Below are 70,557 nucleotides of genomic sequence, written 5' to 3' on the forward strand. Positions count from 1 at the left end.
AAGCAGTCTGGGTTCTCCACAAAGCTGGAGGGACAGGCAGTCGTCCACGGCCGTCAAAGACGACGTGCTCAACGGCAAGAACAGCAACGGCTTCGGGGTCAAATCCCTTGAGCAGCATATGGCCAACCTCACCTTCCTGGAGAGCAAGTAGTCCAGTCCAGCGACCTTTGATCCCTAACCTGTATCACCTATCAGAGTTGGAGCGTACCATTGTCGACCACCAGGGGGCGACATACATGAAACGTCACTCACGCAGACATAATGGCAGTGCCCCCACCACTCACACGCGCCTCTGTCAGTGTAATCAGCCCATTTGCTTTGTGGTGTAACTGTTACCTGTAGCACATCTCAGCCAAATACAGCAGATGTAAGAACAAATATTTTTAAAAAAATATGCTGTAATGAAATCCATCGCCAGTGCATGATGCCATCACCTGACAGGTCTTTTAATCTCCTTTTATCAATCCCTGTGATTTGGGCTGTTAAACCAGCTTTCTGATTGCCTGGTCCCAGATCAGTTTTGGCTGTCTTATCAACTCCTATGGCCATTGTCATGAGGAGTTGGCAGGACAGCCCAAACAGATCTGGTAGCAGACCAGCTTTCTGCTGTTTCTCTCACTGTTGTACGCCAACCAAATCCCATCATGGTTTAGTAATTATTGAGTGAAATCAATGCTCTCACTTTGATGCCAAATAAGAGAGTAAATGGATGGTTTAATCAGGGTATTATGACACTTGGCTTGCTAATAGACTGAAAAATAAGGCTCTTATTATTGCTCCATTTCAGCAGAGGCGGAGACAATTTTATCCAATTGACTTTCTACTGTCTTTAGAGTATTGAATCACATTCAGTGTTTGTGGTATACTGTTTTATGCATTTTTCAGAAGACATGTAAAAGATTGCTGGCCTAGCGCATGAGTCAAATCAACTGTGGTTTAGTAGCTGTTCCTTATGAAGTGTACTTGTAATTAAGGTTATGTCCCAAATGGCACCCTATTCAGTGCACTACTTTTGACCAGCGCTCATAGGTCTCTGGTCAAAAGTAGTGCACCTAGTTTCGCAAAATATTTTGGCCCGCGACCCCATTTTGGTCAGAATTTTGATGTATGTAATCAATGTCTGTTTACTTTTTTAATTGGGGCAACGACAGTATTACAAATCAGTCTGACACTACCTTTGACAGTATTTCAATCTAAAGAATGGTTTGAAGTGACTGAAGTGCATCTTCTGTGTAGAGAAGAACATGTTATTTTCCTCCCTGATGTAGTGCCTGTTCTAATTAGTCCTGTGTGGCTTGTGGGCATTGTAGGTGTTCCTGAGAGTCTTATCTTTCAGTGATGGGGTCATAATATTTTATAGCTTAAACCATTCAAAAGACTGAGCCACATCTGTAGGAAGAAAACAGAAACATTATTATAACTGCATCTAGTGGCTACCGGAAGTTACTGATAGTTTAGAAAACACTAGAAAATGGTGTCATTTGGGATGCAGGCTAAGACTGCCTTGTGGGCTATTGTGTATTATTATGGTACTTGAAGCACAGATATATACAGGTAACTGCCAAAATAAAGGAAACACTTGAGTAAAAGTCAGATACAAACTCTATTGAAAGCAGGTGCCTCCACACATGTGTGGTTCCTGAGTTGATAAAGTAATTAACTTCCCATCATGCTTAGGGATATGTATAAAAACACCCAGTTGCCCAGTATTTTGGCTACCATGGCTAGAAGAGATCTGTGACTTTATAAGAGGGGTCTCAAAGGAGCACATTACCATTAACAAAACACAAAATTATGGAATTTCTAGTGGAGGAATGGTGTCGCATCCCTCCAATAGAGTTCCAGACACTATGCCAAGGTGAACTGAAGCTGTTTTGGCGGCTCGTGGTGGCCCATTAAGACACTATGTTGGCGTTTCCTTTATTTTGGCAGTTACCTGTAGCTATAGCCACTGAGGTGACGATTCTGGTACTACTAAACCTGAATGGTTAGTGTGAAGACTGCATAACCATATAAAGCTTTAGAGTTGATTGTGTATGGCTGTAGCTAATGTCATCTTCTGTTGAGTAAAGAAACCACAGATGTGCAGAAACAGATGTACTTTTAGACCATCTATCCTTTTGACAGTTGAATGACTGATAAACAGAACACAAATCTAAATAAACATTATTTTTCTTAAAACAGGTTTGATTGTGTCATTTATTAAGGTATGTACAGTAAACAAAAAATACATATTTTTCTAACAGAACAAAAACGCGGGCTTATTTGGTACATAGTCACCTAATAACTGACATAATGGAATTATCTTAGACTTCCTCCTTTGAAAATAAATGTCACGTTCCATCAACGATCATAATAAAGAGCAAAACATTTTAAAAAAGGTATCTCATAAAACTTAACTGGCTCTGAATTTCTTCATGTTACATCAAAGCAAACAAAACAGTATTTGCCCTGGACTGCCTACAGGTAAGGTAGAGGCTAGAGAACTTAAAGGCACAGTGCATTACCTCCAGCACCCCAGATATCTGCACTGTCATCCACCACGGGCATAAGTCCATATCTGGACAGGGGCATGCACTATGCTGTGATGTAAGTACCTAGGTCTGGCTGGGCCTGAGACGAGGGACCCCCTCCAACAGAGCTGCCCCAGGAAAGGTCACTCCAGCTGGGCTGAGGAGAGTGTGAGGAGTCCCTGTGACCTCATTCCTCAGCATGGCTCTGGCTCTGGCTGTGGCTCCGGCTGTGGCTCTGGCTGGGTGCTTTTGGTCCGTTTAGAGACAACGCTCTCGTACTCCTCTCTGCTAAGGAGACCATTAGTGACCGTCTTGCTCTCCTCTATTTTAGGGAGGATGACCGCAATGTATCCCTCAGTGGAAGGCTGGTCAAATACACATGAAAGACAGGTAGGACAGTTAGCCATGTTAATGGTAATGTGATTTACCATCTCAATGGGGTATATGTAAATGGAGAACATTAGATTGACCAAAAATGTATTTTAACTGGTATGAAGCTTATGGAAATGTTTCTCACCTTTCCCAGTAAAAGTTCTGGTCTTTCAAGAATATCCTCATTGACCTCCAATAGCCGACCCCTTATGCAGCTGAAAAGATTAACCAGGATTATAATTCAGGCTAATTTAAAAAGATCTTAGAGTAGTGACTGGCACTAACCATAAAGGGTAGATTATCTGCAGAGGTGAAAATCATAATACAAGAGCAGCAAAGGTTGTAATGACCTGTAAATGGTGTACTCCACACCATCTGTACATGTTATTCTACACAAAGGAGCAAACTCTGTGAGGAACTGTCCTCCCTGGAAATGAAGAAGACACGTGTTAGTTTGACCATCACAAGTCAGAAAATCAAAGGATGTCAATACCATAGTATATGTAATAGTAGTGTAAAATATAATAATAGTCCTAATATGGCAGAGTATCCTTACGGCAGGTAGCCTCGCCGTTAAGAGCTTTGGGCCAGTAACCGAAAGGTCGCTAGTTCAAATCCTGATGCAGACTAGGTGAAAAGTCTGTACCCTTGCTCAAGGCAATTCACCCTAATTTCTTCTGTAAGTTGCAGAGTGTCTGCTAAATGACTAAAATGTAATAATATACCAGACTATATTAACAACAACAACAAAACATCACTTCAGTTTTAGCAGTACATACCAATGATTTGTTTTGACGCCACCACACCTCCAACTTGGCACTCCCACACCATTGTAAAAAATATTTAACTATAGAAGACATTTACTAATGTCTACATTTGTTTTTAGTAGTGCTGATCGATTAATTGAAAAGTAGGTTCATTCATTTGAATTCTATTTTTTTATGTGAGCTCGATGCTCACATTTCAGTTTCTCAAGAGATAAATCAGATCCAGCCTGAACTGTGAGATGTCCGAGGGAGTTGTTGTTTCCAACAGGCCAATATTAACGCACATAACTTGGTAATTAACTACAATACCCATAATCCATTGTGCATCTACTTGTCCGGCCTGCTACATTAGGTTAGTGTGCTGCAGCCTGGAGAGCAGAATGGCAATTGCGAGGGGATATAGAGAGCAGCTGTTGCTTCGCAAGGCACCTCTACCTGAAAATACATGATCTAAGTGAATGATAGTTGGTATTCAGCAGTCATAAAAGTATGCCTTATTACCTTTGAAGAACTACAAAAATTTTGATTTTGTCAGGCAGCAGCTCTATAGAGATGAGATGATGACTTGGAATTAAATAAAGTTATAAAATAAAAAATGTAATATACACAACTTAATTTATTTACATTAATTTACTTTAAAATATTTATGGTTAATAAGTGATAAGCAGTTAATTGTTGGTTAATTTTTTAAATATTTATGGTTAATAAGTGATAAGCAGTTAATTGTTGGTTAATTGTTTTATTCTGTATTGTTACAGCATTCAACCTAAATAATCAAAACCGAACAGACCTCAAGAAGCACTAATCGCTCAGCACTTTTTGGGGCCATGTTTATTCTATTGCATACTTTTAAATTATAGGTGAGCTAAACATTTTTTTTTAAATGCTAAATGAAAGTGTATATTAAAACACTTTCCTTAAAGTTTTTTTTTTTGGTACTAATGTTACCCTCCCCACTATAAAAATAAATAAATATATTAAATAGCCTACATTTTAATTAAATATAGAGGACTACTTTTCTGAAGAGTGCCAATATGGCCAACCCATTGATTCAAAACCTCTCCATGGCCAAAACACAGCATCTTCAAAACCAGGAATTATAAACATTGGTACATACTCTCTTTGACTTTCCAGACACTCTGTTATGCAGGCGACTGCAGCCAGCGCTGATCTGATAGTTGATGCTCTTGATTGACCTCCCGTTCTGAAGGATAGGGTGACTCTCTGCCAGGGTGATGACACAGATTCTGTCAAAAGAGATCCACAGGAACACATTAGCGCCATGTTTAAATTTACAGAAAATAAATAATGTTGTCTGTGGAGGTAGCAAAGCAAATTGTTGATTAGCTTTGGGACAACATCGGGAGTGTTGTGTCCCAAAGTAACGCGTTGATGAGCTGCAGTTTTGTTTATGAGCTGCACATTGGCAATTTTAAGTAGGAAATGAACACATTATCTTAGCCAGCTACCTGTTTGAATGCTGAAGAACGCACTGGTCTTCACAATCCTTGCCCTTGATATCTAAGCACAAAGAAGAATACATCGTTCGTTACAACTTTATTCATTCATAAAAAAAAATCGCCAGTGGTCCTCAACCATGGACAAGGAGGGATACGGATTTGAGGTTTTTGGGACCAGCCAGTTCTTAAAGAAATTAGTCAACTGCAAATTCTATGAAAATACATCGCAAAAGCTGTCAGGCTAGCTACCATACCCAAAGCCAAAACACACGTGTTGGTCTCATGTCGACACCCAGTGTCAGTGGTGAACACTGGTTACGTTAGCTAAAATATGTCTAGTTAGCTAATAAGTTACCTGTTTTATACCATCGAGTGTAATACCGATCGATGACAGAGGGTGCCTTATTATGCTCCATGTCTTCCATTGAAACAAGTACTAAAGGGCATTAGCTAGCTAGCTAAATAAAAGACAAATGTTTGACAGATAAATATACAAATGCTTCGATTTCGTGACGGAGTGTAAACACTGTTACACACTTCGGGTCCGTCCCTTTCAAAAATCCGGAAGACTTTCAAATTGAAATTTCAAACGTTCCGAGAACCTTTTAATCAGTTATGAAATTACTTGATGTCAACCAAATATTTATATATACCCAGGGTTGGGTAGGTTGCTTTCTAAATGTAATCCGTTACAATTACTAGTTACCTGTCCAAAACTGTAATCAGTAAAGTAACTTTGGGATTACCCAAACTCGGTAACGTAATCGGATTACTTTCAGTTACTTTTAGATTACTTTCCCCGTAAAATGCATTAGAAGACAAAAATTAATATTACCAATTGAACGACATCTATTGTAGAATAAGTCAATGTTAGAGTGTACATAGCTTGTCATAAACGTATGTTGCATTTTACTTGATGGTTATGTAGGCTTCTTCTAAGTCATCTTTTTTTACTACAGATATTAATATGATTTGGCTATATCTTTACATTAAAAACCAAACCCGGTCAGATTTCCATTAATTACAATTAATTTATTACCCCTTTATATTCAAGAATAGCACTTGGAAATATGGAAATATAGATTAGCCAAATTGTAATTAGCCTCCTCTGTTGTTTATGATTTTGATTTTGTTGATTGGGGTCATTGTTTCGAGAAATACTGCTCTTATAGAATGGCATGCTTTGAGCACTACTGAAAAGTGCTATTTGCATGTGAAACATGTATGCCATAGTCTGCATCTGCTATAGGCCTATTGTTTATATTGTTTGTTGGTGACACTTTGAATACTCAATAATTTGCAGAAATGTGTCTATAAAAAGGGCGCGAGTTTGAGGATGTGTCCGTTAAGGCCTCTGGACGTTTTTGAATCAGCACGAATTAGAATGAGCAATAAAAGCCCCACAGTATGGAGAACAATACCACGGAGGAGTTGGGAGAACCTCTGTCAAAATTTTATTCCAAAGGATGGGATCTGCACTATGCAGCTGTTGCGAGAGCGCATTTTTCACTGGCTGTCTACTGGTTGCAAAAACAATGCTAGATAGGCAGTTTAAACTTGTTCAATTCAACCATTATTGGGTTAAAATACTCATATAGCCTACATTTGTGAACAGCCATCCACAACAACCACAATCTGTAAGGTGTAAATAGCTAAATGAGAGAGCAGCAGTGTGATTCACCTCAATGCGCTATGTAGACATCAAATCAAATTGTATTAGTCACATGCTCCAAATACTACGGGTTACACCTTACAGTGAAATACTTACTTACTAGCCCCTAACCAACAATGCAGTTAAAAAATACTGATAAATAAAAGTAACAACTACGTAATTGAAGAGCAGCAGTAAAACAACAATAGTGAGATTATATACAGGGGGGTACTGGTACAAGTCAATGTCCGGGGGCACCGGTTAATTGGGGGCACCCTCTGTAGTGCCCCTGAGGGGCCCCTGTGTTCAGAATCAGCATGGCGGATGTGTTTTTACCTACCCTTACCACATGGGGTCGGTCCGTCAGGAAGTCCAGGATCTAGTTGCTCAGAGAGGTGTTTAGTCCCAGGGTCCTTAGCTTATTGATACGTTTTGAGGGCGCTATGGTGTTGAACGCTGAGCTGTAGTCAATGAATAGCATTCTCACATAGGTGTTCCTTTTGTCCAGGTGGGAAAGGGCAGTGTGGAGTGCAATAGATATCAGTAAGTGATATCCGTATCGCCCGTAGGCTACACCACTGCTGTCTTCCTTACCTCCAAGTGTTTATTGAAGTTGGATAATCTTTGGATACTGACAGCCTACAAAAGCCTATTCCTGCTCTTTTCCCACAATCCATCAAACTATTTTGGTGTGTTATCATAGTGGTCTCTGACTTGCGGCCAGACTTGATCAGGCTGAACAAATGTAAACTTTTTTCAATGCTGATTTGGATTTTTTTGAGAAAACAGAAAAGTGTCAAATAATTTGTTTGCAAACATTGTTTTTTAATTTAAAAGTAATCCTAAAGGTAATCATCTATTTTTTCAAAAGTATCTGTAATATGATTACAATATTTTTGCTGGTAAGTAATGGATTAGAGTTACAGTTTTTTTGTAATCTGTTACATGTAACTGATTACATGTAATCTGTTACTCCCCATATATACCCTAGCTCAGTGGTTCCCAAACTTTTTATAGTTCCATACCCCTTCAAACGTTCAACCTCTAGCTGCGTATCCCCTCTAGCACCAGGGTCAGCGCACTCTCAAATGTTGTTTTTTGCCATCATTGTAAGCCTGCCACACACACACATTATACAATACAATAAATCTGTCAGTGGCTTCTGATTAAATTACATTTTCACAGAACTACTTGTTGCAATTTCGATGAGGTTCTCTTGTTTTCTCTCGCCTCGTAGCCTCGTTTCACTGCCAAAAATAAAATAAAATCATCTGTGGCGTCGGGAGCAACTGCTTGCACGTGCGTTACCACTCCACTATGTCTCCCTGTCATGGCTTTTGCGCCATCAGTACAGATACCAACATGAGCAGCAGCTACGTTTGGCTACAAACAGAACGTTAGTGAAATTCCCGTGACCAAGTAACGGTTAATGTGATTGGATGTTAATTATTTGACAAGGCTACCTGTATTTGACATTGTGTTGTTATTTCGCTGAACACTAGATTTTGTTTATGGCAGTGAAACAAGGATACTCAGGCGAGAAAAAAACCTCACCCAAATGTGTAGTAGCCCCGTTGGAAAATATAAATGGACTGTTTGAAAATGTGAAGGAAAAAAAAGTTTAAAAATAAAATAAAAAATACACATATAAAAATGTTTTTGAATCACATTTTTATTTGGCGTATCCCCGACGGCATTGCCAGTTTGGGAATACCTGCCCTAGATGACTAACAGGGGAGCTGTTTTGAAGCCACTGCGCTCCCATCTTGGCACTCCCCCACCGTTGTAAAAAATATTTAGGAAGTTATGGAAATGCATTTATTAATGTCTACATTTGTTTTTGCCACTTTTATTCTATTACAGACACTTAAATGCATACTTTTAAATTATATTATGTGAGCTAAACATAAAAATATCTGAAAACATTTTCCTTAATGTATATTTTTTTGAAAGTTAATTTTACAGTCCCCACTACAACAAAACATACTTAAATACATGTAATTTGTCCTTGAAACATTTAATTGAAATATTGTACAATTCCATTCATTCCTATGGATGACTGCTTTTTCTGGGGAGTGCCAATATGGCCGACCGGTGGCTTCAAAGCCTCTCATTGGACAATACATAACATCAGCAATCCAGGGTTTATTTATATACATCATTGATGTCAACAGGTGTTATCTTGATGTTACCTGCTATAATCTTAAAGATCGACTGCCCCTTAAAAGCAACTTCTCGTTTTGAAATCAGCCTATGTGGCATTGAAATGAGTCAGAAACATTTATTCTACTGTAAAAATTGACTACAACGTGTAAATGGGATAATTTTGGTCATAAAGTCAGTCTCATCAAAAACTGAGATTTGCGAGATGATAGGAAAAAAATAGTATGTCACGGAATGAAGGGTAGGCTACCGTAACATTCATTGGGTTGGGTTTACTTCCAATCCTGCTCACAAGCCCACCGATGTACATGGGACAATATTTTTAAATGTCAATAGCTCCAAATTTCAATGACTTAAAAGACCTCAAACCAACTATAAATGGCATAAATTCACGTACAAATATTGAAAGCATTAAATAAGACAACTAAAAGATTTGCAACATGAAAATATTGTCACATTTACATCTCCACTGGGATTCTCTACTTCTAACCCTATTACAGGGGCTGAGTCACTGGCTTACTGGTGCTCTTCCATGTCGTCCCTAGGAGGGGTACGTCACCTGAGTGGGTTGAGTCACTGACTTGGTCTTCCTGTCTGGGTTGGCGCCCCCGCTTGGGTTGTGTTTAGTGGCTTTGTGGGCTATACTCGGCCTTGTCTCAGGATGGTAAGTTGGTGGTTGAAGATATGCCTATAGTGGTGTGGGGGTTGTGCTTTGGCAAAGTGGGTGGGGTTATATCCTGCCTGTTTGGCCCTGTCCGGGGGTATCATCGGATGGGGCCACAGTGTCTCCTGACCCCTCCTGTCTCAGCCTCCAGTATTTATGCTGCAGTAGTTTATGTGTCGGGGGGCTAGGGTCAGTCTGTTATATCTGGAGTTTTTCTTCAGTCTTATCCGGTGTCCTGTGTGAATTTAAGTGTGCGCTCTCTAATTCTCTCTTTCTCTCTTTCTTTCTCTCTCTCAGAGAACCTGAGCCCTAGGACCATGCCTCAGGACTACCTGACATGATGATTCCTTGCTGTCCCCAGTCCACCTGGCAGTGCTGCTGCTCCAGTTTCAACTGTTCTGCCTGCGGCTATGGAACCCTGACCTGTTCACCGGACATGCTACCTGTCCCAGACCTGCTGTTTTCAATTCACTAGAGACAGCAGGAGCGGTAGAGATACTCTGAATGATCGGCTATTAAAAGCCAACTGACATTTAATCCTGAGTTGCTGACCTGTTGCACCCTCGACAACTACTGTGATTATTATTATTTGACCATGCTGGTCATTTAAGAACATTTGAACATCTTGGCCATGTTCTGTTATAATCTCCACCTGGCACAGCCAGAAGAGGACTGGCCACCCCTCATAGCCTGGTTCCTCTCTAGGTTTCTTCCTAGGTTTTGGCCTTTCTAGGGAGTTTTTCCTAGCCACCGTGCTTCTACACCTGCATTGCTTGCTGTTTGGGGTTTTAGGCTGAGTTTCTGTACAGCACTTTGAGATATCAGCTGATGTAAGAAGGGCTTTATAAATACATTTTATTTGATTTGCATTGTGTAATTTATTGATGGTCCCTAACTAGCCCCAGAGACAGGCTATCAAATGTCAAACCAATTTTGCCACAGTCGCACACCAGCCAGCTGAAGCTAATTGGTGAAAGAAGTTGGCTAGCAACAGCTAGCCTGGGCGACTTCAAGGCACAAGACCTGGTTGGACTGTTTCAAGTTTTCTAGAAGGGTGAGTGACTGTAGCTGTGTGCTGTTTTGGCAGAGTGAATGTATAAATGCTTGCCACGTGCGAACACACACAAGAGACACCTACAGCGATGCTGGGAGCTAAAAAAGGGAAACAGACCGTGGAATTCAAGCGAACCGAACACAGACCACCTCTCAAGATGAACCGAACCGCACTAAATTCATAAAAATTACCTGAAAGGGACCGTGTGAAAACACCCTTAGGTTCGATGTTGCTGCAGTGCAGTTTCCTACATGATCCCTCAAACAAGCTGTCAGTTTCTCATGCCCTTCAAGCTCAACTTGATGTGCTTGCTAATGGATCCAACCCCTAAAACTGGGTTAAATCCAAAATGCACCTATACAGGTGTTTCATCAATTAATAAATTCCTTCACAATCAACACTTCCCAATAGTTATCAATCAGTGGCTATTACATAATATATTTCAACATATATCTACAACTTTTTCTTCACTTCTTCCCTAGGGAAGGCTGATGCAGAGAATCTTAGCAGAGGGTAAAACTGCTGACTCTATTTCAAATCTCCATCAGTATTCTCCTGAGAAGATACAGTATAGAACAACCTTTTAAAACTTCCAAGGTCCATTCATTTTACATCATGATAAATGAGGATGCCAGATCCCACATGGACAGTTAGGTAATTAAGGTTTTGCAATTTCACCTCTTTTCTCAAATCAATGTCAAGCTCTTTAGAATGTTCTATCTGAGCGAACACTCGCACTTTTCTAATTTTCTGGTAAAGTTTTCTGTACATTCAGCTGGTTTTGTTGTAGAGTAGGTCTACTGTGTAATAGCCCATATAGGCAGCCAGCCGTTTGATTGACGTTTCCGGAGATGTCTGAAAGGATAGCTTTCAACTTGTGCAACCCCTGACCTCTCTCCTCCAGCAAAGTGTGCTTGGATAATTATTGTGACTTTTACTCTCTGTTATAATGCCACTAGATGTCACTGTAGTACAACCTTGGAGAGGTTAGTTCATGGCAAATCCATCAGGGTAACACAAGCCATGCACATGCTAGTTAATCGCAGTCTCTACAGTTGTAATTGATGATTCATCCCGGCTGATCTTCCTGATCAGGCTCCTACTGAATGATGTGTTTTGCTCTGATCCTGTTAACGGTATTACAATAAAAATGTTGGATCTCAATCTGTTTTATTTCCTGGAAGTTCTTATCAATACCAATAAAACTTTTTATACTCAGCTTTAATGTTTCTCACAGGCCTCGTATAAATATTCCTCCATGCAAATGATTGTCAGCGATTCCGTAATGATTTCTAAGGGCTAGGGGTGGGACAGAGGGACCATGGGAATGTTTCCCCTTCCTGACTTTGAGAAATTGAGATTCCAGGCATATCGGACGTGGCTGTTTGGCTATGTGGACCATTTGGAGGGAACAGTTGTTTTTTTTCTTGCACAATGCAGCTTAAGTGAAATGTACTCACTTTGGCCACGAGAGAGAGAGGGGGGGGGGGGGGGGGGGGAGAATAGAGAGAGAGGAAGAGAGGTACAGTACATATAGTTTTTCCATGTATCGGCTAACAGGAATCTGTGCTGAAAAGTGCCTACTAATACACTTTTCCATTACTCTTCCCTGTGGTAGTGTGTAGTCTATAATTTATTCAGAAAAAAAATACAAAACTGCAGCTGAGACAGTGGACATAAATATAAATAATGCATTGGATCTGGTTTAAAAAACAATAACAAAAAACGGTTACATCCAAAGACTGAAATACTACAATACTTCCCTCCAAGTCTCCTAGTCTGGGTTGGTGTTACAGAAATAGGACTGTATTTAGTCTCTGTGAGAGGATGATGATGCTCATCTCTCGACTGGATGTAAGTCAATTGCTCAACAAGGTGCGTTACAAAGACATCTGTCACTACAGGAACAACGATTATTGTCTTCGAGTGCTCTGTGGAAGTGCTTAGGTCATAGAGAATCCTGTATTGAGAAGGCATAGTTTAGTCACCTCTTATATTCGCACTGTCTAGGGGGACGATGGTGATGAAGCCACAGCCTGACAAAAGTTCCTGAACGGATTGAGTTGCTTAGTTTTACACACTGAAAAATAAGTTGAAGTGCTTATTATCCTAACTGGCAGGTGCCGACATGGTGCTTGGAGCATTGGAGAATTCCTGAGACATCTCAGCACATGCACACACACACACACACACACACACACACACACACACAAACACACATGTATATACACCGACAGTACAAAACTTTCCATGACAGACTGACCATGTAAATCCAGGTGAAAGCTATGATCCTTTATTGATGTTACTTGTTAAATCCACTTCCATCACTGTAGGGGAGGGGAGGAGACAGGTTAAATAAGAATGTTTAAGCATTGAGACAATTGAGACATGCATTGTGTATGTGTGCCATGCAGAGGGTGAAATGGCAAGATAACATTTTTAAGTGCCTTTGAACGGGGTATGGTATTAGGTGCCAGGTGCACCGGTTTGTGCCAAGAACTGCAACATTGATGCGTTTTTGACATTCAAAAGTTTCCCATTTGTATCAAGAATGGTCAACCCAAAGGACACCCAGCCAACTTGACAAAACTGTGGGAAGCATTGGAGTCAACATGGGTCAGCATCCACGTAGAACGCTTTCAACACCTTGTAGAGTCCATGTCCCGACAAATTGAGGTCAAACGGGGGTGTAACTCAATATCAGGAAGGGGTTCCTAATGTTTTGTACACTCAGTGTATATAGTTCCTTCGGAAAGTATTCTGACCCCTTAAATTTTTCCACATTTTGTCACGTTACAGCCTTATTCTAAAATTGATCAAATAAAATAAATCCTCACCAGTCTACACACAATACCCCATAATGAAAAAGAGATAACTGTTTTTGGACATTTTAGCTAATTTATAAAAAATATAATACAGAAATACCTTATTTACATAAATATTCAGATACTTCGCTTTGAGACTCGAAATTGAGCTCCGGTGCATCCTGTTTCCATTGATCATCCTTGAGATGTTTCTACAACTTGATTGGAGTCCACCTGTGGTAAATTCAATTGATTGGACATGATTTGGATAGGCTCACACCTGTCTATGTAAGGTCTCACAGTTGACAGTGCATGTCAGAGCAAAAACCAAGCCATGAGGTCGAAGGAATTGTCCGTAGATCTCCAAGACAGGATTGTGTCGAGGCACAGATCTGGGGAAGGGTACCAAAACATTTCTGCAGCATTGAAGGTCCCCAAGAACATAGTGGCCTCCATCATTCTTAAATGGAAGAAGTTTGGAACCACCAAGACTCTTCCTAGAGATGGCCACCCTGACAAACTGATCAATCAAGGGAAAGGGCCTTGGTCAGGGAGGTGACCAAGAACACGAGGGTCACTCTGACAGAGCTCTAGAGTTCCTCTGTGGACATGGTTGTCCTTCTGTAAGGTTTTCCCATCTCTGCAGCACTCCACCAATCAGGCCTTCATGGTAGAGGGGCCAGACGGAAGCCACTCCTCAGTAAAAGGCACATGAAAGCCCGCAGACCTGAGTAAACCAACATTCAACTCTTTGGCCTGAATGCCAAGAGTCACATCTGGAGGAAACCTGGCACCATCCCTACGGTGAAACATGGTGGTGTTTTTCAGCGGCAGGGACTGGGAGACTAGTTAGGATCTAAGGATAGATGAACGGAGCAAAGTACAGAGATATCCCTGATGAAAACCTGCTCCAGAGCGCTCAGGACCTCAGACTGGGGTGAAGGTTCACCTTCCAACAAGACAACAATCCTAAGCCAAGCCAATGCAGGAATGGCTTCGGGACAAGTCTCTGAATGTCCTGGAGTGGACCAGCCAGAGCCCGGACTTGAACCTGACCTAACATCTATGGAGAGACCTGAAAATGGCTATGCAGCAATGCTCCCCATCCAACCTGACCGAGCTTGAGAGGATCTGCAGGTCTGAATACTTATGTAAATGTGATACTTTAGTTTTTTATTTGTAATAAATTAGCAAAAATATATATAAAAACCTGTTTTTGCTTTGTCATTATGGGGTATTGTCTGTAGATTAATGAGGTCAAAAAAAACAATTGCTCCCGAGTGGCGCTGCAGTCTAAGGCACTGCATCTCAGTGCTAGAGACGTCACTACCCTGACCTGTTCACTGGACGTGCTACCTTGTCCCGGACCTGCTGTTCTCGGATCTCTCTCTCTACCTATGCTATGTAAAGCCAACTGACACGTACTCATGAGGTGCTGACCTGTTGCACCCTCTACAACCACTGTGATTATTATTCTTTGACCCTGCTGGTCATCTATGAACATTTGAACATCTTGGCCATGTTCTGTAAAAATCTCAACCCAGCACAGTCAGAAGAGGACTGGCCACCCCTCAGAGCCTGGTTCCTCTCTAGGTTTCTTCCTAGGTTCCTGCCTTTCTAGGGAGTTTTTCCTAGCCACCGTGCTTAAATATCTGCATTGCTTGCTGTTTGGGGTTTTAGGCTGTGTTTCTGTACAGCACTTTGTGACATTGGCTGATGTAAAAAGGGCTTTATGAATACATTTGATTGATTGACTACAGACCCTAGTTAGATTCCAGGCTGTATCACAACAGGCCGTGATTGGGAGTCCCATAGTGCGGCGCACCATTGGCCCAGCGTCGTCCCGGGTTAGGGTTTGGCTGTGGTAGGCCGTCTTTGTAAATAACAATCTATCTTGCCTAGTTAAAAAAGGATAAACATTTCAAAAATAAATAAAGAATAAGGCTGTAACCTAACAAAATGTGGAAAAGGTAAAGTCAAAAGTTTGGACACACCTACTCATTCCAGGGTTTTTCTTTATTGTTACTATTTTCTACATTGTAGAATAATAGTGAAGACATCAAAACTATGAAATAACACATATGGAATCATGTACTGACCAAAAAAGTGTTAAACAAATCCAAATATATTTTATATTCTTCAAAGTAGCCACCCTTTGCCTGGATGGAAGCTTTGCACACTCTTGCCATTCTCTCAACCAGCTTCATGAGGTAGTTACCTGGAATGCATTTCAATTAACAGATGTGCCTTGTTTAAAGTTAATTTGTGGAATTTCTTTCCCTCTTATTAATGTGTTTGAGCCAATCAGTTGAGTTGTGATAAAGTAGAGGTGGTATACAGAAGATAGGCCTATTTGGTAAAATACCATATTATGGCAAGAACAGCTCAAATAGGCATTGAGAAACGACAGTCCATCATTACTTTAAGACATAAATGTCAGTCAGTTCGTAAAATTTCACCAACTTTAAAAGTTTCTTCAAGTGCAGTCGCAAAACCATCAAGCGCTATGATGAAACTGACTCTCATGAAGACCGCCACAGGAAAGGAAGACCCAGAGTTACCTCTGCTGCAGAGGATAAGTTCATTAGAGTTACCAGCCTCAGAAATTGAAGCCCAAATAAATGCTTCACAGAGTTCAAGTAACAGACACATCTCAACATCAACTGTTCAAAGAAGACTGTGTGAATCAGGCCTTCATGGTCGATTTGCTGCAAAGAAACCACTACTAAAGGACACCAATAATAAGAAGAGACTTGCTTGGGCCAAGAAACATGAGCAATGAACATTTGACCAGTGGAAATCTGTTTTGATTGATGAGTCCAAATTTTAAAAAATTGGTTCCAACCGCCACATCTTTGTGAGACGCAGAGTTGGTGAACAGATGATCTACGCATGTGTGGTTCCCACGAGAAGCATGGAGGAAGAGGGGTTGCTTTGCTGGTGACACTGTCAGTGATTTATTTAGAATTCAAAGCACACTTAATAAGCATGGCTACCACAGCATTCTGCAGCCATACGCCATTCCATCTGGTTTACGCTTAGTGTGATTATCATTTGTTTTCAACAGGACAATGACCCAACACACCTCCAGGCTGTGTAAGGGCTATTTGACCAAGAAGGAGAGTGATGGAGTGCTGCATCAGATGACCTGGACTCCAGAATCACCTGACCTCAACCCAATTGACATGGTTTGGAATGAGTTGGACCGCAGAGTGAAGGAAAAGCAGCCAACAAGTGCTCAGCATTTGTGTGAACTCCTTCAAGACTGTTGGAAAAGCATTCCAGGTGAAGCTGGTTGAGAGAATACCAAGAGTGTGCAAAGCTGTCATTAAGGCAAAGGGTGGCTACTTTGAAGAATCTCAAATATAATTATATTTTGATTTGTTTAACACTTTTTTGGTTACTACATGATTCCATGTGTTATTTCATATTAAAAATAAAGAAAAACCCTTGAATGAGTACGTGTCCAAACTTTTGACTGGTACTGTAACGATTGTTTCTCTGACGAGGAGGAGTAGTAGGAAGGATCGGAGGACCAATGCGCAGCACGTGTTCATATTGCTTACTTTTAATAGAACATTGAAAAGTACAAAATAACAACGTGAACAAACGAAACAGTCCCGTGTGGCACAACCACTGACACGGAAAATAATCACCCACAACTCAAAAGTGAAACCAGGCTACCTAAGTATGGTTCTCAATCAGGGACAATGATTGACAGCTGCCTCTGATTGAGAACCATACAAGACCAAACACAGAAATCCCAAATGATAGAAAAAGGAACATAGACTGCCCACCCCAACTCACGCCCTGACCATACTAAAACAAAGATAAAACAAAGGAACTAAGGTCAAAACGTGACAGGTACTATATATATTTACACACACACCAATCACTCAAATGTGTAATCGACTGATGATAATGATGATGATGATGATGATGAGTTGACTCAAACCTCAAGCGGCTGCAGCTGCAGACTTGCAGCAGCCGGCAAGGCTTCTTCCTCCAGCTCCACGTCAGCTACTGTTGCAACATGGTTGTCTCCTTGTTTGCCTCGCTCCCTAGATGGAGTGATATTCCCTGGCTCTTCATAAGCCAGCCAGTACTCTAGTGTACATACCTCATACACCCAGCTAAACACTTGCCTGATAAGGGATCAGCAGAGCTTTATCATCAAGGGAACAGAGTACAGTTTCTGTGGTTGTCAAGTTTTAATGTAACGTGCACAAGTACAGTGAAATGCCTTTCTCGCAAGCTCTAAGTCCAACAATGTAGTAATCAATATGATGATCATAACCAGCTGGTCGCAGAGTCTTTTCACGGTCTGGTTAATTCAATAAAGCTGCTCAGTGGAAAACAATCCTTTCCTAATCTTAGTCAGTAATCATCTGAAATATGGTTTAGATCAGAAGTGTCTGAGGAGTTATTTGCGTGTAGAAGACCTGTCGCCCGGTCATCAGGCACTGATTTGATCAATTTATTATTATTGTTATTTTATTTATTTTTCTATTCTTTACCAGGAAAGGCAATTGAGAACTGCTGGAACATAAAGTCAATTGTTGGACTTCTAAGTGTTTGATATGGCCGGTCTGTCCCTACTTGTTGTACTATACATAAATAACAATCAGTATCTTGAAAGGTCAACATTCCGAAGTTCTAGACCCCCAAACATTCTTTGAAACCTGAGAAAATAGATTTTTCGTCCTTCCAGAAGAACAACTCAGTTTTTTATTGACTTTTCTTGTTGGAAAAGAAAAGAGAGACGCCTGCATATAGACTCTATCAAAAGGACAATATAGTTACTATGCTAAGGTGTACATTCAAAGTTAAGAGACGCTTTATTCACTTGAATATTTCAGTTAAAGCTTTTGGATTATTTCATGTTGGCACCTGCACATCTCTGTGCATGTAGGAGCTTATTCCATTACGTAGAGTTATTCCATTACGTAGAGTTATTCCATTACGTAGAGTTATTCCATTACGTAGAGTTATTCCATTACGTAGAGTTATTCCATTACATAGAGTTACGGGAAGACATCATTTGATCACCAAAAGATTGTTATTCCCAGATGGGAAAATCCACTATTGAGAGAATCCAGGATATTTCTTTCCTCTTTCAACAATATTTATACTATTAAATGCTCAAATTGATGTGGTGCCGGTATTATAAAATGATGCATTAATATCGGTCTAGGCCGTTCAAGAACCACTCTCTCTTTCATGGGCCTTATTTCTGGATCCTCTCCAAAGGAACACCTGAAACAAGTTGCTACCAACCATGGCTGCCTGGGGCACCAAGAACAACCATGGGGAATTGTCATATTGTATTTGGGTTGATAGAAAGGAACACATTAAACATTCTCACTGCCAGCTAGAGGTTCCACTTTACATTCCACAAGTCAAGATATTATACTAAGTAGATTGATAGACCACTCATATCTCAGGAGTGGATTCAACCTCAGTTCTCACAACCTTAAGCACTTATGTGAATTATTGGGCACGTCTGTTTAGTCCAGTTCCCATGAAAACATACGGTATAAAATGAGAACGACTACAGTTGTGTGACGTCTGCTCACACAATGAAGTTGGAGATTGTCTCATATGATTGAGGTTGGTGGTTGGTTGTAGAGATGTGTCCGTGTCAATGTTGTATTGGCTCAGTGTGTGCTCAGACCATGTGGAAACATTATGGGGACATTAGGGTTCTGATCTCTGGGTTGATTAAGCTCCAAACAAACCAGATCAAGAATGTCTCTCTCTGATGACATCACAGGAGGAAAGCACTACTGAAGTGTGAACAAACAAGCCACACTTCGCTCTTGTTCTGTTGTCAGTGTCACAAAAATACACTATATATACAACAGTATGTGGACACCCCTTCAAATGAGTGGATTCTTCAATTCCAGCCAGCCAACTGTTGCTGACAGGTGTACAAAATTGAGCACACAGCCATGCAATCTCCATAGTCAAACATTGGCAGTAGAATGGCCTCACTGAAGAGCTCAGTGACTTTCAACATTGCACCTTCATGGGATGCCACCTTTCCAACAGATTTCTGCCCAGCTAGAGCTGCCCTGGTCAACTGGAAGTGCTGTTATTGTGAAGTGGAAAAGTCTAGGAGCAACAACGGCTCAGCCACGAAGTGGTAGACCACACAATCTCACAGAATGGCACCGCCGAGTGCTGAAGCGCAAGTTCCAAACTTCCTCCAGAAGCAACGACAGCACAATAACTTTTTGTCGGGAGCTTCTTGAAATGGGTTTCCATGGCCCGAGCAGCCGCACACAAGCCTAAGATCACCATGCGCACTGCCAAGCGTTGGCTGGAGTGATGTAAATCTCGCCGCCATTGGACTCTGGAGCAGTGGAAACGCATTCTCTGGAGTGACGAATTCCGCTTCACCATCTGGCAGTCCGACTGACAAATCTGGGTTTGGCGGATGCCAGGGAAACACTACCTGCCCCAATGCATAGTGGCAACTGTAAAGTTTGGTGGAGGAGGAATAATGGTCTGGGGCTGTTTTTCATGGTTTTGGCTAGGCCCCTTAGTTCCACTGAAGGGAAATCTTAATGCTCAAATCATATCAAAGTTTATTTGTCACATGCGCCGCTACAGCATACAATGACATTCTAGATGATTCTGTGCTTCCAACTTTGTGGCAACAGTTTGGGGAAGGCCCTTTCCTGTTTCAGCATGGAAAAGCAAGGTCCATACAGAAATGGTTTGTTGAGATTGGTGTGGAAGAACTTGACTGGCCTGCACAGAGCCCTGACCTCAACCCCATCGAACAACTTTGGGATGAATTGGAATTCCGACTGCGAGCCAGGCCTAATCTCCAAACATCAGTGCCCGATCTCACTAATGCTCTTATGGTTGAATGGAATCAATTCCCCGCAGCAATGTTCCAACATCTAGTGGAAAGCCTTACCAGAAGAGCAGAGGCTGTCATAGCTGCAATGGGGGTGTCAGGACTTCTAGGAGTAGTGGGTGTGGAGTCAGGCGCAGAGAGCAGAGGGTTTAGGACAATCGTATTTATTCCGGTACAGAAACGGTCACGCCAAAAACACCAGACGCAACAACTGACCGGCCCAAAAACAGGACCCAAACAGTCCGGAGAAAATACGATAAAAATGCACATCCACGAAACTAACAGAGGAACAATCCCGCACAAAAGCAGGCGGGCATAACCGGCTTAAATAGCCCTAACCAAAACCCTAACAAGAAACAGGTGTAACCAATAAGACAAAACTAACAGAAAAGGAAAAGGGGATCGGTGGCAGCTAGTAGACCGGTGACGATGACCACCGAGTGCCGCCCGAACTGGAAGAGGAGCCACCTTCGGTGGGAGTCGTGACAGGGGGGACCAACTCCATATTATTGACACGATTTTGGACTGAGATGTGCAACGAGCAGGTGTCCACATACTTCTGGTCATGTAGTGTATGTTCCATTATCAAAAGTGCATTTTCCTGAAAATGACAGTGTGACTCGTTCACACATCAGACAGCAGCATGAGACAGCTGCCACATGTCTCTGATGACCAGAGCCATGTATCTAAATCTATGGCTCTGTTGATGACCTTAAAACAGATAATCACACATCTATTGTGACAGAAAAAGCCAAAAACCTAGTGCTTCTGTGTGTGATGCTACAAAAGCTCTAGTCATGTTAGTACTGATTTTAGAATCTAGAGCAGGGCTCTCCAACCCTGCATATTTTCACTCCAACCCCAATTGTAACTAACCTGATTAAGTTTATCAACCAGCTATTATTAGAATCAGGAGCGCTAGATTAGGGTTGGAGCAAAAACCTACAGGACGGTTTCTTTCCAGGAACAGGATATGGGTTAACCTACAGGACGGCTTCTCTACAGAAACAGGGTTGGAGTTAACCTACAGGATGGTAGCTCTCTAGGAACAGGGTTGGAGTTAACCTACAGGATGGTAGCTCTTTAGGAACAGGGTTGGAGTTAAAACATACAGGACAGTAGCTCTCCAGGAACAGGGTGGAAAGCCCTGGTCTAAAGACTTTCTCTAAAGTTTGGTGGAAACCTGGTTACCAGTTTTTATAGAATGGGAACCCCAGTCTGATAGTTCAAGATAAACCATAAATTGTGGATTTTTCCTCTGTCCTGTTCTGTATCACCTCTATCCTCCTCTGTCCTGGTCTGTATCCCCTCTATCCTCCTCTGGTCTGTATCTCCTCTATCCTCATTTGTCCTGGTCTGTGTCCCCTATAGCCTCCTCTGTCCTGGTCTGTATCTCCTATATCCTCCTCTGGTCTGTAGATCCTCTATCCTCCTCTGGTATGCATCCTCTCTATCCTCCTCTGGTCTGTATCCTCTCTATCCTCCTCTGGTCTGTATCCCCTCTATCCTCCTCTGTCCTGGTCTGTATCCCCTCTATCCTCCTCTGTCCTGGTCTGTATCCCCTCTATCCTCCTCTGTCCTGGTCTGTAACCCCTCTATCCTCCTCTGTCCTGGTCTGTGTCCCCTCTATCCTCCTCTGTCCTGGTCTGTAACCCCTCTATCCTCCTCTGTCCTGGTCTGTGTCCCCTCTATCCTCCTCTGTCCTGGTCTGTAACCCCTATATCCTCCTCTGGTCTGTATCCTCTCTATCCTCCTCTGTCCTGGACTGTGTCCCCTATATCCTCCTCTGTCCTGGACTGTGTCCCCTATATCCTCCTCTGTCCTGGTCTGTGTCCCCTATATCCTCCTCTGTCCTGGTCTGTATCCCCTGTATCCTCCTCTGTCCTGGACTGTGTCCCCTATATCCTCCTCTGTCCTGGTCTGTGTCCCCTATATCCTCCTCTGTCCTGGTCTGTATCTCCTATATCCTCCTCTGTCCTGGTCTGTGTCCCCTAGATCCTCCTCTGTCCTGGTCTGTATCCCCTATATCCTCCTCTGTCCTGGTCTGTATCCCCTGTATCCTCCTCTGTCCTGGTCTGTATCCCCTATATCCTCCTCAGTCCTGGTCTGTATCCTCTCTATCCTCCTCTAGTCTGTATCCCTCTATCCTCCTCTGGTCTGTGTCCCCTATATCCTCCTCTGTCCTGGTCTGTATCTCCTCTATCCTCCTCTGGTCTGTATCCTCTATCCTCATCTGGTCTGTATCCCCTCTCTCCTCCTCTGGTTTGTATCTCCTCTATCCTCTACTGGTCTGTATTCTCTCTATCATCTTCTAGTCTGTATCCTCTATCCTCATCTTGTCTGTATCCCCTCTATCCTCCTCTGGTTTGTATCCCCTCTATCCTCCTCTGTTCTGGACTGTATCCCCTATATCCTCCTCTATCCTGGTCTGTATTCTCTATATCCTCCTCTGTCCTTGCCTGTATCCTCTCTATCCTCCTCTAATCTGTATCTCCTCTATCCTCCTCTGTCCTGGTCTGTGTCCCCTATATCCTCATCTGTCATATTCTGTATCCTCTCTATGTTCCTCTGGTCTGTATCTCATCCATCCTCCTCTGGCCTGTGTCTCCTTCCTCTGACACCGCCTGGTATAGAGGTGCTGGATGGCAGGAAGCGTTGCCCCGATGATGTACTGTGCCATTTGCACTACCCTCTGTAGCTCCTTGCGGTCGGAGGCCGAGCATTTGCTATACCAGGCAGTGATGCTATACCAGTCAGGATCTCCTGAGGGGGAATAGTTTTCGTTGTGCCCTTTTCATGACTGTCTTGATGTGCTTGGACCATGTTAGTTTGTTGGTGATGTGGACACCAAGGAAATTGAATCACTCAACCTGCTCTACTGCAGCCCTGTCGATGAGAATGGGGGAGTGCTCTGTCCTCTTTTTCCTGTAGTCCACAATCATCTCCTTTGTCTTGATAATGTTGAGGGAAAGGTTGTTGTTCTGGCTCCACACGGCCAGGTCTCTCACCTCTGTCTCGTCGTTGATCAGGCCTACCACTATTGTGTCATCGGCAAACTGGTGTTGGAGTTGTGCAGTCATGAGTGAACAGGGACTACAGGAGGGGACTGAGCACTCACCCCTGAAGGGCCCCTGTGTTGAGAATCAGTGTGGCGGGTGTGTTTTTACCTACCTTTACCACCTGGGGGCGGCCCGTCAGATAGTCCAGGATCCAGTTGCAGAGGGAGGTGTTTAGTCCCAGGGTCCTTAGCATAATGATGAGCAGTGTTGAACGCTGAGCTGTAGTCAGTGAATAGCATTATCACATAAGTGTTCCTTTTGTCCAGGTGGGAAAGGGCAGTGTTGAATGCAGTAGAGATTGCATCATCTGTGGATCTGTTGGGGCGGTATGCAAATTGGAGTGTGTCTAGGGTTTCTGGGATAATGGTGTTGATGTGAGCCATGACCAGCCTTTCAAAGCGCTATGGGTGCCACGGGTCAGTAGTTATTTAGGCAGATTACCTTAGTGCTCTTGGGCACAGGCACTATGCTGGTCTGCTTAAAATATGTTGGTGTTTGTTGAGCACACCTCTTGGAGGAGGGAACGCAACACCCTGCTACACTCAACTCCCCGTGGAGTGAAAGAGGTATGTGACTGTAGGTGCGGGTAAGGATGCCAGAGGCAGAGAATTTTACTGTTAACAGGGAATTTATTCCTTCACACAGTAATTTGGGGAAAGGGGGCTGGACGGAACCAAAGCAAAGAAAGTAAAAGAGCCCCTCTCCTACCTTACCTGTTCTATCCTGCGTATAACGTATATCCAGCCAGCTGTATGTTGATAGTGTTGACGTTGAGCCACGACTCCGTGAAGCATAAGATTTTACAGTTTTGAATGTCCCGTTTGTAGTTTAATCTTCCGCGTAGGTCGTCTATTTTATTGACCAAAGATTGCATGTTTGCTAGCAGAATGGAAGGAAGCGGGGGTTTATTCGATTGCCTTCGAATTCTCAGAAGGCAGCCTGCCCTCCGATACCCTTTTCTCTGCCTCCTCTTCATTCAAATCACAGGGATCTGGGCCAGTTGGCGGGAAAGCAGCATATCGTTCGCGGCGGGCTCGTCAGACTCGTTAAAGGAAGAAAAATATTCTGCAGCGGCAACATTATGTACAAAATAAGTAAAAAAATAAGTTACAAACAACGCAAATAAGCAAACAAAAAAACAATTGGTTGGGGGCCCGTAAAACGTCTGCCTTCTTCTCCGGGGCCATTTTATTCCTCTTCACACCTGGTTTTCATCAAGAAGAAAGATCTGTTTGTCAGTCAATGTGCTTATCTGTCGCTGGTGGGACACACACACACAGACACCACACACTAACCCCAGCGCCTAAGATTTGGATGCGGATGCATGAATTCTCAGATTCGATAACAGGTGGCATCCTATGACGATACCTTCACTGATTTTCACCCAACCTGATCTGAGGTAGGCTCACTGCTTTGACGCTCCATCCGTTCTTTGCCTTATCTGAAAAGCTTCAAGTCAATCCTATCTTTCTGCCGTATTTTGTGAAGATAAATGGGATGTGGGCTATGAAAAATAGCAGTATGTACCAGGTACCATAAGGCACAAACTGCTGGGATCATCATGTACACACTTAGAAAAAGTTGCTATCTAGAACCGTAAAAGGTTATTCGGCTGTCCCCATAGGAGAATCCTTTGAAAAAACCTTTTTGGTTGTAGGTAGAACCCTTTTGGTAAAGCTACCTGGAACCTAAAAAGGTTATTCTATGGGGACAGCCAAATAACTATTTTGCAACCATTTTCTCTAAGAGTGTATCTACAAACACAAACCTACTGTAGCATCTGATCCTTGAGTATGCTTTATATAAACTATAAAACATTATGCTTAGTACAGAATGTTCAGTATGTGTGTATTCATATACAGTAGGTACAAGCTAAACAATGAATTAGCTGGCCACATGTTCTGCTCACGTTCATTCATCTCTTTCTTCATTTGCAACCCATCTGGAGCACAGCTGTTTATGTACTCTTTATGGAAAGAGTGAGTGTCTCCAGGAGACTCCATCTTCTTGATAACCTGTAGTCTGCGTGCTGTCTGGGATGTTACAGGTCATAACTCTAGTGCCGTTTGAATGACGGTACCACGTACTATCCGACCCAGACAGGTCATTCTGGTTCGTTGGAACCTAAAACATCCTCCCTTAATCAGCCCATCTCAGATATTCTTAGAAACCTGCATATGTCTTGACTTTCCCTGTGGAAACGTATTCCATGTTTAAATGGTCTCTTTTTGACATGGTCTCTCTTTTGTCTTTTAGTTGAATTAGTTTCTTCCATGTTGAATGCACTTAGCTAGCTACAAACAGTCGAATAGGCCTTCTATATTTTGAACTGTTGTGACCAAACATATGGTGAGTGATGTCATGGTCATACAATATAAAGCACATTTAAATAGTTTATTTCTCTCAGTAAGGAACAATTAAAACAATTAAAGGAATGACTCATTGTTTGTCCCCTTTGAGTTTATTTTTAAGTGGTGTTTGTAGTTCTTGGTAGTTATCGTGGTTTATTTTCTTACATAAGTGGAACTTGAAAGCAGAACCTGCAAGGAATTTCATTCCGTATGCTGCAACATTTAAACCACACCGCAGAGCAGACAGGATCATTTGCATATCACTTCCTTCTCTCTCTGAGTGTGAACTGAGCCGTTTACAGGAAACCTTATTGACATTCTCTCCAGTGAAGAGCGTTGGCGTATTCCTTCAGGTACAAACCTGTATTCTTAATAGTGCTTCTACATCTGCATTGTTCATTTTGGGGGGTTTTAGGCTGGGTTTCTGTATAAGCACTTTGTGACATCTGCTGATGTAAAAAGGGCTTTATAAATACATTTGATTGATTTGATTATTTATTTGATTATTTTCTTTCGGACAGTGTGATATCACTGTTTTGTAGATGGCTGGGGTGTAAATGCATTCACTGTCTTGTCAATTGTGTGTGTGTGTATTCAGCACTACAGAACGGGCCTGTTTTTGAGACATCTCAGGCTACACTACAAAGGGCCATAGAAACCCAATAAGAGACAGCAGGCTGACTTCCACTGACCACGTTGAGCTGATGGCTATTAGTTCTCTGTGTAGAGCTAAAGGTGTTCTCACTACATAAGTAACAGTCACATGAATAGAAACTGAACTTTTACATATGTAGCCCACGCTTCAGGGTGATCCTTACATGTTTAATGGAATGAGAAAAGACACCCAGGGGTTTCGTTTAGAACTCCCCAAACTCTGTTGAGGTTCTGGAATTACCACGGCTCTTCTGGTGTCTGGAATTTTTTTGTTAGTTTTCCTCTGACTCTCTTGACAGAGTTGGACATGGTTGTATGTGTTGGCTAAAGCTTTTTGTTTGATTTGAAAATACAGCTTGTCATGTGTTCCTGAAAGAGTTTAAAATGTTGTACATTGCAGGAAAGTCATCCTGCAACAGGTTGATCGAATTAAGATCCTACATCTGTATTGGGCAATGATTGAACAATGAACTATATTTGAACTCACTAGCAGCTGCAAGTTCCAAATACATACTGTTGATGAATGTTGTAGATTATTCTAAGGTTGCTATGTACAGTATATCTTAGGTCAGCTAACAGTCAATAGCCTTCCACACTGAGAGTTTATTCTGTTTGTTTGTCAATATTATTCATTTCAATGTCAAGAGTAGAGGAGAGGACAATGTATGTTGGCTTCCAATTAGCCCTACTTACTGGACATAGACGCCATTTCAACTTCTAGTTTTGATTTACATTTGTTTGAGTTATCAACAAATGTCAATTCAACGTGAAATCATGTCATTGCATGAAAACAATACGAAATTCCCTTACACTGACTTTGACTCAACATCATCACATATCATTTTTGTTGTTGAAATTATTCGAAAACAATGTTGATTCAACCAGTTCAGCAGAGAGGAAGTGGTGAGGTTTAAATTAAGATCGGAAAATAACACTTAATGCTTATTTAGCTAGTGAGGCTATAGCTATAGGGTTCTGGTATATATATATATATGGTACTGTATATATGGTACTGTATATATGCTAATTAATTACTTAAAGATCATACAATGTGATTTTCTGGATTTTTGTTTTAGATTCCGTCTCTCACAGTTGAAGTGTACCTATGATAAAAATGACAGGCCTCTACATGCTTTGTAAGTAGGAAAACCTGCAAAATCGGCAGTGAATCAAATACTTGTTCTCCCCACTGTATATATAACCAGTACCAGTCAAAACTTTGGACACACCTCCTCATTCCAGGCTTTTTCTTTTTTTTTTTACTATTTTCTACATTGTAGAATAATAGTGAAGACATCAAAACAATGAAATAACACATATGGAATCATATAGTAACCAAAAAAGGTACATTTTATATTCTTCAAAGTAGCCACCAACTCCAAATAGGCCTTGGTGACAGCTTTGCACACTCTTGGCATTGTCTCAACCAGCTTCACCTGGAATGCTTTTCCAATGGTCTTGAAGGAGTTCCCACAAATGCTGAGCACTTGGCTGCTTTTCCTTCACTCTGCGGTCCAATTCATCTCAAACCATCTCAGTTGGGTTGGGGTCGGGTGATTGTAAAGACCAGTTCATCTGATGCAGCACTCCATCACTCTCCTTCTTGATCAAATAGCCCTTACACAGCCTGGAGGTGTGTTGGGTTATTGTCCTGTTGAAAAACAAATGATAGTCCCACTAAGCGTAAACCAGATGGGATGGCGATTGTTGCAGAATGCTGTGGTAGCAATGCTGGTTAAGTGTGCCTTGAATTCTATATAAATCACCAACAGTGTCACCAGCAAAGCACCATCACACCTCCTCCTCCATGCTTCACGGTGGGAACCACACATGCAGAGATCATCCGTTCACCAACTCTGCGTCTCACAAAGATACGGCGGTTGGAACCAAAAATCTCAAATTTGGACTTCTCATGGTCTAATGTCCATTTTTCGTGTTTCCTGGCCCAAGCAAGTCTCTTCTTGTTATTGGTGTCCTTTAGTAGTGGTTTCTTTGCAGCAATTCGACCACGAAGGCCTGATTCATGCAGTCTCCTCTGAACAGTTGATGTTGAGATGTGTCTGTACTTGAACTATGTGAAGCATTTATTTGGGCTTCAATTTCTGAGGCGGGTAATTCCAATGAACTTTTCCTCTGCAGCAGAGGTAACTCTGGGTCTTCCTTTCCTGTGGCGGTCCTCATGAGAGATAGTTTCATCATAGCGCTTGATTGTTTTTGCAACTGCACATGAAGAAACTTTCAAAGTTCTTGACATTTTCTGGATTGACTGACCTTCATGTCTTAAAGTAATGATGGACTGTCGTTTCTCTTTGCTTATTTGAGATGTTCTTGCAATAATATGGACTTGGTCTTTTTCAAACCAAGCTGCTTACCTATTGCAGATTCAGTCTTCCCAGCCTGGTGCAGGTCTACAATTTTGTTTCTGGTGTCCTTTGACAGCTCGTTGGTCTTGGCCATAGTGGAGTTTGGAGTGTGACTGTTTGAGGTTGTGGACAGGTGTCTTTTATACTGATAACAAGTTCAAACAGGTGCCATTAATACAGGTAACGAGTGGAGGACAGAGGAGCCTCTTAAAGAAGAAGTTACAGGTCTGTGAGAGCCAGAAATCTTGCTTGTTTGCAAATAAATTAATAAAAAATCCTACAATGTGATTTTCTGGATTTTTTTTTCTCATTTTGTCTGTCAAAGTTTAAGTGTACCTATGATGAAAATTACAGGCCTCTCTCATCTTTTTAAGTGGGAGAACTGGCACAATTGGTGGCTGACTAAATACTTTTTTGCCCCACTGCATGTATATATATATATCATTGTTTTGTACATGCAGGACTTCAGCTGAGATTGTTCTTTACAGAGTCAAGTATATTTGTCCAGGCCTCAATTGTTCCTTGACCAGCACCATTAATTCTCTCTGTCGCTACATCTAATGGTATAACTTCTAATAGTAACTGCATCTACTGGTCAAATGGGAGAGAGTTAATAGCAGTGCTGTCTGCCAGCAGTAATCTTCTCTGATTGATTGAGAGATTCAAGGGGCTGTTATTGTTATGTAACAAAATAGATGAAAAGCATTGAATATTTAGATGAATTTTGTAACTTTGCCCCAGAAGCATTTAACTGCAGTGCACTCCCACATAATATGAAGGAATGTGTCTGACTGATTTAGGCACAGTGAACCGTTTGGAGTTGGGGCCAATTTAATCGTAAAACGTTTCCTTTGTCTTAAATACAATCTGTGAACAAACTTCAAATGTATAAATTGTTGGTTCGGGATGCCAAGGTCATATTTTTCCATATTCTGTTCCAGTTAAAGCAAGGTTCAGATTCAATTATATCTGTGGACCACACTTTTTTAATGGCTAGTTCAAAATATGAGTTTTCCGAAAGAGGTTTATATGTTATAGTGATCAGTGTTTTAGGAGCCCAGATAGTTTATTTATAAATCTCATCATTGGATGTTTCAGTAATTGGGTGTCCCAGGGGACTCCATAGACCAGCATAGCTTTTCTAAATTGTAAATATAGAAAAAAGGAGTTGCCTGGTAATGTGTTTGCATCTTTAGATTTTGGAATGTTCTCAAACCATTGCTGTCCAGGATATCGGTAAGGGTACGGATTCCACATCTGGAGCATTGGGGTGATGCAAAAGGCCGCCTTCCAGATCGCAAGGCATTATTGTGAAATATTGGAGTATGGGCGTGCCATTTTTATTCCCAGTTACATTGTTTTTCAATTTTGCGGCAAATTGAAATTGTTTAAGGGACATGTCAGTGAAGACCACCTCTTCCAGGGCAATAGCAGCCACCACCTTTCTGTATATACTCAGCCAGGGTATGGCTAAACCAATTTGTTGCGTACCCTTCTCATGTGAAAAGGAAAAGTGAAGAAATAGGGCTTCGTCCCAAATGGCACCCTATCTTTTAACCATGGCCCACACATTAGGGCTTCGGTCAAAGTAGTGCATGTAGGGTACAGGGTGCCATTTGTGTCACAGTATAGGACCTGATGTAATTAAGAAAAGAGGAAACACAGCGCCCTTCTTCATGATTGAGGAAAGCAAACATTTATCCGGATTTTGTCAAGGGACGTCAGGGTTGAGCATCCAGAGCCTGATGTTGTCAGACGTTTGGACAGCTGGCTCTGCTCTGGCTCTGCTCTGGCTCTGCTCTGCTCTGGGGCTTTTGAGCTGATGATGTGGCTAGATTAGAAAGGTCTGATTATATAACGATAACTGTTGCAAGCTCAACACAGCTCTCACTGCCTCTGGAAGAGAGAGGGTCTAAAGAGATGAGAAAGAGGGGGGGGGGGGGGGTAAAGATGGAGATTTATGGTGTGACACTGGCTCCATCAGCACTATTTTGTTTTCCTTCTCATTCAGGGAAAATCCGTCATGTATTGTTCCACCATGTTTTCCTTGGTGCCTTAGATCCAGTGTAACATAAAACAGACCTCAGGAATGGAACGGTGGAATCAGAACTGTAAGACAGAAGAGAGTGTAGTTTGTTATGTCTCCACAGCCTTTCTAGTCACATCTGAAACAGGGTCGACCTTGAGGTTTTTCCGGGATAGAAGAGAACGTGTTCTCCTGTGAGGGTGTCCAGTTCTTCAGTTTGTTAATGTTGAACTGATTCTCTTCCGCTCTCTTCCCCGTTGTGTGCCTTTGTTTTGGTTGACACATTCTCAAGGCCGTGTGATCGTTGGCAGAGTAGCGAGGTATTCCTTTACAAATCTGCATTTGTTAAACACTTCAACACTTCCGTGATTTCTGGGAAATGCAGTCATTTCTTGTTAGATGTTTGCTTGTGAAAATGTGAAATCCATGGGAAAGGGCTTGGCCTATTTGCACATTACAAGGACATTTGTTTCTAAATAACTCCAAGTATAAATGTAATAAATATAAGTCTATTTACTCTGGGTGCTGCCACACCTATAAACTCATATTGGAAGTTTATATGAAATCAAGCCTGTATTTCAAGGTTCAGAGATCAGCTTGAGTCTGCATCACGAGGCAGACGATGCTTTAGCAATGACGCTAGCTAATGCATTGTGTTTTATGCCTCGCTCATAATGCAAAGTACAGCCGCTGATGGACACACACACACACACACACAGACACACACACACACACACACACACACACACACACACACACACACACACACAAAATAAGCTGAATTTGTTTGCCTTGCAGATGTTTAATGGGGATATTAAAAGCAGAGAAAACAAATATTTGATCCTGTTATGAATTCAATAATGAAAATGTGTTTAGTTTGTCTCAAGGAGTCAGAGTTCCTACAGGTGACTAAAACATCTCATGAAATGTAATTAATCATATGGGCCATGTTGCTGACTTTGTAACACCAACGTGCTCCAGAAACAACATTTGCAGCCTGCCAAGCTTTTGGTCTTTTCTGGCTTTCACTGGTGATTGTCTTGAGGAAAGTGGAAAAACGAACAGTCATAAGGTTGCTGGTAAACTTTTTAACAATGTCTAAAATATCAACTATTTTGGGTTATACTGGAAAAGTTCACTGTACAAACTTTATTTAGTCATTTTTAGCAATCTGATCAGCATGGATAAGGTTCCTTAGAGAATTACATGACTACACAGTTTGCATTGTCAGACATGGTTATCATTGCTGTCTTCTATAGTTACACACAGAGATAGAGCCATACAGGAAGTACTTAAAGGGATATTGCGAGATTTTGAGATGCCCGTTTTTTTTCAGATACCATTTTGATGTCTCTGCGTGCAGTTTGGAGATGATTGAAGTTAGCATATATCGTAAATCTATTGTAATTGCTGGTTGTCTCCCAGTACAATAGCCAGCTCCCCCTTCAAAATCAGGGAAATAGACCTTCTAACTACTTGAAAGCTGAGTGGATGGTCATTTATAGTTTTACAAAGCTATACATAGTAATCAATCCTTATACATTTGTTAATTTGACTGATAATCATAAGAATCAAGATTCAATCCACTTCCTCGTTCTGTCCAGTTGTCGAGATCGCACCGTTGTATCTGTGAGTGAGTGCACGGGCAGTGCCATTGAGACAGATACAATGTTGTGATCTCTATACATTTCTATGTAAGATAATTGCATCAGAGAATTGATTAGATAACATCTTCAGATATCAGACAGCACCCACTGGGCACAACTGGTTGAAACAACATTGTTTCAATGTAATTTGTCAACATATTGTGACATAGAATCTATTTGGAAAATATATTGCTTTTTTTTTTTAAGTAATCAACGTAAACTGTTGTTTTGAGCTAGAAATTTCAACCAGAGGATTATGTCATCATGGTAACCAAATGTCAACATAGACAAGCCAACATCCGGCTTTTTTATATCCACTATCAGATAAAAAAAAACTGTTTTCTGTGCAGGACCTTCAGCTAGAGAATTGATCTATGTACAGCTACCCTTTGGTCTCCCAATTCAAGGTTTTAACCAAACCCAGCCCTGATTAACTATGATATTTAGGCCTATATAACATTTGCAACATTATCAACAGCAATTGTTAGAATTCAAACCAGAATTCAACTAAATAATAGACAATACAATAGACCTAGGATTTGAAGCTATGGTTGATTTGAAATGTAATGATATTAAGTGATATTGAATTGTGTTTGGTTGTCAACGCAACCAAATATCAACATTTGAAGGAGATGTATCTTCTGCTTGGATAGTTCCATCTGTGCCACTGACTTAGTCTGGCTTGAATTCCAGTTTGTCTACAAATTAAAAATGTGTATGTTGGATTCACGTTTCCATCTCCACCAAAAATCTAAGTTAAAGAATTGGGCAAATTCAAGTCAAACTTTATTTAAAGTGCATCAACGTCTCCAACTCAACCAAAAATAAAAGTTAAATTATGGGATTAAGCCAGTGGCTCAAATGTAACTATCCAAGCAGTAGATACATCTCCTTTAAATGTTGATGTTTGGGTGAGTAACACATCCATGGCCACATTTGGAGGTTACTATGACTATACATTTCGTCTTACGTAACCATAAAAAGCGTGCATCTTCACGATAGCATGCAGAGGTCATCGCAGATCTGTGGAGATCTTCACAATTGCTGTAAAAATCTGCGCAGAATCTCGAACGGCATTGATCACTTGCAGCATGCACTTTTAATGTAATCTCTACTGCAATCAAGGACATGTGGTTCTGCTATTACTGTGGATGAAGTACAGTGATATCACAGTAATCTGTTGTATAAATAAACAAAATATCTGACATTGTATTCCCATTTGAATTTTGCTGTGATTTTAAATGGTTGAATGTGATACTAAACCAAAAATCAGATGTTGTTTTTCCATTGGAATTTGGTTGTGCTTTTAGATGGTGGAAATCAGAGTGATAACACATTGGAAATTCAACTAACCTTTGGTTGTCTTTTTAAGTGGGTGAATATAGGTTGTAATCTCATTGATCAACGTCTCTACCAAATTATTATCCAATTATCCACGTTGAAAATATGTAGTGTACCCAGTGGGCAGCTTTCACAGTCACAATGAACCTATCAGCCTCGCATATGGCCGCCATGAGGCATTGGCGAGACAACAACAGCACATGACACAATACACTGAGACTCATGAGGTAGACCAGAGTATTTTCACTGTGCTGTTTTCCCCAATGTTTGCTAGGATTCAGGAATGCTATGTTGATTCCTATTCAATTTGGTGCATACTTGAAGCCCTGGGATACATTCAAGAGGACAAATTATTCTCAGCAGTCATCTTCTAACGTGATGTTTTATCAACTTATTATGGCTTCTCTGGACATAACTCCCCATATCCCTTCCAGAATGAACCTTATGTTATGGCTAGTCTCTCGTGACAGACGAGATGGCCCGACCAGCGCCCGACCAGCTTATATGATAGTTAACTTTTATTTATATGAGCAACTTGTACACTCAACTGAAATCAGTTTGCAAGGGTTAGGCTAAAGGTTCTGAAACTGTAATAATTGACATTGACATGCTGACAGACACACACATCCACAAATTACACATTAACACACAGTAAACATCCATAACATAGCATTCAAGTCTTACATCGATCAACTGTCATGGCGCTAACATGTTTTGTACTCTGGCATGACACTCGGTCAGGGCTCTGGATTCCAGACGGACTTCAAATTCACTGTTGATTTACCCCACGGGAAATTCCTTCTCAGATCAATCCCAAAGGCTCAGATAAGGACAAATGTGTGCTTTGGAGGAAAAAATAGTATCTCGTAACAGATGATGAGAACCAATGTGGGCTTTGGAGGAAAAATAGTATCTCGTAACAGATGTTAATATCCTAAATAGAGTAGCTGGCCACTAAGTCTCTTAGTCCTTCTTTTAAACATATTTGTTGTGTGCTTTATGTTATTTAGATAGGACAGTGAAGAGGAGACAGGAAAGATAGCAATAGTTCAGAAGGGCAGTGGTTCAGATTCAAACTCATGCCAGCACTTCTCAAATCTCTCCTCTGGGACCCCCAGATGTTTCACAATTTAGTTGTAGCCCTGAACTAACTCACATGATTCACCTAGTCAAGGGCATGTTGATAAGTTAAAACGTTTAATCAGGTGTGCTAGCTCTATGTCGTGACGTTGTATTAGTTCATGTGACGACTGTTGCTCATCGAATTATTACAAGTTTCTAATTGCGTGATTAACTGAATCAAGCAATTATTAACTCATTAACCTGGGGCACCATGGGAAAACTAGTTTTTATTGAGTTTCTATTTCCCAAATTAACTCAAAGAATATCAGAATATCGATTTTACAACAGCCGCTAATTAACCAGTTACCTCTTACAATCTCGTTCTGAACGCCGTATAGCCCGTGAATCTGCACGGACCCGGGTCTCACCAATGAGTTCGTACCACACCAATCTTAGTTTAATATTTATTTACTAAAAAGCTAAAATGATGATAAAAGATACACATAGACAAAACACATTATAGGCTATTGATTAGAACTTAGTATAACGGGCCAACACACTATGGCGCGTGTTACCCAAAATGGGGATTTCAAAGAGAGAGAAAAAGAGAAAGTACACGAGAGAAATATACATTTGGGTGAATTTGTCAGCTATGCTTATTCTAACCTTAGCCTTGCCCCAAACTGCCGCTCTTATGGGTCAGAATATAATGATGTAATTACATGGGTTAGATCTCCGAGGATTCTCTGCGTGGACCGTTCAGGGGACCGTTCAGCTGCTCGATGACGCACTTCTCCTGCGCACCTCTCTGATCGTCCTCCCGATGTCAGTGTCCTTTTGGCTTAGGAGTCTGTTCCCTCACCCTGGAAGGCGTCTTCTGAGGACAGACAGCTCTGCAGCTCAGAGCTCACAGCATAGAAATGAAACCCTTTAGGTACCATGATTAGCTGGGATTGGATGCTAAGGGGGTCCGGCTTGAATTCACCCACTTAGACACAGCTACTCATCCGTAGCTTGGGTAGAAAAGGATTTCTTTGTCTTCAAACTTGTGTTGCGTTCTGGGTTTGTTGACGTTTTAGACCTTGGCTGCAGCTTGGGTCACATAGTCTCCAGTAAATTCTAAACTCACAGGTTTTATACCCTTGGGTCAGAAGTGGGCGTAACCGCCTTTAGGGCAATTCTCTGGGCGTACCAAGTTAATGAGGCAAGGTCTAGATTTTACTTAAACACAATTTTAGACAACTAACTTCACAGTTCATCTTCCCCAAAACATTCTCTTTGATTTTGATATTTTCCATACAACGTACAATGTATAAACATCAAACATATACTAGGAAAAGTCTTCACGTTACAATGTTTTCGTAATAACGTAATTTATTAACCTTTAATAACAAAACAAAAATGACATACATTTTCATATTCCATCTATCGTCATGACCACCATTGTGCCTGACGGAAACCATTGTTCCAAAGTCCCTTTATTTCATGTTTAATGAGGCTGGTTCTCCATAGTAACAGGACAAAGGAATTTGTCTGTGACCTGAGATTTACCAGGGGTGTGAGGGTCATAAAACTCCCCCATCTTCAGACCTCTAGATCTCTCCTCCTCTGTTGGGGTTGAGAGATAATCTGTAGGGTTGTGGTCTCCTGTAACCTGACCTGATCAGGACAGTCATGACATCTAGAATAGATCAAATACATGGAAAGTCTGGGGGTCCCTGAGGAGAAGTTTGAGAGTGTAACGTTATGACTATAACTACTGTTCCCTGAAGAAGGGAAACAAGGTACAACATACAAGGGGGAGTCTCACTCTCTCGACATTGGTTGACGTATAGACAATTGCACCGGACAAGGCCAATGAAATCTGCACCTCGCTGGAAGACCCGCTTAGTGACTTTCCCCTGTCCCAGCTGTAAGCACCCTGTGGGCTACACTGGGAGAAGTGACATCCAAGTGATAAAACCTTACAAAAGTGTGTGGTGATGCCCAACTCGCCGCAGCACAAATATCTCCTATAGTCAACCCTTTAAACAACGGCCAAAATGCTGCCAGCCCCCTGGTGGAGTGGGTGCATACTCCACTAGGTAACCCTTGTCCCAGAGCTCAAACACTTGCCACTTATACTCATACAGCCTCTCATGAAGGGAGCACTTGCTGACTGAATGGTAGCAATAACATTCAGAGGTAAACTTCTAGCCATCAGATCAGCCCTCTCAGTGGCCAGGATCTAAGACCACTGGTGTGCCAGAGCGCCCGTTTCCAACAGGTCACTCGGATCCCTCATCATTTTCTCGTGATGCTTAAAGATCTATGTCGGCCCTGCCTAACATTTCCCATATTAGGGAGACCACCCAGGGGTGTACCCTCCACTCCTGAGAGAGAGGGCCCCACCTGGATAAAAGATCTGCACCTCTACTAGACACCTCATAGGGACTAGTGAGCTTCAGGCAGGAATCAGCAATGCATCTCGGTAATGAGGGGAGGGGCACCCCCTTGTGGACAGAGACTTAGCTTAAGCCAAGTTAGCTAGCCTCTTTGGTAGCAGCGAGTCCATTTAGAATCACCAAGCAACTTAACAGTATATATACTATACAATAGAGAGCTACCCCAGCAACTCCATCGTGGGGAGGCAGGAATAGCTAGTAATAGCTAGCTCGTCTCGGCTTGGGGTGTAATAATATTTCCCCATAGTATGTTGACTGACTGAAAGAAAATGTAACATTATGACTATAACTACTGTTCCCTGAAGGAGGGAAATGAGGTACAACACCTGTTTGGCCCCGCACCGCCTGTTCCTGGGCTCGGTGAAGAATGGTATTGAATTGAAGGAATGAATCTGAGCCTCACGTTTATCACCTGTGGAAGATGGGACTTCCAGTGAGGTGTGGATTTCATTGGCCTTGTCAGGCGTGATTGTACATCCTTCAGCCGAAGAAGCAAGAGTGCAACTCCCCTGTAATATGTTGTACCGAAGACTGACTGAAAGGGAACCACTAGCCTAGGCTATATATGTGTACTGGGGTTCGCAGAACTAAGTGTTGCACCATCCAGGCTACTACATATCATAGTCCTCATCCAAGTCCATATGGCTGAAGCTGTGGTCTGTCACACAGACAGATTTGCTCTTCTTCTTGCGGTTCTTCTTCTGCTGTCCTGGGTCATGATCCCCGACCAGAGAGAGGTAAGAGGCCATGCTGTTTCTGACACCGTAGCTCACCATGGCATTCCTGTTCTCCTGGCCCTGGGCAGCCCCTGCACTGATCAGATCTTTCCTGTTGATTGGTTCATATATATAGAGAGAGGGGTGATTAGAACATGTTTGAGCCAATCATGCAGAGTCACATCTTCCCAGTTTTCCAACAAGCCATGTTTTCCATTGGCCAAAAAGCAGGACTACAATTTGATTGCAGAGATATGAGAGCTGCAACGAATGATACTAAACTATGGGTCTGTACCTGTCTATTTTTTTCCAGTCAAAGTTGTTGTGTCGCATCCTTACAGGGGGTGGCTGAGAGGTGATGTCTATGGGGCTGATAGTCCCAGACAGACACGGGCCAGTGAGAACACAACACAGACCATCTGCAGAGTCTTGGAGACCAGAGATGGACTGGGTTAGAAACAAGACATGCACATACACTGTATGTAATCAAAAACAAACACATACTGTATTTTCACAAGCGCTCATGACATGAATTTTACCTTACAAGCACAAACACACACATACACACAAACCTCTGCCTTCTAAAACATTCATATGGTGTAGTTAGGAGGTGCATGCGCATACCAATAAGAAGCATTGGGTGTGAGTCGCTCCGTTTTGTACTAACAAAACTGTGGTTATAGGTAAAAGCCAGACAATTAAACCTTTAAAATCCATATATCAATATATCCCAAAGCAACTGGGAGAGAGTGAGCGGTCAGTTATGTACAACAACAAACCAATCAGTTTTTTATTTTCGCCTAACCCTACGACCCCTCCCCTAATTGGAGTAAAATAATGGACAACAACACTAGGGCTTCTACTTCCAGCTTATACATACTATATACATTTTACGGACACAGTATATTGTACATTAGTTATATTTTGTTTGTTTTTAGTCCTATCCTTCAGCTACCCTCAACCCCTTCATAATTTCCTCCCCTTTATATGTCACTGTCTTATGTTCACTCATCAGTTGGTATTGTTCTTGTTTAACGGCATGTTGCCTCATAGAATTATCTTGTTCCTGTTTTTGTTGTTTTATTCAACTTTTCTGCTTCCCGACTCAGCTCTGTTATTACAGAATACCAACTCAAACTATGGAAGCAGCAGGTAAATCGGATATCTTTTAGATGGTCATCGAGCAAGGGTACCTTCTACGTCAACACCATCACCAGCTGGCTCAACTGGGGATGGCCATGGAAGAGGTTCTCCAAAGTTTGCAGCGTCTCGAGCCAGCAAAACGGCCCATTCAGCAACCCGCTCAGGACAGCGAAGCTCGTCTTTCCCTCCCAGAGAAATACGACGGTACACCATCCAAATGCCGTGGCTTCCTCTTTCAGTGCTCCCTCAATTTTTCACACCAGTTGGGAGCCCCCACCACCAAGAGGTCTAAGGTTGCCATGATTATATCTCTGCTGACCGGGCTGGCATTGGAATGTGTTACATCCGTCTGGGAGAGAGGATAGGAGAGGAGGAGCTAGATTCTTATGATGGTTTCATGGCTCTGTTTAAATGCATTTTTGATCATCCCGCGGAGGGCAGAGAGGAAGTTGAGTGTCTGCTTCAGCTACAGCAGGGGAATCAGACGGCTGCTGAGTATCCGCTCACCTTCTTGACAGTAGCAGCTTCCAGTGGATGGAATGAGCCGGCGCTTCGCACGCTATTTAGGAGAGGTTGCGAGAAGGTCCAGACGGAATTGACCTGTCGGGATGACAACCTTATCCTGGACGCACTCATTGCGATGGCCATCCGACTGGATAACCTTCTATAGGAGCGTTTGCATTCTCATCGCTTCTCTCTTTCCTTCTGCAAGTACTCAATCAAATTTCAATCAATCAAATTTATTTTATATAGCCCTTCGTACATCAGCTGATATCTCAAAGTGCTGTACAGAAACCCAGCCTAAAACCCCAAACAGCAAGCAATGCAGGTGAAGAAGCACGGTGGCTAGGAAAAACTCCCTAGAAAGGCCAAAACCTAGGAAGAAACCTAGAGAGGAACCAGGCTATGTGGGGTGGCCAGTCCTCTTCTGGCTGTGCCAGGTGGAGATTATAACAAAACATGGTCAAGATGTTCAAATGTTCATAAATGACCAGCATGGTCGAATAATAATAAGGCAGAATAGTTGAAACTGGAGCAGCAGCACAGTCAGGTGGACTGGGGACAGCAAGGAGTCATCATGTCAGGTATTCCTGGGGCATGGTCCTAGGGCTCAGGTCCTCAGAGAGAGAGAAAGAAAGAGAGAATTAGAGAGAGCATATGTGGGATGGCCAGTCCTCTTCTGGCTGTGCCGGGTGGAGATAACAGAACATGGCCAAGATGTTCAAATGTTCATAAATGATCAGCATGGTCGAATAATAATAAGGCAGAACAGTTGAAACTGGAGCAGCAGCACAGCCAGGTGGACTGGGGACAGCAAGGAGTCATCATGTCAGGTAGTCCTGGGGCATGGTCCTAGGGCTCAGGTCCTCCGAGAGAGAGAAAGAGAGAAGGAGAGAATTAGAGAACGCACACTTAGATTCACACAGGACACCGAATAGGACAGGAGAAGTACTCCAGATATAACAAACTGACCCTAGCCCCCCAACACATAAACTACTGCAGCATAAATACTGGAGGCTGAGACAGGAGGGGTCAGGAGACACTGTGGCCCACTCCGAGGACACCCCCGGACAGGGCCAAACAGGAAGGATATAACCCCACCCACTTTACTCGGGATCAGAGCCTGAACCCATGGAGGTAGGAGTCACACGCCATTTCACGGCAGAACGACACAGATGGATACAGCTGGGGCTATGTCTCTACTGTGGGCAAGGAGGGCACAAGCTCTGCTCCCTTGCTAAAACACCCAGATCCCATGCTACCTTTTGTGGTTGAGTTAGACGCATCTGAGATGGGCGTGGGGACAGTTTTGTCACAAAGACAGGGTAACCCATTGAAATGGTATCCTTGTGCTTTTTCCTCCAAGAAACTGTCCTCCGCAGAGGAATTACGACATCGGCAATTGAGAGCTCCTGGCAGTGAAGTTAGCATTAGAGGAGTGGAGACATTAGCTGGAGGGCGCAGAGGAACCATTCGTCATCCTCACCGACCATTGGAACCTAGAGTACATACGGACAGTGAGGAGACCAGTGGTTTGGGACGTCGACGTGGACATCCGACAGGCTCTGGAGAGGGAGCCTGCACCCCGGAATTGTCCTCCCGAGCGCATATACATTCCCACAGGGATAAGGGATAGGCTGTTGACCTGGGCACGTATGTGCTCAAACCAAGTCCCCCCGGAATGCTCCAGCAGGGAAGCTCCTCCGACCGTAGCCCCCAATTCACATCACGAGTTTGGAGGGCCTTCTTGGAGAAGCTTGGGGTCAGCCTCACGGTCAGCCTCACTTCTGGGTATCGGCCTCAGTCCAACGGGTAGGTGGAGAGGATGAACCAGGAGCTGGGGATGTTCCTGAGGAGTCACTGTCAGGACCGGTAGGGTGAGTGGGCACAATTCCTTCCCTGGGCAGAGTACGCCCAGAACTCCCTACTTCACTCCTCCACTGAGTTGATCCCCTTCCAGTGTGTTTTAGGTTTCCAGCTGGCCCTGGACCCCGGGCCAGATCGCAGCTCCTGCGGTAGATGAGTGGTTCCGGTGTGCTGAGGAGGTGTGGAGCGACACGCACGTGAGACTCCAGGGCGCCGTCCATCGTCAGAAGGAACAGGCAGACCGCCACTGCAGTGAGACCCCTGTGTTCCATTCTGAGGACTGCGTCTGGCTCTCTACCAGGAACCTCCCACTCCACAAGCCCTGCAAGAATCTGAATCCCCTTGTTTGTTGGGCCATTCAAGGTTCTCCGGAGGGTCAACGAGGTGACGTACAGGTTACAACTACCCAGTTACTATCATATCTCACCCTCTTTTCACGTCTCCCTTCTCAGGCCAGTGGTTCCAGGTCCCCTAGCTGATACTGTCCCCCATGACACACCTCCACCCCCCCTGGACATCGAGGGGGGTGGAGGTCCTGGGATTCATCATTATGCACACCTGTTAATCATTATAATTCACACCTGGGCTTCATTACCTTCATCATTTCCTCCCCTTTATGTCACTCTCTTATCTTCACTCACCAGTTGGTATTGTTCTTGTTTAACTTGTTATGGCTGCAATCCCGATATCGGGATAAGTGTCATCAACAACCGCTGAATAGCATAGTGCTACATACAATAAATATTACTATAAATATTTTTATTCATGAAATCACAAGTGCAATGTAGGAAAACACAGTTTAGCCTTTTGTTAATCCACCTGTCGTGTCAGATTTTGAAATTATGCTTTACAGCGAAAGCAATCCAAGCGTTTGTGTAAGTTTATCGATCGCACGATAAAACATTAAGTACACTTAGCATCAGGTAGCTCAGTCACGAAAATCAGAAAAGCAATCAAATTAATCGTTTACCTTTGATGATCTTCAGATGTTTTCACTCACGAGACTTCCAGTTACACAACAAATGTTCCCTTTGTTCCATAAAGTTTGTTCCATTTAGATCCAAAATACCTCCGTTTGTTTATCGCATTATGTTCAGGAAAGAGCGGTCACGACAACGTAGACAAATTCCAAATAGTTTCCATAATGTCCACAGAAACATGTCAAACGTTTTTTATAATCAATCCTCGATAATATATCAACCGCAAATGTCTTTCACAGTAGGAGAGTGAAAAGCAATACCTATCCAAACTCTGTTGTGCAAGCAAAACTCATGTGACCACCTAATGCGATGTTATCGTTCTGGACCATTTTTCAAAATAAAAGCCTGAAACTATGTCTGAAGACTGTTGACACCTTGAGGAAGCGATAGGAAAAGGAATCTGGTTCATATCCCTTTAAATGGAGCAAAGGGAGGCTATGGAACATGGAGTTTTCAAAATAGAAGCCACTTCCTGCTCTGATTTTCCTCAGGGTTTCGCCTGCAATATCAGTTCTGTTATACTCACAGACAATATTTTGACAGATTTGGAAACTTTAGAGTGTTTTCTATCCAATACTAATAATAATATGCATATATTAGCAACTGAGAGTGAGGAGCTGGCCATTTACAATGGGCACCTTTTCATCCAAGCTACTCAATACTGCCCCTGCAGCCATAAAAAGTTAACAGCGTGTTGCATCATGAAATTCTCTCGTTTTTGTTGTTTTATTGAACTTTTCAATTGCACCTGCTTCCTGACTCACAGCTCCATTATTACAAAAATATATTTCAGATCCTTCACTCTTTGCCTTGATGACAGATTTGCACATTCTTGGCACTGTCTCCAATATTGAAAACTCAAATATATGTAACTGAAAAGTTTGTCTTTTGGACATCCGAGCAATGTTGAGGGAGTCCTATTTGAATCAGAAAAGGAAACTTATATGATAGGTAATATATACAAAACCATGGAGAAAGCCTATCTAACTGACAATCTCTTAGAAAAAAATATTAACTATTGCAATCAAGACTTAAAAGTAACTGATAGACACAAGATGGAGGGAGTGTTGGAACATAACTAACGGAATTACAGGTAACAAATGTATGCTTAATCCAGTATAAACTAATGTCTAGAATTTATTATACAAAATAAAACATTCTACAGCACAATGGCAGAGTCATGTCTTAAGTGTATAACTAATGACTCAAATCCATGCTTTCTTGGAATGCTATGAAGTCTGGAAGTTGTTGGCGGAGTTGGAAAGTTGGCTGTCAGAAGTATTCCAATGTAAACTTACTTTTAAACAATCTATCTGCATATTTCAAGACATGACACATGGGGGTGTAGTGAGAGAACAAATGGGGTGGACCATACTTTAATCGTCAATTATTTTGAAAAAAATCTCTTCTCAAAAACTGGAAATCAAATGATCCTTCATCACTACGACAGTGGATGACTCCAATGTATTATTATTTATTATTATTATTTATTATTATTTAAATATTGAATATTGAGTGTGGGCTACATAAAAAAAAAGAACGATGCAATTTGAGGCCATATGGCATAAAGTGCTACAAGCACTGGAAAGTTCCAGGGGATGAAGGATGAGAGGGAGTGGGATTGTGAGAAATGTGTGTGTGTTTGTTTGTCTTTTGTATGGTTATTGTTTGAGAAAATAAACAAAAGTAAAACAGTGTGACAGTCAATATGAAAGTCATAGTCTCAGCACAAATATGTTAAAATGGACAACAATAATTACTTCCTGTTTTGTTCTCAGTGTGTGTACTCTCAGAGCTGGGCCAACACACAGTGGAAAGATGGTTAGCATCTGATAAGAACAAAGCTATTTAAAAATGCTTGAGGTTATTTTCAGTGTGTGTGTGTGTCTGTCTTGGACTCACCAGAGTAGTGGTTTACCATCTCTTCCAAGCACTGGAAAGTCAGACGAGGAGAGATATAATACCAGCTGTTCTCCAGGCGAAATATTTTATAGTGCTGGATGGATCTGTGCTTTACAGACATGGAGTAGACACCTGCAAATATAATATAACATAAAAGGCATTAGGTATAGGCCTAGATGGATCTTAATAGATACCCATCTCCTATCATCCTACTGACGTCCAGTTTAATAACCCCCTTGAGTTGATGTCTGCACCCAGAAAATCTAGTTAGCATAATACATTTAAAAAAAGACATTGACATTTTGTTGTGTTACAGTGTGAATTTAAAATGTATTACATTTATATTAGTGTCACTGGCCTACACACAATACCCCATAATGTCAAAGTGGAATTATGTTTTTATAATTTTAAAAGGCTAATTGATCATTAGAAAACTCTTTTGCAATTATGTTAGCACAGCTGAAAACTGTTGTCCTATTTAAAGAAGCAATAAAACTGACCTTCTCTAGACTAGTTGAGTATCTGAAGCATCAGCATTTGGGGGTTCGATTACAGGCTCAAAATGGCCAGAAATAATGTAATGTCTTATGAAACTTGTCAGTCTATTCTTGTTCTGAGAAATGAAGGCTATTCCATGCGAGAAATTGCCAAGAAACCGAAGATCTTGCACAACGCTGTGTACTACTCCCTTCACAGAACAGTGCAAACTGTCTCTAACCAGAATATAAAGAAGAGTGGGAGGCCCCGGTGCACAACTGAGCAAGAGGACAAGTACATTAGAGTGTCTAGTTTGAGAAATAGACGCCTCACAAGTCCTCAACTGGCAGCTTCATTAAATAGTACCCGCAAAACACCCGTCTCAACGTCAACAGTGAAGAGGCGGCTCAGGGATGTTGGCCTACTAGGCAGAGTTCCTCTGTCCAGTGTCTGTCTTCTTTTGCCTAACTTAATATTTTATTTTTATTGTTCAGTCTGAGATATGGCTTTTTCTTTGCAACTCTGCCCAGAAGGAGTGATGGTTGCTGATAATGGGCCTTTGTACGCCTATGTAGATATTCCATTAAAAAATCAGCCATTTCCAGCTACAATAGTCATTTACAACATTAACAATGTCTACACTGTATTTGATGTTATTTTAATGGACCAAAATATTTGCTTTTCTTTCAAAAACAAGGAAATTCCTAAGTGACCCCATACTTTTGAACGGTAGCGGATATTTAGATATATACAGTTGAAAACGGAAGTTTACATACACTTAGGTTGGAGTCATTAAAACTCATTTTTCAACGACTCCACAAATTTCTTGTTAAAAAACTATAGTTTTGGCAAGTCGGTTAGGACATCTACTTTGTGCATGACAATACGTTTTTCCAATGATTGTTTACAGACATATTTTTTCACATATAATTCACTGTAATTCCAGTGTGTCAGAAGTTTACATATACTACATTGACTGTGCCTTTAACCAGCTTTGAAAATTCCAGAAAATTATGTCATGGCTTTTGAAGCTTCTGATTATCTAATTGATATAATTTGAGTCAATTGGAGGTGTACCTGTGGATGTATTTCAAGGCCTACCTTCAATCTCAGTGCCTCTTTGCTTGATATCATGGGAAAATCAAACGAAATCATCCAAGACCTCAGAAAACAATTGTAGACCTTCCCAAGTCTGGTTCATCCTTGGGAGCAATTTAAAAATGCCTGAAGGTGCCATGTTCATCTGTACAAACAATAGTACGCAAGTTTAAACACCATGGGACCACGCAGCCGTCATACCGCTCAGCCGTCATACCGCTAACCGCACTATTGGTTAGAGCCTGTAAGTAAGCATTTCACTGTTGTATTCGGCGCACGTGACAAATAAACTTTGATTTGATTTGAAGGACACGCATTCCCTAGAGATGAACGTACTTTGGTGTGAAAAGTGCAAATCAATCCCAGAACAACACCAAAGGACCCTGTGAAGATGCTGGAGGAAACAGGTACAAAAGTATATACAAAGAAGAAGCCACTGCTCCAAAACCGCCATATAAAAGCCAGACTATGGTTTGCAACTGCACATGAGGACAAAGATCATACTTTTTGGAGAAATATTCTCTGGTCTGATGAAGCAGAAATAGAACTGTTTGGCCATAACGACCATTGTTGTGTTTGGAGGAGAAAGGGGGAGGCTTGCAAGCCGAAGAACACCATCCCAACCGTGAAGCACGGAGGTGGCAGCATCATGTTCTGGGGGTGCTTAGCTGCAGTAGGGACTGGTGCACTTCACAAAATAGATGGCAAAGTTGTGGCAAAATGGCTTAAGGACAACAAAGTCAAGGTATTAGAGTCGCCATCACAAAGTCCTGACCTCAATCCTATATAAAAATTTGTGGACAGAACTGAAAAAGCATGAGCGAACACGGAGGCCTACAAACCTGACTCAGTAACACCAGCACTGTCAGGAGGAATGGGCCACAATTCACACAACAATTTAAAGGCAATGCTACCAAATACTAATTGAGTGTATGTAAACTTCTGACCAACTGGGAATGTGATGAAAGAAATAAAATCTGAAATAAATCATTCTCTCTACTATTATTCAGACATTTCACATTCTTAAAATAAAGTGGTAATCCTAACTGACCTAAGACAGAGAATATTTATCTAGTATTAAATGTCAGCAATTGTGAAAAACTGAGTTTAAACGTATTTGGCTAAGGTGTATGTAAACTTCCGACTTCAACTGTGTGTGTGTGTATATATATATATATATATATATATATATTTCAGATATAGGACAGAGATTTTAAAACAATCTTCCTTTTGATAAAATATTTTTCTATCTGCTTTTCCGTGTATGAATCTGGTATTTAACACGTTTCTATGGGCTAATAGTAGTAAGGCCAAATTCATTGTTTCATCCAATAATTTGTATATATATATTTGTTTTATACTTAGAGGCATCAAAAAAATACCCACCCGGCTTAGACTCTTAAGGAATAACTTGGTAGGGCATTAAATGTTCATGGACTCACCTCTCTGCTGGGTGCTCTCTCTGATCATGAAGGAACCCACTCTGTTTTCAGGGAGACTAAGTAGTTCCTCTGCCTTCTGCCTCACTACTCCCTCAAACAGCCATCTTAAAACAACACACACACACACACACACACACACACACACACACACACACACACACACACACACACACACGGTATACATTATATCACTGTACAGAATCAAGTCAACACAGCCTTTATTTATGACAATACAGAACATAATTATAACATTGCTTACCCATGGTAGACTTTGGCAATATGGTTGTTAGGGATGTAGTTTTCACTTCCTGATTGGACAGACCGAACTCTCCACCAGTTGCCTTCCCTGAAGAACACAGATTAAAGGAGAACTTCAATAGGCTACACTGTAACGGAAACAAAATCTGAAATTGTAGTTCTCCCCTATTTGTATAAATGTTAAGTGTTATGCATCAGATTTCCCCCAATGTGTTCATTCTTTGTTGTGTGCAACATGTTTTGATTGTGTACTGTTGTTTTGTATTATTGCATGCTTAGTAGTTATACTTGTATGCAGAGTGTTCCATTTTGTTTTGGAAAGGACTGTATCTGTCCTCTTTTGTTGTCTCGGTATCTATATCTGTAACTGCATCTATCAATTTCTGCCCTAGGAAGCTTTTAGTACAGAGTAGGGTTGCAAAACTACCGGTAATTTACCAAAGTTACTGTAATCTATGGTAATTTTTACTCAAATAACTTTACAAAAAATATATGCATACTATATTGCTTTTTTATATATGTGTCCATGAGTTTCTAGTGGATAGATAGGCCATTTGGTTTAAATATCATAATTAATGAGGAAAGCATCTAATCAACAATTGTAACGCTTGTCTTCGTCTTCCTCTGACGAGGAGTAAGAAATAGGTGTCCATGGGTGTCCATATTGTAGGTGTCCATATTGTAGGTGTCCATATTGTAGGTGTCCATATTGTAGGTGTCCATATTGTATTTAATACGAATACTGAACACTTCAACAAAAACAATAAAAGGACAAAAACGAACAGTCCTGAACGGTGAAGCAAAACACAGAACAGAAAAGAATCACCCACAACTCAAGGGTGAAAACAGGCTACCTAAGTAAAAAAGAACATAGACTGCCCACCCCAACTCACGCCCTGACCATACTAAAACAAAGACAAAACAAAGGAACTAAGGTCAGAACGTGACAACAATGACATTTGTAAAATAAACTCTGCAGCTTTTTTCACAATTGCCCTCAGTTTGGTGGCAAAACTTTTACAAGAAAGACATATTGACATCAAAAAAGAAATAAAGGATATTTCATGCTGAAACCTTCATATTAAAACACCAATGGTATTCACTAAGTTGTATGGTTTATATTTCGGGTAATGTTTTCCAGGTTTGTCATTCTATTTTGTGTTTCAAAATCATCTTATTTGATCATTTTATACATGTTACATGTGATAAGGGCACACAGAGGGCCATATATAATTACAGACACCTGGGATAATCTGAATTACCCAAAAAGGCTACTAGAGGTCATGTGATAAAATTCTTCAAAGACCTTGAAAGTTACAGAAATTCTGGTATAACTTTGAAAGTTATAATATATATATATATATATATATATATATATATATATATATATAAAATATATAAATATATATATATCATTCCCTCTAATATACCCTCCCTTTGCAATCCTAGTGCAGAGACTGGGTTTATAATTGTTCTGACAGACAAAGTACTGACTCTACTTACTGAGACAAGACCCTCAGCTTCTCTCCCATCCTAAAGATCGGCTCACTGATGTCTGGAGAAGGATAGTCATGGAGAACGACAAGCGTCTCGTCTTCTCCTGCTGAGGAACCGCCAATGTTACACAATTAGATAGACGTTAACACAGAGACACAATTTGCCAGAAATATAGGAAATAATTGTCTCATTGTAACTTCTAATTCCAATGAATTATATGAAACACTTGGACAATTGGGTAAACAGTATGTCATCTAAAAAGTCCTGAGTCATCTTTCAAAGCTGTGTGAACATCATATATTTTGTAAAGCCGAAACAGTGTCAAAAACTGCAGTATCACAAAGAAACTGCAAATAACTGCTCAATATCTCAAAAAAGATTGAAGTCTTACCCTTTAATGCACTCTCATGGCAGTTTGAATTTGTTTTGTTCCCAGCTCCCTGTCCCCACATCACATTCCCCATAGCGGCACTCTAATGGGTCTGAGGACAGACGAACATACGGTATAGCTGGTCCTCAAACTAGTCATCAACACAAACTTCCGATAGTAGACAGAGAGTAATCTGGCTGGCCAGTGAAGGCCCCATCCAGCACCTGCGTCCCTGTCATGCATGTGCATGTGTGCATGTTGTAACTTCTCTATTAACAGCCAGAGTGCTATCTCGACCAGGACACGCAGTAGACTGCAAAACCTGAGAGGTGGCTCTGTAAATAATGAAAATACTGTATAACTCATGTTGCAAAATGTGTTAACTAATTGGAAGGTCCATTTGTGTGTACAGCAGTTGGCTATATTGTGTAGCCTATGTTTTTACCTCAACAGTGAAAACTCCTGGTTTTCCAAATGTTTTGTCGAATCCTGATTAAATTCAGCATTTCCCGGTTTCTATCTAGTTTTCACTATATTCACATTATAGAGTAGTAAACTGGAGTAGATGCTACATTAAAACTGTAGTGTCCAATTGTCACTCTGCTGAACTAATAAGAGAACACAGGAAACAGTGACACAGTGGAAACAATCAGAAGATAATATCGTGGTTAATTTGCATAATATGTCGGCAAATATTTATCATGCTGTGTGTCAATGCTATTTATAGTCAGAGTAAAAATGTTGATTTGACCAAATCACCAGCAAATCAAATCAAATGTTATGTCACATGCGCCGAATACATGTGTAGACCTTACTGTGAAATGCTTACTTAACCAACAGCACAGTTCAAGAAAATATTTACTAAATAAACTAAAGTAAAAAAATTATCAAAAGTAACACAATAAAATAACAATAACGAGGATATATACAGGGGATACCTGTACCGAGTCAATGTGCAGGGTTACAGGTTAGTCTAAGTCATTTGTGCATGTAGGTCGGGGTGAAGTGAAAAAGCATAGATAATATACAGCGTAGCAACAGTGTACAAAAACAAATGGAGGGTGGGGGGGGGGTTCAATGTAAATAGTCAGGTGGCCATTTGATGAATTGTTCAGCAGTCTTATGGCTTGGGGGGAGAAGCTATTAAGGAGACTTTTGGTCCTAGACTTGGCACTCCGGTACTGCATTCTGTGCGGTCGTAGTGAAAACAGTCTATGACTTAGGTGACTGGGGTCTTTGACTATTTTTTGGGCTTTCCTCTGACACCACCTGTTAAATAGGTCCTGGATTGCAGGAAGCTTGGTCCCAGTGATGTACTGGGCCGTACACACTACCCTCTGCAGCACCTTACGGTCAGATGCCAAGTAGCTGCCATACCAGACGGTGATGCAATCGGTCAAGATGCTCTCAATGGTGCAGCTGTAGAACTTTCTGAGGATCTGTGGACCCATGCCAAATCTTTTCAGTCTTCTGAGGCGGAAAAGGTGTTGTAGTGCCCTCTATAACGACGGTCTTGCTGTGTTCGGACCATGATAGTTCGCTGGTGATGTGGACACCAAGGAACTTGAAATTCTGGACTCGCCCAACTACAGCCCCGTTGATGTTAATAGGGGCCTGATCGGGCCGCCTTTCCCTATAGTCCACGATCAGCTCCTTTGTCTTGTTCACATTGAGGAAGAAGTTGTTGTCCTGGCACCACACTGCCAGGTCTCGGACTTCCTCAGGCTGTCTCATCGTGGTCGGTGATCAGGTGAACACTGTTGTGTCGTCAGCAAACTTAATGATGGTGTTAGAGTCATGTTTGGCAACAGTTGTGGGTGAACAGGGAGTACAGGAGGGGACTGAGCACACACCCCTGAGGGGCACCTGTGTTGCCTACCCGTACCAGCTGGGGGCGGCCCATCAGAAAGTCTAGGATCAAATTGCAGAGGGAGGTGTTTATTCCCAGGGTCCTTAGCTTAGTGATGAGCTTTGTGGGTACTATGGTGTTGAACACTGAGCTGTAGTTAATGAACAGCATTCTCACATAGGTGTTCCTTTTGTCCAGGTGGGAAAGGGCAATGTGGAGTGTGATTGAGATTGCGTCATCTGTGGATCTGTTGGGGCGGTATGCGAATTGGAGTGAGTCTAGGGTTTCCGGGTGGATGCTGTTGATGTCATGACCAGCCTTTCAAAGCACTTCATGGGTACTGATGTGAGTGCTACGGGGTGGTAGTCGTTTGGGCAGGTTACCTTTGCTTCCTTGGGCACAGGGACTATGGTAGTCTGCTTGAAACATGTAGATATTACAGACTCGGTCAGGGAGAGGTTGAAAATGTCAGTGAAGACACTTACCAATTGGTCAGCGCATGCTTTGAGTACACGTCCTAGTAGTTCGTCTGGGCCCGTGGCTTTGTGAATGTTGACTTGTTTAAAGGTCTTGCTCACATCGGCTACCAAGAGCGTTATCACACAGTCATCCAGAACAGCTGGTGCTCTCATGCACGCTTCAGTGTTGCTAGCCTCAAATCGAGCATGAAAGGCTTTTAGCTCGTCTGGTAGGCTTGCATCACTGGGCAGCTCGCATCTGAGTTTCCCTTTGTTGTCCGTAATAGTTTTCAAGCCCTGCCACATCCGACGAGTGTCAGAATCGGTGTAGTGGGACTCAATCTTAATCCTGTATTGGCACTTTGCTTGTTTGATGGTTTGTCTGATGGCATAGCGGGATTTCTTATAAGTGTCCGGATTAGTGTCCCGCTCCTTGAAAGTGGGTGCTGAGGAGTATTTATGTCTGTAATAAAGCCCTTGTTATGTCTCTAATAAAACTCATTCTGATTGACTGGGCCTATGCCCTCCCAGGCCCACCCATGTCTGCTCTCCTGCCCAGTCGTGAAATCCATAGATTAGGGCCTAATTAATTTATTTCAATTGACTGATTTCATTCTAAGAACTGTAACTCGGTAAAATCTTTGAAATTGTTGCATTTTGCATTTATATATAGGCTTATTGCACTTTTACCAGACACATACTGCAATAAATGTATGACAGCCTCGAAAACTCACCTAGCTGCTGAGTCGTGTGGAGTCGTCAGGCTTGGAAGGCCAGTAGCAGGGGATTCTAGTTGAGTGTGGTGTTTGGCTCTGTGTGTTGAAGATCAGCCAGAGGAAGCATGTCAGCTACACTATTACTAATGACCGTAAGAGTTCCACAGTTCACACCCTCAACTGATGCATGCATAGTGAGGCGAGAGCACTTCCTCTGGCCAAACATTTGCACACACACACGCGCGCACACACACACACACACACACACACACACACACACACACACACACACACACACACACACACACACACACACACACACTTCCTATGAAGAAATGAGGAAGGGGAAGAGAACCAGAACAAGAGACCAATGAGAATGCTAAAAGTACATACTGGTTTTAGCTTTCAGAAATGACACAAAAGAGCAAGGTTATTTCCATGCGAATATGTATGCTGTACGCATCACATACATAGATTAAATTTGAACTACATAGATAGTAATTTCCTTACTAAAATTGATCAGTTACAGTTTTTTATGTGGTGAATGTTCGAAACAATTGTAACACAGCCAGTCATTTTGTTTGTAGTCATTTTTTACCACACAAACATTGTTCCAAAATATATGTTTACTGTACAATACAATGAATACATTGGTTTAATCACCAAAACAAATTACAATTACATCTTCTCAATTTAGTTATTTTAACTACCAGTTAATCGAATAGCAGAAAATGTAAGATACAATACATGTTTCAACATTGCCCTTTGAATGTAATATGGTATAGTACTGTAAATACACTGTTTTCACATTAGGCAACACACTTGCACTACCCATAAAAATTTACTTTTGACTGCGTGGCCTCTCACAACTCCAACACCATCATTAAATTTGCTGACGTCACGACGGTGGTAGGGCTGATCACCGACCACGATGAGACAGCTTATAGGGAGGAGGTCAGAGACCTGTCAGTGTGGTGCCAAAACAACAACCTCTTCCTCAATGTCAGTAAGTCAATGGAGCTGATCGTGGACTACAGGAAACAGAGGGCCGAGCACGGCCCATTCACATTTACGGGGTTGTGGTGGAGTGGGTTGAGATCTTCACATTCCTCGGTGTAGACATCACTAAGGACCTATCATGGTCCATTCACACCAACACAGGTGTGAAGAGGGCACGACAACACCTCTTCCCCCTCAGGAGACTGAAAATATTTGGCATGGGCCCTCAGATCCTCTAAAAGTTCTACAGCTGCACCATCAAGAGCATCTTGACTGGCTGCATAACCGATTGGTATGGTAACCGCAAGGTTACCGACCGCAAGGCGCTACAAAGGGTAGTGAGTACGGCCCAGTACATGAATGTGGCCGAGCTCCCTGCCATCCATGACCTCTATACCAGGCGGTGTCAGAGGAAGGCCCAAAATATTGTCAAAGACTCCGGCCACCCAAGCCACAGACTGTTCTCTCTGTTACCGCACGGCATGCGGTACCAATGCATCAAGTCTGGAACCAACGGGACCATTAACAGCTTCTACCCCCAAGCCAACAGACTCCTACAAGATTGATAAATAGTTAATAAAATGGCTACCCGGTCTTCCTGCATCGGCCCTTTTTTGCACTAACTCTCTTGCACTGACTATGGACACACACTGAACTCTACCCACACACCAGTGGCGGTCGGAGACGTTTAAGATGAGGGAGGACGATTATTTTTGAGCATGGCCTTATTTCTATTACAGCATATTCGATGACAGTCATTCATATTCCATTCACCCAGCTCAATGTAACATCGCCAGGTTTAGGCTACTATATGATACTAGAATTTTCCCTACACCTACAACCTAGCCTATGAAAGAAAGTTTACAATGTAGGTGCACAGGTCGAGAGAGATATTAGACTAATCAAGAGGTGCATTTGTAAATTCACTCTGGCTATCTACTTAGATTTCAGAGCACTCATCTGTGTGCCTTGAGTGCAGAATAACTGATGAATTTATGAATGTGCAACACCCGTTGAATTTAACTGGTGTCAGTAAACGTTGGCAAAAAATATATAATTACATTGTTGCTAGCTGCACAGTTAGAGTCACTAACACTCTAGATAACATGACAACAGCCAGCTCTGTTAGGGCGAGTAAAAAGGTCAGAGTGAGGTTTGTGTCTGGAAGTAGCTAGCCAACTTTAGCCCGTTAGCTTTGGTGCTTGACTGTAGTTTATGAGGTCCAAATGCTCGGATCAACCCTACTGAACGCTCCCGAAAGCGACACGCTCTGAATTTATGAACAGACAATCTGACAACGCTCAGATTTACGAAACCTTCATATCATGACCACTAAGAGCTACACATCATTGTCACATAACAGTCATTCACCATAGCTCTACTATAACTAACGCGTTAGTAAACCCGCTACAATCATGCAGTACAGTGTACAGTCAGCAGCAAGTAGTTTAGCAGATACATTGGCGCGCCCCGGTGGCAGTACATTTATAAATCCAAAAGCTTACCTTGACTTGGAAGAGTTCAAGTGTTTGATAGCCATAGTCAGCTAGCTTCTTGGCGCACCCATCCCGTTAGCGGGATCATTTGTCAATATTTAATATTTAAAATATTTAATTTTCATGAAATCACAAGTGCAATATAGCAAAACACAGCTTAGCTTGTTGTTAATCCACCTGGCATGTCAGATTTCAAAAAAGGATGACAGCAAAAGCTATCCAAGCGTTTATGTTAGGACATCTCTCTCAGCAGACAAAACAGCTAGCAGCAAAGTAGATTGGTCACGAAAGTCAAAAAAGCAATAAAATGAATCGCTTACCTTGGATGATCTTCGGATGTTTGCACTCACGAGACTCCCAGTTACACAATAAATGTTCCATTTGTTCGATAAAGATTATTTTTATATTCAAAAACCTCCATTTGGTTGGCGCGTTTTGTTCAGAAATCCACAGGCTCGTGCAGGTCATGACGGGCAGACCAAAATTCCAAATAGTATCCGTAAAGTTTGTAGAAACATGTCAAACGTTTTTTATTATCAATCGTCAGGTTGTTTCTACAATAAATAATCAATAATATTTCAACCGGACCGTAGCTTTTTCAATAGGAGAGAGAGAGAAAATGCCTGCTCCAAGCTGTTGCGCATGCAAAACTCTGCTCTCACCCAGCCATCCACTGACGCGATGTGATAATTCTCGCTCATTTTTCAGAATAAAAGCCTGAAACTATGTCTAAAGACTGTTCACACCATGTGGAAGCCATAGAGAAATGAATCTGGTTGATATCCCTTTAAATGAAGGGAGGGCGATTTGTTTCTCTTAGGCACTTCCTTGTTGCATTTTCCTCAGGTTTTCGCCTGCAATATCAGTTCTGTTATACTCACAGACAATATTTGGACAGTTTTGGAAACTTTAGAGTGTTTCCTATCCTAATCTGACAATTATATGCATATTCTAGATTCTGGGCCTGAGAAATAGGCAGTTTCATTTGGGTACGTTTTTCATCCAAACATCAAAATACTGCCCCCTACACTCAACAGGCTAGCTAACATAGCATCCCTCTCTGTTTGAGCCTGGTGTTTGAGTAGGCTAAACTAGCTAGCTGCATTTGATGCTAGCTAAGTAAGTGAAAGTAAAAGTAAAAAAATATATACTACGAAATAAAGCTAGCTCTCTCTCTTTTGCTTCTCCTTAATTTTGGAAGAAATATATTTGTTCAAAACTGTTAAACTATTGTCTTTCTCTCTCTTTGAGTCAACTACTCACAACATTTTATGCACTGCTGTGCTAGCTAGGGCTGGAAGGGGGTGAGAACCATGAGCCTCCTAGGTGTTGTATTTAAGTTAATATAAGCATTGGACAGAAGCTAGCTCCAGCTACACCATGGTGCTACCCTACAGAGTGCTGCTGAGGCTACTGTGTGTTTTAATAAATTATTTGGTGACATGAATATATTTAGTATAGTTCTATGTAAAAAATTATGTTTTTATTTTTAAGAAATTCACTGAGGATGGTCCTCTCCTTCCTCCTTTGAGGAGCCTCCACTGCCACACACTCAAATATACAGTACTTGCACTGACACCCCAACACACACACACACTCACTCTACGTAAGCCCACACAAACATAACATGCACACACATGCATACTGACGCATTTACCACACACGCTGCTGCTACTGTCTATTATCTATCCTGTTGCCAAGTCACTTGACCCCTACATTTATGTACAGTGCATATGTAACGGATGTGAAACGGCTAGCTTAGTTAGCGGTGCGCGCTAAATAGCGTTTCAATCGGTGACGTCACTTGCTCTGAGACCTTGAAGTAGTGGTTCCCCCCCGCGGCCTTTGTGGAGCAATGGGTAACGATGCTTCGTGGGTGACTGTTGTTGATGTGTGCAGAGGGTCCCTGGTTCGTGCCCGGGTATGGGCGAGGGGACGGTCTAAAGTTATACTGTTACACATAGCTATCTCAATTACCTCAAACTCAGTTCTGGTACTCCCTATATATAGCCATGTTATTTTTATTAATTATTCACTGTTTTTATTTTTTGTTTTTATTTATTTAACTCTGCATTATTGAAAATGGACCCATAAGTAAGAATTTCACTGTTAGTGTATTTGACTCATGTGACAAATACAATTGGATTAGATTTATTTTGGCACTGTCGTTACTTCCTTTTTAGCTATTTTATGTTAGACCCTGCTTTCATATGTTCTCTCTCTCTCTCTCTCTCTCTCTCTATTCTCTCTCTCTCTCCTTATCACGACTCAGGATATGACCCAGATGCAGAAACGGGAGGAGGATAGTACAGTTCTCAGATGATTTTGTTCGTGAAAGGTTTGTGATCAGGTCAGAGTCAGGCAGGTACAGGGCGGCAGGCAGGCTCAGTGTCAGGGCAGGCAGAATGGTCAGAACCGGGAAAAACTAGGAAAAGGAAGGCGGGAAAGAAAGCTGTTAAGACAAGACGAGACGAACTGGCAACAGACAAACAGAGAACACAGGCATAAATACACAGGGGAAGATGGGCAACACCTGGAGGGGAGTGGAGACAAGCACAAAGACTGGTGAAAGAGATCAGGGTGTAACACTCCTACTGTCTCGCTCTCAGACACATATACTGCAGGCCCTATGGAGATGAGCTATTCTTGCGTTAGCAATGTGGTTAATTGGCTTGCTGCATCATCGGCCTCTGCCATCACTACCAGCAAGACATGTCAAATAGAGAGGGTTTATGTAGCATTATTTTTGTATTGCTGTTTGTATCCAAGCCTTCAGCTATGATGACGTTGTCGTGAAATTGCTATCGTTAATGTGATGACATGCTATTTATTGAATAATTATTAATTATTATTATTATTATTATTATGTGATTATCAGTCTCATTCTGAACGTAACATAATTCGTAAATGTGCACAAACCCGGGTCTCACTAATAATTTCGTACCACACAAATTGAGTTGATTATTTATTTCCTAACAAGCCAAATGATAACATAAGATACACATATACAAACAATCTAGGTTATTGGTTAGACAGGTCCCTAGCGGACCACCACAATATGACACGTGTTACACAAGATGGAGTTTTAACCTCTAGTGACACCCCATCCCGGATCCGGGAGCGTAATCATCGACTGACACTAATTAGCATAACGCAACGGACATAAATACTACTAGAAAATATTCCTATTCATGAAAATCACAAGTGAAATATATTGAGACACAGCTTAGCCTTTTGTTAATCACCCTGTCATCTCAGATTTTCAAAATATGCTTTACAGCCAAAGCAAGACAAGCATTTGTGTAAGTTTATCGATAGCCTAGCATAGCATTATGTCCAGCTAGCAGCAGGTAACTTGGTCACGAAAATCAGAAAAGCAATCAAATTAAATAGTTTACCTTTGATGAGCTTCGGATATTTTCACTCACGAGACTCCCAGTTACATAGCCAATGTTCCTTTTTTCCAAAAATATTGTTTTTGTAGGCGAAATAGCTCCGTTTGTTCTTCACATTTGGCTGAGAAATCGACCGGAAATCACTCTGTATTTTACGCGAGAATCACTCTGAGAGCCATCAGGTGACCACTTACACAATGTAGCCGCTTACGGGTATTCTTCAACATAAAGGTGTAAAACTACGTCACAATGCTGTAGACACCTTGGGGAATACGTAGAAAAAATTATCTGGTCGATAGCCCATTCACTGCTCAATAGGGGCGCATTGGAACGCAGAGCTTTCAAAACATGAGGCACTTCCGGATAGGATTTTTCTCAGGCTTTCACCTGCAATATCAGTTCTGTTATACTCACAGACAATATTTGTACAGTTTTGGAAACTTTAGAGTGTTTTCTATCCTAAGCTGTCAATTATATGCATATTCTAGCATCTTGTCCTGAGAAAATATCCTGTTTACTTTGGGAACGTTATTTTTCCAAAAATGAAAATACTGCCCCCTAGTCACAAGAGGTTTTTAAAGAGAGAGAGAGAGCGAGAGAGAGAGAGAGAGAGAGAGAGAGGGAAGAGCAAGAGAGAAAAGCAACACCTGGATCATTTGTAAACTATGGTTAGTTTTAGTACTAACACCTTGCCCTGAACTGCCACTCTTATGGGTAAAAATTGTGATGCCTGTATTTACATGTTGAAGGTCTTCGTTGAGTATAGTTTGTGTGCCAAGTTCTGCTTACTGGCATAGGTTAGGCCGACACACCTTGTTCTTTCGATGGCCGTTTCCTTCTTTATCGGGTGTAAGTCTATGATTGTCCAAAAGATGTCACAATGTGCTTTTTCTAAGTTGTATGTTTCCTTGCACTCATTCTGTGAGAGTAGGCTTCTGAGGAGGCTACTCAGCCATGTCGACGCTCCAAGCGTGGGAAGGAGGGCCGTGTAGACAACCGGTGACATGAAAAGAATAACCGGGTGGTCCTGCTTGAATTCACCTTCTTAGATACAGTACTGAACTGTAGCATTGATTGTTAAGACGTTTCCTTTGTCTTCAACAACCTCGTGTTGTGTTTCGGGGTCATGACTAGTCGTAGACCTCAGCTGCAGCTCATGGTCAACTTAGTCTAGTATGTAAATTCTAAACTCACATGTTTATACCCTAGGGTAGAAAGGAGCTTTTCTATCTTTATGACACACTCTCTGGGTACCCTGGGGCATAGCTAGTTACGAGGCAAGGTATCAGGATGTACTATGAACTCGTTTAGACAACTAAAATCACAGTCTTATCGTCAACCTGGTAGGATTTATGCAAGCTGCCAACCACCACCTGAATGGACAGGGGAGGTCCCGGCTGTGGCTCGCAGTTCCAGAACCGTTGTCCGGTTGTCCAGGCTAGTAGTTCTAGGCAGTAACTTAGGCAGACGTTAATAAATGAACAAGACTCAGGCAAAACATCCTTACATTTCTTTCCCAAATGAGCGGTGTCGTGGCACTAACTGGTAGCTGTATGGAGAACTGGTTTGTGGCATTATCATTTCCTAATTATCAAAGTGAATTAATTAAAAATGAATAAAAAGACAAACAAAGATGGTCAAAATATAGTTACCACACCTTAATCATCTAATTTTAACTACAGTTGAAGTCGGAAGTTTACATACACCTTAGCCAAATACACTTAAACTCAGTTTTTCACAATTCCTGACATTTAATCCTAGTAAAAAGTCTCTGTCTTAGGTCAGTTAGGATCACCACTTTATTTTAAGAATGTGAAATGTCAGAATAATAGTAGAGAGAATGATTTATTTCAGATTTTTATTTCTTTCATCACATTCCCAGTGGGTCAGATGTTTACATACACTCAATTAGTATTTGGTAGAGTTGCCTTTAAATTTACATACAAAAATTGTCAGTTTTGTAGGCCTCCTTGCTCGCATACGCTTTTTCAGTTCTGCCCACAGATATTCTATAGGATTGAGGTCAGGGCTTTGTGATGGCCACTCTAATGCATTGACTTTGTTGTCCTTAAGCCATTTTGCCACAACTTTGGAAGTATGCTTGGGGTCATTGTCCATTTGGAAGACCCATTTGCGACCAAGTTTCAACTTCCTGACTGATGTCTTGAGATGTTGCTTCAATATATCCACTTAATTTTCCTCCTCATGGTGCCATCTATTTTGTGAAGTGCACCAGTCCCTCCTGCAGCAAAGCACCCCCACAACATGATGATGTCACCTCCGTGCTTCACGGTTGGGATGGTGTTCTTCAGCTTGCAAGCATCCCCCTTTTTCCTCCAAACATAACAATGGTCATTATGGCCAAACAGTCCTATTTTTCTATCTTCAGACCAGAGGACATTCCTCCAAAAAGTACGATCTTTGATACCCATGTGCAGTTGCAAACCGTAGTCTGGCTTTTTTATGGCGGTTGCTGAGCGACCTTTCAGGTTATGTCGATATAGGACTCGTTTTACTGTGAATATAGATACTTTTGTACCTGTTTCCTCCAGCATCTTTACAAGGTCCTTTGCTGTTATTCTGGGATTTATTTGCACTTTTCGCACCAAAGTACGTTCATCTCTAGGAGACAGAACGCGTCTCCTTCCTGAGAGGTATGACGGATGTGTGGTCCCATGGTGTTTATACTTGCGTACTATTGTTTGTACAGATGAATGATGAATACCTTCAGGCATTTGTAAATTGCTCCCAAGGATGAACCAGACTTGTGGAGGTCTACAATTATTTTTCTTTTAGGTCTTGGCTGATTTCTTTTGATTTTCCCATGATGTCAAGCATAGAGGCACTGAGTTTGAAGGTAGGCCTTGAAATAAATCCACAGGTACACCTCCAATTGACTCAAATGATGTCAATTAGCTTATCAGAAGCTTCTAAAGCCATGACATCATTTTCTGGAATTTTCCAAGCAGTTTGAAGGCACAGTCAACTTAGTGTATGTAAACTTCTGACCCACTGGAATTGTGATACAGTGAATTATAAGTGAAATAATCTGTCTGTAAACAATTGTTGGAAAGATGGCTTGCGTCATGCAGAAAGTAGATGTTCTGACCTACACCTGTTGTTTTCACAGCATGTGGCAAATAACATTTGATTTGATATATAGATCATTTTAAATATGATGATTACTTTTTGGATCGGTTTGTCTTTCTTGGTTTGATGTTGTATTGTATTGTAGCTCAACATCCTCTCAGTAGATTGAGGTGTTATTTCACAGAAACTGAAACTGTCACTGTGTCCACAAAATGACACAGGATGACGCAGTAATAACAGATGCAAAACTGCTTGCCTAAAAATGAGTTGAGTCATTATCTTTGAGAAACAAATGGCATAAACAACAGGGACTTTTGGTTTGGAGCGAACCCATAGTCCCTTCCTTTTTACTAGGAATATGTCTAAATAAAAACACACTACAACCGTCCTTTCTCCATGATTTCTTTGTGTCAGAAGTTGAAATGATTTGAACTTTTATGAATGTCGGATGATTAATTGATGTATAGACAGGAAGACGGATGCATAGTGCATTCTTGCATTTCAGTCGTGTCCGTGTGACCAGGGTCTAATTTGGAAAAGAGGACCATGCAGTTGTATAGATAAATGTGGGATAATAAATTAAGTCTATAAAAATAACATACACTACATCAGGAGACAAAATAAGGAGATGCTAATTAACTACAGTAAATTCTTATAAAGCAGTAGGTCTAGCAGATCTTAAAGTAATAGTAAACCTGACATGATCATAGTAAATTTCCTTCTGTAAATCAATTAAGGATTCCAGGGTGTATGTCCTACATTGAAATTATTCATTGATGTTACAAAATAGGTGGATAATGTCTGGTGAACTTTAAAGAAGGTACAGTGCCTTGCGAAAGTATTCGGCCCCCTTGAACTTTGCAACCTTTTGCCACATTTCAGGCTTCAAACATAAAGATATAAAACTGTATTTTTTTGTGAAGAATCAACAACAAGTGGGACACAATCATGAAGTGGAACGACATGTATTGGATATTTCAAACTTTTTTAACAAATCAAAAACTGAAAAATTGGGCGTGCAAAATTATTCAGCCCCTTTACTTTCAGTGCAGCATCTCTGAATGATCCAATGTTGACCTAAATGACTAATGATGATAAATACAATCCACCTGTGTGTAATCAAGTCTCCGTATAAATGCACCTGCACTGTGATAGTCTCAGAGGTCCGTCAAAAGCGCAGAGAGCATCATGAAGAACAAGGAACACACCAGGCAGGTCCGAGATACTGTTGTGAAGAAGTTTAAAGCCGGATTTGGATACAAAAAGATTTCCCAAGCTTTAAACATCCCAAGGAGCACTGTGCAAGCGATTATATTGAAATGGAAGGAGTATCAGACCACTGCAAATCTACCAAGACCTGGCCGTCCCTCTAAACTTTCAGCTCATACAAGGAGAAGACTGATCAGAGATGCAGCCAAGAGGCCCATGATCACTCTGGATGAACTGCAGAGATCTACAGCTGAGGTGGGAGACTCTGTCCATAGGACAACAATCAGTCGTATATTGCACAAATCTGGCCTTTATGGAAGAGTGGCAAGAAGAAAGCCATTTCTTAAAGATATCCATAAAAAGTGTCGTTTAAAGTTTGCCACAAGCCACCTGGGAGACACACCAAACATGTGGAAGAAGGTGCTCTGGTCAGATGAAACCAAAATTTTACTTTTTGGCAACAATGCAAAATGTTATGTTTGGCGTAAAAGCAACACAGCTGAACACACCATCCCCACTGTCAAACATGGTGGTGGCAGCATCATGGTTTGGGCCTGCTTTTCTTCAGCAGGGACAGGGAAGATGGTTAAAATTGATGGGAAGATGGATGGAGCCAAATACAGGACCATTCTGGAAGAGTCTGATGGAGTCTGCAAAAGACCTGAGACTGGGACGGAGATTTGTCTTCCAACAAGACAATGATCCAAAACATAAAGCAAAATCTACAATGGAATGGTTCAAAAATAAACATATCCAGGTGTTAGAATGGCCAAGTCAAAGTCCAGACCTGAATCCAATCGAGAATCTGTGGAAAGAACTGAAAACTGCTGTTCACAAATGCTCTCCATCCAACCTCACTGAGTTCGAGCTGTTTTGCAAGGAGGAATGGGAAAAAATGTCAGTCTCTCGATGTGCAAAACTGATAGAGACATACCCCAAGCGACTTACAGCTGTAATCGCAGCAAAAGGTGGCGCTACAAAGTATTAACTTAAGGGGGCTGTATAATTTTGCACGCCCAATTTTTCAGTTTTTGATTTGTTAAAAAAGTTTGAAATATCCAATAAATGTCGTTCCACTTCAAGATTGTGTCCCACTTGTTGATTCTTCACAAAAAAATACAGTTTTATATCTTTATGTTTGAAGCCTGAAATGTGGCAAAAGGTCGCAAAGTTCAAGGGGGCCGAATACTTTCGCAAGGCACGTAGATGATTTGTAGGAATACAGATGACATCAGCCTTGTGGTCAGTGTTGGCTAGAAAGATATGTTACCTTTACTGTGTTGTTGGACTCATTAACACACAGACGTCCGTCTTCATAGTCAAACCAACACCAGCACAGGAATAAACACAAACAGGGAACGTGTCGGTTGGAATGCCATTTCAATTTCCCCTTAAACACCTTCAAAAAGTTCCAAGTCCACCACAATTCCATATGATTGTTTACCATAATCTATGTGGTTACTTGCATTTAGGTCACTCTGCGGCACCAAGGCTATACGCCATGATGCCATAACGTCTGCTTTTTACAAACAGGAGCCCTCAAGTATCTCGTCAAATGTCTTATCCACTGCATTCCTATACAATGTTGGCACTCCCGCTGGCAGAGCGCAATCCAAAGACTCCCCAGTAGCCTCCCAAATGGCACCCTATCCCCTATGTAGGTCACTACTTTTAACCAGGACCTATAAGGTAGTAGTGCACTATATATGGAATAGGCTGCCATGAGGGACTCCATCTGTAGAAGTCATCAAATCATTATCTCTTGCTGATCCTTCCTCACATTCATATTCCTCAAAGCTTTTCAAATATGTCAGCTGGATAAACCCTAAATAATGATTTTTGGCACACGCATAATGTCTATTGCTTTCTTAGTGATTTCAACATTCATAATAATGGGAACATTTAGATCCTTGACCAAGTTCAATGGCGTAATTGTGGTGAGAGAGTTAAGAGAGCACAGCTATTTACTGTGCAATTAACTTCTGTAACGGGACCATGGGATTCTCATACTACAATAACCTTTAGTCACTGGTCTGGTCTGCCTGGTGTAGGATGAAATACACTGTAGATGCTGTTCTTCGGTCAGTTTAGTATTTACCCCACTAAACGCTTAAGGTTAGTATTTGGGGTGGGGAAGCTGATCCTAGATCTGTACCTAGGGAAAACTTCACCCCAGGGCCCTGGTAGAGCAGGGAGGTGGTGCTGTTCAGTTAATCAAAGACTTTATAACAGTATTATACCTGGCCCAAGATCTATCCTGACTTGGTTGCTTTACTCTCTGATCCAGGAAGTGTACTGTATGTTATATAGTCCTGATCCAGGAAGTGTACTGTATGTTATATGGTCCTGATCCAGGAATTCTATCTTGCATGGTTCTTATCCAATTCAACATTTTTCGAAATCGACTCAATTATCAAGTTTACATATTCTACTTTGATTTGATCCTTCACAGCTCAAGACTATATTTTGGGTGGTTCTGATCTTTGCTTTTATACTATGGTACTGATCCAGTCACAGGCCTATGTATATTCTCTAATCTCTGTGCTTTATAAATCAAATCTAGTCACACGTTCTCCATGGTTTTGATCTTGTGTTGATGCTCTTCCAGAGTGAAGGGACGCTACAGTGAGTACTGAGTCAAATTAGACCTGAGTGCAAATAGTATTCAAAATATTTTCTGAGGTCTTGGCTGATTTATTTGGATTTTCCCATGATGTCAAGCAAAGAGGCACTGAGTTTGAAGGTAGGCCTTGAAATAAATCCACAGGTACACCTCCAATTGACTCAAATGATGTCAATTAGCCTATCAGAAGCTTCTAAAGTCATGACATAATTTTCTTGAATTTTCCAAGCTGTTTAAAGGCACAGTCAACTTAGATGTAAACTTCTGACCAGCGGGAATTGTGATACAGTGAATTATAAGTGAAATAATCTGTTTGTAAACAATTGTTGGAAACATGTATTGTGTCATACACAAAGTAGATGTCCTAACTGACATGCCAAAACTATAGTTTGTTAACAAGACATTTGTGGAGTGGTTGAAAATGAGTTTTAATGACTCCAACCTAAGTGTATGTAAACTTCCGACTTCAACTGTATATTCTAAGGTCAAATGTCGTTCTGTCATGGCCTGGTGTGGTCTAGTGATTAGGGTTTCTGCCTTCAGTGCTCACACATAGGCCTACCATATTGGTGTGGGTTTGATTCTGGCCTGTGCCCTTCTGATAAAATGACTCAATCCCTGATGGACTAGATTTACACGTTTCAAATATGGAAATAATAAATCATGTAATACTTTTTTTCTGCTCGTCAAATAGAGAGAGTTTGCAAGTTCAATAATGGTTGCAATTAAGCACGTATCGATGGTTTAACGAGACATCAGATAATCTAATGCCATCGAAGATTGCAATAGGCCCCTTTTTATTTGATTATATTCCAATAGGCTACATTCTGTCGGCTACACATGAGCCTAAACACATAATGAAATGTGTGAAAAACGATAATAGGCTACTGTTTGTTTCTCTGGCTGAGATGATGAGCTGACTTGGGCCATCAGTTGATTGACAGATGTAGGCCTACTATAGAACAATAAACTTTCCTCCAGTGTGGATGCTCGTACACATTTTAGCCTATATATAATTTGTCGATATAGTCTTTGGTGTGGATTGAAAGCTTGTATTGTGTGGCTTTAATATTTCATTTCGTTAATGCAAATGAGCCTATCCAAAGACGATTTCGTTGAGCTGACACAATTTTCCTTGATGTTTAAATTATCAGACTATTCTTTTTACTACTTGAAAACATGGAAGTAAATTACATTTCCTTGTGGGCCTAATGTAGGCTCAAGTACTACTAGACGCAAACTCATGAGGCTCGGAGACTGAAGTACAATGCTTAGACCACTGCACTACGGCAGTTCACAATGCTTGAGAAAGAACTAAGAATACTATGAATACTGATGATACATAGATACATGTTGTTTTAAATCATTTTATTTGAAGCATTCCCCAAACCATAGTCCTAGTCCTAACCTTAACCACTCAGAATTAATGCCTAAACCGTTAACCTTTGAGTTTGTTTTTTTTACCTTGTAACCACACAGAACTAACCCTGTTACTATACTATTAATGCATCAAAATTAGACGTTCATCCATGAGTCAAATGGCCGGATTCAAACTCAACCCTTGGTTATGTGTGGCTGTAAACGCGGGACCCCACAGGCATTGAGAAAACCTTAACATTTAATAAAACAGTTGATCTAAAACAACATATTTTCCCTAACGAAAAATGCATCTACCCCCTACAAATATGTACATTTATTATAATCCACATAAAAATTCACTCTGTAGCCTACATTAGGTACAATGTAGGTACAGTGAACATTGTATATACAGCTGACCCCTGGCGGCTTTTCAAAATATTTCTTAAGATATTAAAATCCTCCAGCTGCAGGATTATATTATTCCTGCGACGAAAGGGGTCAAATTAAGATCCGACATATGTATCTATGAGCCTGAGAGGTGCAGCCAGTCAGGCAGTCCAGCTGGTGACAGACACCCAGTAATGGGTGTCTGTCTGTAATTAGAACTAGTGATTACAGCATATGGCAAGACACCTGCGTAAGCGGGCACACACAAACATAAACACACATGCAGCGGCTCCTAATGGCACAGTGGATATAATGCCAGCTTTTATATCCAGGAGAGTACTGTAACTACGGGTTGCCAGTCCCAGACCATTATAAGCAGCGTTGCCAGCCTGAGCCAGCTCATTCTCTTAAATGGCACAGATGCGATCTCTTATCGCCACGGCAACACCCATTACCTGGTCATTAAAGGGCTGTTTCTACGGTCGATTTTTATGCTGTTTGTTTTTACTGAGCCCCTGTGAAAGTAGATCCGCCTCCCTGGTTTAGTGCATGTAAAAACACAGCCCTCAGGCAGCTGTATCTGATACAGACTCAGTGTAATGGTGTACAGCCCTGTAATCATGATGTTTTTACACCGTAAATTGTGTGTAATAGCACTGTAAATTAGATATCAAGTGGAAAGATTGTAGATTTATGTTTTAGTATCCATAAAAAGTACATATTCATTGTGCATACAATATAGACCACATAGTGTCTTTATACAAATGTGATTAGTTATGTACTAACAGATTGGGCAAAACTTGGGATTTAGCAAAATTGCAAAAGGTTTGAAATCTCATTTGCATTTCTCTAAGAAATGACTAACAACCAGTGTAGCTCTTAAGGCCTACAGAGGACAGGAAAATGTCTTAGTTTCCACTGGCTACCTTCAAGAATTATTCAACTGCAAACATTCCAGGAAGATCATTGCTTTATTGCTTTTCTGAGAAATGGACCAAAGCAGCAATAACTTTTCTTCCCTATTCAACTTTGAATTTAGAATGCATACATTCTGGTAGCCATGGATACATGTCTGTACTCGCCAGGTTCAGAGATAGATGGATACTTATCTGAAATGCCGTCTTAGCTAAAATACTACACTCTGGTTCACTGCAAGTGCATTTCAATGCAGACTGTGTACTTGGTCCATACAATTTGTGACATGCCAATGAGTGACACAGAGTTGACATGATAGCACAAGCAGACTGTCAACTGTATTTCTCATTTTCTCTGAAATTTACTTTCCACCCATGTGTGGACCTAAACCGAGCGTGACCTGACAGCAAAGTGGAGGTGTATCTGAGGATTTAATGCCCCTGTCTGAGAGGGACCAAAGAAGCGAGACCAATCAGTTTTAGGTCAGTGTCATGGCTCCAGCAGGCAGGAGAAAGCAGGGCATTGTGGGGGAGATTAATGTGGAGGTTCTCTCCTCCTCTGTGAATTATTCCTTCTTCTGACATTTGACCCTCTGTACTGCCATCATGCATATTAAAACATTAGAGTTTAACATCCAACAGAGACATAGGGGAATGGATGGAAAATATATTTATTAGGCTAAATGTACAGTCAAATACTGGCAAATGGTTGGCAGTCTAAGCTTTTGTGTGGAAAATATTACATCCACATCTCTCTCTACTCCAAGAGCAAGAAAAAAATGCTATTCCACTGACGCAATCTACGCGGAGTGATTCTCTCACATTCCTCAAATTCCAGACCGATGTCTTAAACTTTGAATTTCACCCTTTCATCTAGGTCCAATGAGGTCAGAGTCAGTGGCTCACCAGCCACCCCCCTTTTCACCTCAGAACTATCAGCCTAGATCCCTGTGTCCCAATTCTCTGTTCTTTCTTCCCAATTAAGTGCACACTTATTCTCTTCCTTTCATGATTTAACAGGAACTGACTGGTTTAAGAAATCTGCTGGAAACCTTTTTCTTCACAAATCCATTGCTTTAAAAAAAACAGTTATAAACGGGGCTCCTGTCTCACTCACACTACCGCTCTCCCTCGCTCTCCCACTCTGGAGAGACGTGCACCAGCGCACACTCTTCGTATGGGGAAAAGAAAGGCCAGATCATTTGGACGCAGAAGCTTTGGCCGTGACCAGGACAATTTGTATTTGGCACACTAAGCTATAAGTCAGCCTGTCAGCAGCCAGATGTGTTTTGGCGCTGGGATCTAAATAGATCTGACCCGAGGTCAGTTGAAGCTCCTTTAGCTCTGACCAAGGGTTGTCATTATACACAGTCTTGGACCGCTTGCTCATCTCCGCTGACCTCCCCTGTACTTGATAGTCTGTAGTAGTTGATCCCAGATGCAGAGAGAGAGTGGGGGAGAGAGGTAGTGTGAGTGAGACAGGTGCCCCGTTTATAACTGGTTCTAACATGCGTCCTTTGTCCTGATCTTGTCCACATTCTGATTGTGCCAAACATTTTAGATGGGTGTAGACGATTAAAAGACGCATTGTGATCTGATTGTGATCAGGTCTTCCTGACCACCTCCTGAGGTAGTCAGGCACGCAATTGTGTCTGTATATCTTACAAGTGTTGATGGATCTAGACTGTGAAAACATTTAAATCATCATTATGTCAGCCACTAAAATCATTGACAGTTATCACCATTGACTTATGGCGTCAAAATGTGTCTTAAATACATATTATTTTGAAAGAATATATCTGTCAAATAATTTGCATACAGGGAGGGATCAGGAAATCTGGTCACAATGAGGACACAGTAGACGGATACGAGACACAGTTAATACCATGTGTACACATATTTCTGAAAATGTTGGATGCATGTTAGCGCCAGGTATAAACGAGGCTAGAGAGGGAAGAGAGCGAGATGGAGAGAGAGAGAGAGAGAGAGAGAGAGAGAGAGAGAGAGAGAGAGAGAGAGAGAGATGGTCGGCCATAGTGGACTGCCTGCATGTTATTGCGTCAGACAAACTGTTTTGTTTGAAATGTGGTTTTGGCTCCCACATGTTCACGAGGGAAAGAGCTCAACTCTTAAATTCTGTTTAGGAGCTCACTTTGAGAAAATCCCAGTCAGCCACGATGGCTTAGAGATTCCCTCCTCTGATTTTAGCATTAAAAGACTCCAAAAAACTGCCAATAATTTCAGATCTAGTACCATCGTTGGGCCACGGGTGTGAAAGATTCAGCAGACTGCTGGCATTACACATCTGGCTAAAAGACTTCTGCTGGAGTCACTTTTATTGATAACTTTGACACCTTCTGGAAACAGAAGATACTTTACAGGAATGACAGAGTCCATCCAAATCATCTTGGCTCCTGGACTCTGTCCGCACATTTCAAGGCTGCGTTGAAACAACGACTGGTAAATGACCCAAGACCAGCTCAGTTAATCCCTACCATTGTGACAATGACTCGTCATAATGCTACATCAAATGTACATGATCTTAGGGGC

The 70,557-nt window shown here is 41.6% G+C and overlaps 3 protein-coding genes across 7 annotated transcripts in view; 1 reads left to right on the plus strand and 2 right to left on the minus strand.

Moving 5' to 3' along the window:
- The window catches only part of ctnnal1 (catenin (cadherin-associated protein), alpha-like 1), a 124,637-nt gene extending 122,460 nt beyond the window's left edge, over window positions 1-2,177 (plus strand). For all 4 annotated transcript variants that reach the window (XM_036970839.1, XM_036970842.1, XM_036970840.1 and 1 more), the window contains exon 19: window positions 1-2,177. This exon is cut by the window's left edge and continues 14 nt beyond it. In XM_036970839.1, the coding sequence (XP_036826734.1) occupies window positions 1-151 (151 nt within the window). In that variant the 3' untranslated portion in view covers window positions 152-2,177.
- abitram (actin binding transcription modulator) lies at window positions 2,167-5,669 on the minus strand. The gene is made up of 6 exons (XM_021559995.2): window positions 5,468-5,669; window positions 5,122-5,173; window positions 4,770-4,899; window positions 3,236-3,312; window positions 3,031-3,100; window positions 2,167-2,878 (listed from the first exon to the last, which is right to left on the minus strand). The coding sequence occupies exons 1-6, from the start codon at window positions 5,535-5,537 to the stop codon at window positions 2,708-2,710; spliced, it is 570 nt and encodes a 189-aa protein (XP_021415670.1). The 5' UTR covers window positions 5,538-5,669; the 3' UTR covers window positions 2,167-2,707.
- Window positions 5,670-37,191: 31,522 nt separating this feature from the next.
- sla1a (Src like adaptor 1a) lies at window positions 37,192-52,710 on the minus strand. Of its 2 annotated transcripts, none has more exons than XM_021559999.2 (8): window positions 52,554-52,710; window positions 49,534-49,624; window positions 49,149-49,245; window positions 47,647-47,733; window positions 47,388-47,491; window positions 44,371-44,502; window positions 38,274-38,406; window positions 37,192-38,090 (listed from the first exon to the last, which is right to left on the minus strand). In XM_021559999.2, exons 2-8 carry the CDS (start codon window positions 49,604-49,606, stop codon window positions 37,874-37,876), a joined length of 843 nt encoding a protein of 280 aa, XP_021415674.1. In that variant the 5' UTR covers window positions 49,607-49,624; window positions 52,554-52,710; the 3' UTR covers window positions 37,192-37,873. The 2 variants fall into 2 exon arrangements, with proteins under 2 accessions (XP_021415674.1, XP_021415673.1); XM_021559998.2 differs by having other exon boundaries at window positions 49,149-49,248.
- Window positions 52,711-70,557: the final 17,847 nt, after the last annotated feature.

This window comes from Oncorhynchus mykiss, chromosome 32 (genome assembly GCF_013265735.2).
Source record: "Oncorhynchus mykiss isolate Arlee chromosome 32, USDA_OmykA_1.1, whole genome shotgun sequence".
Taxonomy (NCBI): domain Eukaryota; kingdom Metazoa; phylum Chordata; class Actinopteri; order Salmoniformes; family Salmonidae; genus Oncorhynchus; species Oncorhynchus mykiss.

Coding starts and splice junctions, on each gene's coding strand:
- abitram (XM_021559995.2), bottom strand. CDS start 5,537: ATGGAAGACATGGAGCATAATAAGGCACCCTCTGTCATCGATCGGTAT. Junction 5,174..5,467: donor CACTCGATGGTATAAAACAG/GTAACTTATTAG, acceptor CTTTGTGCTTAG/ATATCAAGGGCAAGGATTGT. Junction 4,900..5,121: donor GTTCTTCAGCATTCAAACAG/GTAGCTGGCTAA, acceptor CTCTTTTGACAG/AATCTGTGTCATCACCCTGG.
- sla1a (XM_021559998.2), bottom strand. CDS start 49,606: ATGGGGAATGTGATGTGGGGACAGGGAGCTGGGAACAAAACAAATTCA. Junction 47,734..49,148: donor AAGCTGAGGGTCTTGTCTCA/GTAAGTAGAGTC, acceptor TGTGTTCTTCAG/GGAAGGCAACTGGTGGAGAG. Junction 38,407..44,370: donor GATGGTAAACCACTACTCTG/GTGAGTCCAAGA, acceptor CTGGTCTCCAAG/ACTCTGCAGATGGTCTGTGT.